Source organism: Odocoileus virginianus, chromosome 5 (genome assembly GCF_023699985.2).
Source record: "Odocoileus virginianus isolate 20LAN1187 ecotype Illinois chromosome 5, Ovbor_1.2, whole genome shotgun sequence".
Classification (NCBI taxonomy): domain Eukaryota; kingdom Metazoa; phylum Chordata; class Mammalia; order Artiodactyla; family Cervidae; genus Odocoileus; species Odocoileus virginianus.
The window spans coordinates 37,630,189-37,702,277 of NC_069678.1; the positions used below are offsets into that span (position 1 = coordinate 37,630,189).

Below are 72,089 nucleotides of genomic sequence, written 5' to 3' on the forward strand. Positions count from 1 at the left end.
CAAGTGCACACGGAACCTTCTCCAGAATAGATCACATCCTGGGCCATAAATCTAGTCTTGAAAAATTCAAAAAAATTGAAATCATTACAGTCATGTTTTCTGACCACAGTGCAGTAAGATTAGGTCTCAATTACAGGCAAAAAATTATTAAAAATTCAAACATATGGAGGCTAAATAACACACTTCTGGATAACCAACAAATCATAGGAGAAATCAAAAAAGAAATCAAAATATGCATAGAAATGAATGAAAATGAAAACAGAACAACCCAAAACCTATGGGACACTGTAAAAGCAGTGCTAACGGGAAGGTTCATAGCATTACAGGCTTACCTCAAGAAACAAGAAAAAAGTCAAATAAATAACCTAACTCTACACCTAAAGCAATTAGAGAAGGAAGAAATGAAGAACCCCAGGGTTAGTAGAAGGAAAGAAATCTTAAAAATTAGGGCAGAAATAAATGCAAAAGAAACTAAAGAAACCATAGCAAAAATCAACAAAGCTAAAAGCTGGTTTTTTGAAAAAATAAACAAAATTGACAAACCATTAGCAAGACTCATTAAGAAACAAAGGGAGAAGAACCAAATTAACAAAATTAGAAATGAAAATGGAGAGATCACAACAGACAACACTGAAATACAAAGGATCATAAGAGACTACTACCAGCAGCTCTATGCCAATAAAATAGACAACTTGGAAGAAATGGACAAGTTCTTAGAGAAGTATAACTTTCCAAAACTGAACCAGGAAGAAATAGAAGATCTTAACAAAACCATCACAAGCAAGGAAATCGAAACTGTAATCAGAAATCTTTCAGCAAACAAAAGCCCAGGACCAGATGGCTTTATAGCTGAATTCTACCAAAAATTTAGAGAAGAGCTAACACCTATCTTACTCAAACTCTTCCAGAAAATTGCAGAAGAAGGTAAACTTCCAAACTCATTCTATGAGGCCACCGTCACCCTAATTCCAAAACCAGAAAAAGATGCCACAAAAAAAGAAAACTACAGGCCAATATCACTGATGAACATAGATGCAAAAATCCTTAACAAAATTCTAGCAAACAGAATCCAACAACATATTAAAAAAATCATACACCATGACTAAGTGGGCTTTATCCCAGGAATGCAAGGATTCTTTAATATCCACAAATCAATCAATGTAATACACCACATTAACAAATTGAAAGATAAAAACCATATGATTATTTCAATAGATGCAGAGAAAGCATCTATTGACAAAATTCAACATCCATTTATGATTAAAACTCTCCAGAAAGCAGGAATAGAAGGAACATAGCTCAACATAATAAAAGCTATATATGAAAAACCCACAGCAAGCATTATGCTCAATGGTGAAAAATTGAAAGCATTTCCCCTGAAATCAGGAACAAGACAAGGGTGCCCACTCTCACCACTACTATTCAACATAGTTTTGTAAGTGTTGGCCACAGCAATCAGAGCAGAAGAAGAAGTAAAAGGAATCCAGATAGGAAAAGAAGAAGTGAAACTCTCGCTGTTTGCAGATGACATGATCCTCTACATAGAAAACCCTAAAGACTCTACCAGAAAATTACTAGAGTTAATCAACGAATATAGTAAAGTTGCAGGATATAAAATTAACACACAGAAATCTCTTGCATTCTTATACACTAACAATGAGAAAACAGAAAGAGAAATTAAGGAAACAATACCATTCACCATTGCAACAAAAAGAATAAAATACTTAGGAGTATATCTACCTAAAGAAACAAAAGACCTATACATAGAAAACTATTAAACACTGATGAAAGAAATCAAAGAGGACACAAACAGATGGAGAAACATAACGTGTCCATGGATTGGAAGAATCAATATTGTCAAAATGGCTATACTACCCAAAACAATCTATAGATTCAATGCAATCCCTATCAAGCTACCAACGGTATTTTTCACAGAACTAGAACAAATAATTTCACAATTTGTATGGAAATACTAGAAACCTCGAATAGCCAAAGTAATCTTGAGAAAGAAGAATGGAACTGGAGAAATCAAGCTGCCAGACCAGATTCTACTACAAACCCACAGTCATCAAGACAGTATGGTACTGGCACAAATACAGAAATATAGATCAATGGAACAGAATAGAAAGCCCAGAGATAAATCCACAAACCTATGGACACCTTATCTTCGAGAAAGAAGGCAAGGATATACAATGGAAAAAAGACAACCTCTTTAACAAGTGGTGCTGGGAAAACTGGTCAACCACTTGTAAAAGAATGCAACTAGAACACTTTCTAACACCATACACAAAAATAAACTCAAAATGGATTAAAGATCTAAATGTAAGACCAGAAACTATAAAACTCCTAGAGGAGAACATAGGCAAAACACTCTTCGACATGAATCACAGCAGGATCCTCTATGACCCACCTCCCAGAATATTGGAAATAAAAGCAAAAATAAACAAATGGAGACCTAAGGAAACTTAAAAGCTTTTGCACAACAAAGGAAACTATAAGCAAGGTGAAAAGACAGCCCTCAGATTGGGAGAAAATAATAGCAAATGAAGCAACAGACAAAGGATTAATCTCAAAAATATACAAGTAATTCCTCCAGCTCAACTCCAGAAAAATAAATGACCCAATCAAAAAATGGGCCAGAGAACTAAACAGACATTTCTCCAAAGAAGACATACAGATGGCTAACAAACACATGAAAAGATGCTCCACATCACTCATTATCAGAGAAATGCAAATCAAAACCACAATGAGGTACCATTACACGCCAGTCAGGATGGCTGCCATCCAAAAGTCTATAAGCAATAAATGCTGGAGAGGGTGTGGAGAAAAGGGAACCCTCTTACACTGTTGGTGGGAATGCAAACTAGTACAGCCACTATGGAGAACAGTGTGGAGATTCCTTAAAAAACTGGAAGTAGAACTGCCATATGACCCAGCAATCCCACTTCTGGGTATACACTCTGAGAAAACCAGATCTGAAAGAGACACGTGCACCCCAATGTTCATCACAGCACTGTTTATAATAGCCAGGACATGGAAGCAACCTAGATACCCATCAGCAGACGAATGGATAAGGAAGCTGTGGTACATATACACCATGGGATATTACTCAGCCATTAAAAAGAATTCATTTGAATCAGTTCTAATGAGATGGATGAAACTGGAGCCCATTATACAGAGTGAAGTAAGCCAGAAAGATAAAGACCATTACAGCATACTAACATATATATATATGGAATTTAGAAAGATGGTAATGATAACGCTATATACAAAACAGAAAAAGAGAGACAGATGTACAGAACAGACTTTTGGACTCTGTGGGAGAAGGCGAGGGTGAGATGTTTCAAGAGAACAACATGTATATTATCTAGGGTGAAACAGATCACCAGCCCAGGTGGGATGCATGAGACAAGTGCTCAGGGCTGGTGCACTGGGAAGACCCAGTGGAATTGGGTGGAGAGGGAGGTGGGAGGGGGGATCGGGATGGGGAATACATGTAAATCCATGGCTGATTCATGTCAATGTATGACAAAACCCACTACAATGTTGTGAAGTAATTAGCCTCCAACTAATAAAAAATAAATGAAAAATTAATAAATAAAATAAAAAAATAAAAATTGTCATTTCTGCCAGTTTTAAATGATTACTGGCGGTCCTGAAGTTGTCAGTTGAGGCATAAGCCTGAGATAATATTTTAAATGAGAATCCACCATAGCACTAGCATTACAATATGTTCTGTCCACACTTGCTCTTATTATTCCCACTGATTTAATCTTTGCCATTTAGTAGATTATTATTTAACTCTCTCTTCAATTTAATAGAAGGTAATTTTTCAGGTGAAGATTAGTTTTATTCATATTTATGTTATATTACTATTTATTTGTATATATTGCTAGATGGAAATTTGGAGACATAGAACGGGATGAAGAGCAAAGAAAGGAATTCCACTGAGTTCTATTAAGTTCTATTGAATATCTATTGAATATCCATAGAACACTGTAACCAACATACGAAGGGTATATTTTAAAGTACACAAGAATATTTAGGCTGACTTATTTCTTACCTTCTGACTCTTTTTCCTCATTAACTATGGGGATAATAAGTATCCCATATCTGAAGTATTGTTATGAGCCTCAAACTATACATTGATAGAAAGAGCATTGGCTTCAAAATCAGACAGATCTAGATGGCTCCAAATTCAGGTCCAAATTCACGTTTACTAGTCTTGGACTTCTGACAATTCACAGTCTCTGAGAGCCTCAGGTTTTATAATCCGTAAAATGGGGACAAATCTAGTACTTTGCTTTTATTTCTGCATTTACTCTTTCTAATACTAGTACCAAATGCATGGAACAAATGTTGGTGTGTTGCCGGGGTCCAGCCTCAGCAGGATCCAGGGGTACCCTCAGGATGAACTGTGTTGGCGAGAGAGAGAGAGAGAGAGAGAGAGAGAGAGAGAGAGAGAAAGAGAAACCAGACTGGGGTGTGCAGCAGGGTCTGGCCTTGCTTTATTTTTCACTGTAGCCTTTATACCCTAAGTTAGTACATTTTTTAAGGGGAGATGAAAGATAAGCATACAGATTTAGTTTAACATTACGTCAGTTTGCCCTTTACGAGTCCAGGATGTTTTTTGCATATTTTTTTGTTTATGAGAGTCTTTTTCCATAGTAGATTTTAGTACATTATCTTCCGGCCTTGGGGCCCATTGGTGTTTTATGACCTGCTAAGTGCTACTGCTAAGTCACTTCACACAGTCCGACTCTGTGTGACCCCATCCCTGGGATTCTCCAGGCAAGAACACTGGAGTGGGTTGCCATTTCCTTCTCCAATGCATAAAAGTAAAACGTGAAAGTGAAGTCGCTCAGCCATGTCCACTCTTCGAGAACCCATGGACTGCAGCCTACCAGGCTCCTCCATCCATGGGATTTTCCAGACACGAGTACTGGAGTGGGGTGCCATTGCCTTCTCCATTTTATGACCTAGGTGAATACAAAGCTGTTTTCTGTAGTCTATTTTTTATTGTTCTATTTTGCCTTGAGCTTAGCAGAAAACAGAAAAGTTGCAGTCTCATGGTACAGTAGGTTGCAACATAGTAGAAATATAATCCTGTTAACACAAAGGTCAGTCTTTTTGCAGAAGTTCTCAGCTAAATTTATCTAAAAAGTTTACCACACAAAGACTCTGTGGCTCTGGTGAGGCAGCCTCTGCTTAGCACTCTTGGTTAAAATTAACAATTATCTTATTGTTTCCACACTAGGGCTAAACTCTTATTTTTCTAAATCTTTAACTATATTAACAATAGTTTCCACTGCACAACCTCAGCACATTAAGAGCAAAAACACAGCAAGCAAACGTTGATCCAATAACCATGTTTAGAATAATGTTTTTTTGTGTTCTCTAATAGGGCTTCCTCACCCACTGAAGGGCTCTGTGCCTATTAGGCCTTTTGTGTGATCAGGTTCTTTATGCTGTTCATGATTAAGGTGTTTTGAGCAGTCATGTGCGTTAGTACGCATTTGCCAAGCAGGCTAGAATGCCAGTAAAGGTGTCTAGATCGAAACACTCCTTTCATCCTGGATAATCTTATAGGATACCACCATCCGGGGGACATATTGATTAAAGTTCTAAGTTGATTCTGTTTGGAAAGAGATCAGGGAAGGCCTTCTACCTGTGTCACAGAAATTAGGAAGTAGTCTAATATAGCAAGCATCAGAAAGACAGACATCATCTTAAGGTGAGTGCAGGGGCAGCTTTTTGAAATCCCTGAGGTCCTGATCTGCCTTGCTTGTCAGGTCTTCTCCTCATGATCTTGTCATGGGTGGGATATCATGTGCTGGCTCCCGGCAGTGTATAGTATGGATTTGATTACATTTAGGTGCCAGTGTTTTTCAATCATCGGTTGTTATACCAAAGTGTTTGTGCATCATCTGTGTGCTGAGAACTTTGCTAGGTACTTCCAAAGACAGAGAAGAGAAATTGCTCTTCCCAGGTGCCACAATCAGATTAATAAGTGGGACCTTATGAAAAGGGTAATGAAACCACTCAGAGAATTTAACTCAAACTCAGAAAATGGGTTGAACATTGAGAGAAGATTATATGAATCAACACAGAGCAGTATACAGAAGGATCAGTTACTTGCAGGAGAAAAAGGATTATGTGAGAAGTAAGTTATAGAACCCTTCCTCCCTCCCTCCCTTCTTCCCTCTGCTCTTTTCTATTCCTGGCAAAGCCCTAACAAGGGAACAAGAGATTTCTCAAACTTACTTGGCCATGAAATAATTTTGTCAAGGAGCATTCCAGAGGCTCACTGTTCAGTAGAATGACCTTTGGGGAATCCTGGCTTAGAACTCCTGATGTAGAGCACAGAGGCCTTGAAACAGCTGGAAGGCCATGAAAAGAATAAGTCAAAGTCCCAAGGAAGTCCTCAATCAAAAAAGCCCAAGGGAAAGAAAGTGAAAGTGAAAGTCATTCAGTTGTGTCTGACTCTTCATGACCGCATGGACTATAGAGTCCATGGAATTCTCCAGGCCAGAATACTGGAGTGGGTAACTTTTTCCTTCTCCAGGGGATCTTCCCAACCCTGGGATTGAACCCAGGTCTCCTGCATTGCAGGCAGATTCTTTACCAGCTGAGCCACAAGGGAAGCCCCAAAGGGCCCAAGGACTACTGCAAACTCAAGCTGCCTAAATATTATATGTAATAGGTAAAAATATGCAAAGAGTTTGGCCTAGGAAGAAATTGATAAATAAGAAATATTATTATTATTGTTGTTCACTTGACAACAACAGAGGTATTAAGTGAGTTGGTTGATAGCATGGGCTCTGGAGAAAGACTTTTGGGGTTCAACCATACTTATTACCTTGTGATTTTAACACATTATAAATCTCTCTAATATTGTGGTAAAAGTAAATAATATTGTGGTAAAAATGTGGTATAAGACTAAGAGGGGATAATATATGTAAAGAAGTTGTCACTGGGTATGAATCAAGTATGCAAAAAATGGAATCTAACCTCATTTTTTATTACTTATTAACCACTAAGCACCAGTACTAGGGTTAGGTATGGAGAATTATAAATGTATGACATAGTCGTTCCCCCGGAGAACTTACAGTCCTCACTCACTGAACACGAGTAACCAGCTACAGTGTGACTGAATCTAATTGGACCTAGAAAATTGTTATATTAGGTTTTTTCATCCTAATACTTTTCAAACTGTCTCCAAACAAGAAATAAACAGCATTATTTTAATTGTCCCAATGGATCTTTCTCTCATTTTTCTTTGCAGCAGTCTCTGAGATGTTTTCTAATTATAAAATGTAAAGATCCCAGTTGAGAAATCATGTCACGCTCTCTCACTAGCACAGCTCTTGCAGTCCCTTTTGTAGCCTTAGATTCTACTTTCAGTTTCAGGGCTGTCTATTTCTTTGCAGACATTGCCCAACAGTTTTGCTTTCTTATCATCGGGTGTCTGAGGAAAATCTGGAGAGTGCCAGGAGATTGGAGGGATAAAAATAAAGCCCAAGTTGCCAGTGAGATAGAAAAGTGAAACCAGCACAGCTAAACTCAGAAGAAAAACGGAGAAGACAAGCTCTTCTAACCTCCCAGCTGAGGCAGCTTTCTGCTCACCTCTACAGAATCTCTCCACCAGGTAAGACTGAGGCTGGGTGGGAAGAGATTTACGGGAGGCAGCACACTTTCTCTAAAGCAATCATACCAAGACAGGCTGGGCAGAGCCTGATCTGTCATGAGTTCAGATGAAAGTCTGATGTTGGGCGGCAGGGTGTCCTCTAAGTGCCCACTGCTGAGCTCTGTGGTGAATTAGGTTCCAGCAGAGGCAGAGTCTAAACTGAGAGCTGGGGAGGCTTCAAGATTCTTTCTTGATACTTTATTAAAGTGTCTTCTCTTTGATAAAACCCACTAACTAAAGCTCAGAGTTCATTTCTGTCTTCATTGGAAACTTTCCACGTGCTAGAACTTGGGGTCTACAAAAAAAGGCTACAGGTTATTGTAATTTGGGAGTTTACAAAATTTTGTGCAGCCACTTTTTCTGTTCAGTAACTGATTGATTCTCATTTTATAAAAGTGCTATATCTTATGTTAAAAACCAGACAATCTTCTTGCCAGCAGTCCTGGTGGGCCACTGTTTTAAGAGGAAATGAGTACAGTACTATCACAGAAAAAAAATAGTTTTTTTTTTTTAGCCATCCCTAGAGAATTGGGAATCCAGATAGGTGGCAAGACTGGCTTCATATAAGATTCCAGTCTTCAGCCAGAAGTCAGAGGTAATCAACTATCATAGAAGCAATCATGCTTTCTTATAGGATAAAAATAAAAACAGCATCCCTTAGTTTGTCTTTATTGGTATCTCAAAAAGTTAATAAAAGTTTTATCATGATCACTTTCAGTTACAGGGATTGAGACATTGAAGTTAACAAGGTAAGTAGGGCATTACTAAAAGAAAACTTCAACTTCTCTCAATGCTATCAAATTATCAAAGCATCAAGTCCTGGTTAAAGAGATCATGAGTAAAATCATGCAAATAAATACTTTATATAGAACAGAGTTCAGAGAGGAAACATGATCATTTATAAGATCATGTTTCATAAGAGTAGCTTCATTACCTGAGGTAATTAAAAGCAATATGCCAGTTGATATATGCAGAGATAATAAAGAATCAATCTTCAAACATAAGGAGGTCAAAATTTTGTAACATAATTGAGTGAAATATAGAGTGTTAACAAAAATTTCTGAAACGATGACCTGATTAGAATGAAGAGGTGTTTTATTGAAGGTTTATTAGGACTGCAGCCTGGGAGACGAGTTCAAGAAACACTTAAAAACTTGTGTTCCTCTTGACTACAAAACAGAAAAAGTTTCTAAAGGTCAAAATTAAGATCAGTTATTTACAATTCTGCATTAAGGATTATAATTAAGGCAAAAAGTAAGGACCTGAATTGGTTGCAGAATTGATTTTAAATTGCTTTAAATTCCTGAAATGGTTTTAAAGTTCCACGGGATGGGGGGGAGGAGGGAACCCTGAACCATAAAGTTGCAAGTAGCAGATGTTGTCCCAAATACAGCTGATGGTGTGCTTAGGTGTGATACAGGTCAGAGAAAATTCAAGCTTTTCATGGTGCTAGGATGTATCTTAGACTAAATTCTTAATGGCATTCAACTCTAGTTTTGTATGTCTGAACTATGATTACTCCATTGTAATTTCAATTTGTCATACAGAGTGAGATTCAGATTAGAGGGATCAGTCTTGGGTGAAAACACATGAATTCAGATGCAGATCAACAGTTAAGAACCAGTGAGTCCCTAAACAGGGTGGGCTGTGGCAGCTCAGGTGTGTCTCCCCCTGAGAGGAGGAAGCCACTGGGGACCCTGAGTCTCAGTCTGATCCAGAGCTTGCCCAGGAACAGACTTGGGAGAAAGCAGGTCCAACACTGGGTTAGGATGGCATGTATTTCACATTATATAAATGTTTGACATAATATTCCCCAGATGCAGGCTGCCTCTTATATATGCCTGAGGTGAGACAGCTCAGGGTGTCCTGTCCAAAGATCAAAATTTAAAGGTGAAAAGCTTTGAAAGGAAATTTTGTAATGAAGTCAGAAGATGTGAGACACAAGGAAAAAAAATCTCCATGTTATGGAAATGTGATACAAGCTGAGCCAGTGGAAATGCAGTCTGGTATACCCTTCTTCTGGAAAAGAATTTGGCAATAAGCAACTAAAGTATATACTCTTACCTTTTGACAGAGCAACCTCATTCCCAGGAATCTATTCTGAAGAAACAGCTCCAACAATATGAAAGCAGGGTTATTCATTACTATAATTGAAAAACACTAGAAGCATTCTAAGTGCCCACACATAGGAGTGGTTAAGTAAACTATGGTATATACATTCAATGGAGTAGGTTTCTCTAGTGGCTCAGAGGGTAAGGCGTCTGCCGGCAATTCGGGTGACCTGGGTTCAATTCCTGGGTCGTGAAGATCCCCTGGAGAAGGAAATGGCAACCCACTCCAGCACCCTTGCCTGGAAAATCCCATGGATGGAGAAGCTGGTAGGCTACAGTCCATGGGGTCGCAGAGAGTCGGACAAGACTGAGAGACTTCACTTTCTTTCACTTTCACCTTTTTGGAAAGCTTTGACTCTTAGAACTACATTATATTTCACAGATTGAAAAAATAATTACATACTAAAATAAACCAAGAGGTAAAATAAGTGAAAATGTTAGTCACTCAGTCATGTCCGACTCTTTGCAACCTTGTGGACTGTAGCTTGCCAGACTCCTCTGTCCATGGAATACTCCCAACCAGAATAGTGGAGTGGGTAACCATTTCTTTCTCTGGGCGATCTTCTCAACCCAGGGACTGACCCAGGTCTCTCCTAGGGCAGGTGGATTCTGAACTACCGCAGAAGCCCAACCAAGATGTGGGGGAGTCCTAAATGAAGCACAAATAGTGACAAATGAAACTGACTGTGTTACAAATGAGTAAACTAACAGCTCAAGATGATGAGGAAGGGCAGGACTAATCTAAGAATTCCAGAAAACAGTGTTTTAGCTATATATATTAGGTTAGAGACAAAAATAACTGTATCTTAATAATGCACTTTAATCAGTAAATCTATTTATCACCAAGATATAGATTAGCAATTTTGAAACTATTTTATATGTATACTAGGACTGAACACATAAACAAATTTACGATAATAATAGTTGTGGCTTTCATAGTCAGAGTATGGAGTTGAAAGGTAAAGCCTGAGTAATTCCTGTTGTGTCGAACTGCAATGAGAAACATGAGCAGTATATAACACAGGGAGTCCAGCCTGGCAGTCTGTGAGAAGCTAGAGGAGTGGGATGGTGGGGTGAGAGAGAGGCTCAAGATGGAGGGGACATATATATATATATATATATATGCTTATGAATGATTCATGCTGCTCTATGGCAGAAAACAACACAACATTGTAAAGCAATTATCCTCCAAATAAAAACATCAGCAGGAAATTAAGGTTGTATACAGAAATAAATAAATACAGATATATCTACATGTGTTAGTATTCATATACGTATTTCTTTATTTGGTCCACTGAGGGGACCTAGAAGTAAGGTACACACCTAGTGTTATATCCTGGCATCAAAGTTCTGTTATCTAAAGAAAGGAATCAGGGTTTCTGGAAGAAATGGTCAAATCTAGAGCTGATTCAGGCAAAGAACAAGATGGACCAGGAATACCTTGTGGTGCTACAAAGTAAAGAAGTTCTTAGAATATGACGGAAGTGCGGCCAAACCACCCCAGAGCCAGGCTGAAGAAGCTCTCAAAGAACAAATCTGGGGCAAATTAAGCCATAAGTAAATAACAATTTGTTTGTTGTTTTTTAGTTGCTAAGTTGTGTTTGACTTTTTGTGATCCCGTGGACTATAGCCCACCAGGTTCCTCTGTCCATGGGATTTTCCAGGCAAGAATACTGGAGTAGGTTAACATTTCCTTCTCCCAGATCTTCCCAACCCAGGATTCAAACCTGCCTTTCCTGCTTGGCAGGCAGATTATTATTATTATTATTATTTTTTGGCAGGCAGATTCTTTACCGCTGAGACACAAGGGAATGATAGTAAAGTACTAAACCCCACAGAATAAAATAAAATAAAATAAAATAAATATCTATGAGTCTACACTGATACAAATAAATAATTAAATGAGGGGGGAAAATAGACAAGAAGGGACCGCTCTTGTTTGAAGTAGAACCTCGGCTAATGTTGAAGGAATGGTGAAGTACAAAAGACCTACAGTCAAGCACCACAGTAATAACTGTTACAAGCAAGAATTATCATTAGTGGATGTTAAAGTCAGCACTGAAAAAACGAAATGAAACTTTGAGGAAAATATATCTGCAATCTCAAAAATATCTGCCCCAGTGTTAACTTTTGTACTTACAAGGAAGTAATTGTGACTTTACAGTGGAGAAATCTGGCAGACAACACCTAAAGTAAGTGAGCAAAGTTAACATCACAGCACCAGAGTATGTTCTATAGACATCACACAACCTTTGATACTACACACTGAGACTGGCAGAACATCACAACCACAGCATACTTGCCAAAAACAGAAAAAAATATAAACTCAATCTAATTATGAGGAACCATAAGAAAAACCCAAACAGAGGGATATTTTGCAAAATGACAGGCCAATACTCTTCTAAAATGACAATGTCATGAAAGACAAAATAAAGATGAAGGACGGCCAATGGTGAGAGAAGACTAAGCAAAGGTAATGGGTGAATGCGACAAAGGATCCTGAATTGCATCCTGAGTCAGAAAAGGACGCTAGGAACAAAGGGAAAGCTAGGACAAAACCAACTGGGACAAAAGGAAAACTGATGACGTGGGGAGAGTGTGTAGCTTAGTTAATAGTGTTAATATGAAACTCCTGTTTCAATTATTGTCTATGGTTACATAAGATATTAATTATAGGGTAGTTGGGGAAATGGCATATGGAAGTTCTCTGTATCCAATGTATGACTTTGTGTAAGGGTAAGCTCCTTCAAAATAAAGTTATTTTTAAAGAGAACCAGTGGGCTAGTCTATAGGACAAGCTTAAAGAGGCCATGGGGTTTTTTAAAACATGCAAGGGACAAAGTTCAAAAAGAAAATCAAATTTTGGTCCTAACTGTAAAGTTCTCACTCAGCTCACTGACTAAATGTTGGTTTCCATGCCATCTCTTCCCTTGAAGATCAGGAGACACCCTGGACATGGCCTCAGAGTTCCACATGCCAGCCCCAGAGTGCCTCATTGAGAATATCAATGGGCGACTGGTGGTTAATCCAAGAACTGCGCAGATCCTGTCTGCCATCAGGCAGCCCGTTGTGGTGGTGGCTATCGTGGGCCTCTACCGAACGGGCAAGTCCTACCTGATGAACAAGCTGGCCGGGAAGAACAAGGGTGAGTGACACGGGCAGAGCCCAGCCAAGTCCCTTCTGTCCACCCACACCCCCAGCACGCAGCACAGTGATGTGAGGAGAGGAAGTGAGAGACCTGGGAGGAATGGGTTTCTAACATCCATTCTGTGCTGGAGGACAAGAGTCGACTCTTTCTTCCCACTTTGCCTTAACTTCCTCTTTAAAGTATAAACATGCCTTTCTGAAAGGAGTACAGTAGTTATAGATGAAATTAGCATAGTTAATAATAAGAAATTTACTAAAATGTATGTGGATTAACATCAAGCTTATAATGATCTCTAAGGTAATACAAATATTTCAGTTTGTACTGAATGTTCTAAATTCTTTTTCTCATAATTAAGATCAATATTGATTATGCTTTCATTTATTTTTTTAAACCTTGATTTTATTAACTAAACTCTCAATTTTCAGATCCAATCCATCTGCTATTAAAAATCTACCCTGTCTTTTCCCCACACCCTCTTGCAGGCTTCTCTCTGGGCTCCACAGTGCAGTCACATACAAAGGGCATCTGGATGTGGTGCATGCCTCATCCCAAGAAGCCAGACCATGCTCTAGTTCTGCTTGATACTGAGGGCCTGGGGGATGTGGAGAAGGTAAAGAAACAAATCTTCTAATCCTGTTTATGTCAAATCAGTAGCCCTTCTTGCACTGTCACTTCCCACCCTTTGAATTGTGCTTGAAATATATACTATTAGTGTATTATATTTTTATTTTATTTACTGGTTTGTGCTCAAGATTTGACCTCAAATACAATTTGAAGCAATCCAAAGTGAGCTTTATGTGAGAGCACTAAACACTAAGTGTGAGAATAATGGGCTAGTTTAAGAATTGTTGCATATCTTGGCCACACATATAAGCATTGAGAGTGGTCAGTAAAGACCCACTGATATTTTTTGTAACCCATAAAATAATGACTAATGACTTTTAAAGTCATTTTCCTTTCATATTGTAGGAAAACATTCTGATAAACTACTGAAGGTGCATCTAAACCTAACTAGAAAGTTTATAAATATGTCTGACTTGTCAGAGTGGGAATCCAGAAAGATGGTGGAAACAGTGTTATCCACAGCTGTACGATTAGTGAGAGAAGCAGAGTATAAGGCCTGATAACAGCAGCTTTGTTTATAAAGGATCATACATTACTACTCTTAGAAGTCTTAGAAAACCATTGTTAAAGGGGTACACTTTAACTACTGTTTAAAAAGTGCTTCATCATAACGTGTCACAGGAACAGAAGATCATAATCTCAGTTCAGGAGATAGGTTTGAATTCTATTACCTGATCAAGCACTTATTTGACTTACACATCCATATGCAGTTATATAAAGTCTTATTTAAATTTCACTACACCTTTGATTTTATGTTTTTAAACTCATGTACATATGGATAAAACTTTGCATAGGGAAATGTGTCTCCAAATAGAGACAGCTGGGTTCAGAGTCTGTCCATCTGAACTGGAATCATGTGCTCTTAGTTACTTGGTGTGGCTTCTCCAATGATTTCTAGGGAGACAACCAGAATGACTCCTGGATTTTTGCCCTGGCGGTTCTCCTGAGCAGCACCTTCGTATACAACAGCATAGGAACCATCAATCAGCAGGCCATGGACCAACTACAGTATCCTTTTTGTGGACTAGACAACATGAAATCCGGAAAAGAACAGCTTCACTTTGTCACCAGTTACAGTGGTGGTCCACTGCAGAAGAATTCAGGAGTCCCCTTCTTAATGAACCCCATTATGCTTATGCTCACCATCCCTGGTTACCTCAGTCACCACCAGAAGCCCAAGCCTTTCTGATCACACATCATCCTCAGACACTTAGCTGCACAAGGTTCTGTATGCCTCCTATCTGAGTTCATATTTTGGGGTCACAATCTCCTTAGGGGCTTCCTGTATGTAATCTGAAGCTGAGTCCAGTCTCTAGATAGCATGTGTGTGTGTGTGTGCTAAGTCGATTCAGTCATGTCTGATTGTTTGTGACCCTATGGACTGTAAGCCCACGAGACTCGTCTGTTGAAGGGATTCTCCAGGCAATAATTCTGCAGTGGATTGCAATGCCCTCCTCCAGAGGATCTTACTAACCCAGGGATCAAACCCATGTCTCTTAAGTCTTCTGCATTAGCAGGAGGGTTCTTTACCACTGGTACCACCTGGGAAGCTCACCCAGCCAGTAAGGAGAGACAAAACAGGATGGCAGATCACTTGAGATTGGCAGGGCAGGTTTAATAAGCAAGGGAATTTACTTAGACATCCTTTCTTAGGTGACTGGAAGACTAACATGTTTCCACATCCACCCGCCAAATTTTTAAAGTCTTTTTAGATGCCTAAACTGGACCCGGTGAGTAAACAGTCCAGATGGTCTTAGTACCACATTACTATCTCAAGGGGTCTATGTCTTTGTTCAGCTTCCAGCATGGGGAAGGCAAGTGCAGTGCACATTCCAAAGATGGAGAAGAGGGTGAGCGTACTTCATTTGCCTGAGTCCACCTCAGGACAAAACTGCAATCATATTTGATGACCTTCCCCTACAATATCTATTGCCAAACCCTTGATATCCTCTAAAACTCATGTTCTCATTCAGCTTCTTCTTAGCCTTTAAGTATGGTAGCTCTTTGATTCTTGGGGTTCTATTCTTCTTTTCTTAGTCCCTAGACCATCTCATCCAGCCTCAGACTTTCACTAGCACCTTTACGTCAGTTACCGTAACACTTGTATGAGCAATCATGACCACACTCTCAGGTACAAAATTGTGTATCTAGTTGCTTACAAGTCTCCATTTAGACGTGTAAGAAACATCTCAAACTTAACATGCAAAAATAACACAAAAGTCTTAAATATTTAAGTGACTATAATGAATTGAATAATATCATGCTTCTGACACTATTAAAGTAGAAATATATGGGGGATTCTTTTTTTTAAAATTAATATATTTTAATTGGAGGATAATTACTTTACAATGTTGTGATGGTTTTTGCCATACATTGACATTAATCAGCCACGGTTACACATGTGTCCCCCTATTCTGAACCTCCCCTCCCTTCTCCTGCCCTACCCCACCCCTCTGGGTTATCCCAGAGTACTGGCTTTGGTTGTCCTGCCTCATGCATCGAATTGCACTGGCCATCTAGTTTACATATGGTAATATACATGTTTCAATGCTATTCTCTCAAGTCATCCCATCCTGGCTTTCTCCCACAGACTCCAAAAGTCTGTTCTTTGCATCTGTTTCTCTTTTGCTGCCCTCCATATAGGATCATCATTACCATCTTTCTAAATTCCATATATATGCATTAATACACAGTGCTTGTGTTTCTCTTTCTGACCACTTCATTCTGTATAATAGACTTCAGTTTTATTCACCTCATTAGAACTGACTCGAATGTGTTCCTTTTTATAGCTGAGTAATATTCCATTGAGTATATGTACCACAACTTCCTTATCCATTGTCTGCCAATGAACATCTAGGTTGCTTCCATGTCCTAGTTATTGTAAATAGTGCTGCAATGAACATTGGGGTACATGTGTCTCTTTCAATTTGGGTTTCTTTGGGGTGTATGCCCAGCAGTGAGATCACTGGGTCGTATGGCACTTCTATTCCCAGGTTTTAAGGAAACTCCACACTGTTCTCCATAGTGGCTGTACCAGCTTGTATTCCCACCAACAGTGTAAGAGGGTTCCCTTTTCTTCACACCCTCTCTAGCCTTTATTGTTGGTAGACATTTTGATGATGGCCATTCTGACTGGCATGAGATGATATGTCATTGTGGTTTTGATTTGCATTTGTCTAATAATGAGTGATGTAGAACAACTTTTCATGTGTTTATTAACCATCTGTATCTCTTCTTTGGAGAAATCTCTGCTTAATTCTTTTGCCCACTTTTTGATTGGGTTATTTCCTTTTTTGGTATTGAGCTTCATGAGCTTCTTGAATATTTTGGAGATTAATTTTTTTGTCAGTTGTTTCATTTGCTATTATTTTCTCCCATTCTGAAGGCTGTCTTTTCACCTTGCCTATAGTTTCCTTCATTGTACAAAAGCTTTTAAGTTTAATGAAGTCCCATTTGTTTATTTTTGGTTTTATTTCTGTTACTCTGGGAGGTGGGTCATAGAGGATCTTGCTGTGATTTATGTCATCAAGTGTTCTTCCTATGTTTTCCTCTGAGAGTTTTATAGTTTCTGGTCTTACACTTGTATCTTTAATCCATTTCAAGTTTATTTTTGTGTATGGTGTTAGAAAGTGTTCTAGTTTCATTCTTTTACATGTGGTTGACCAGTTTTCCCAGCACTTAAAGAGACTGTCTTTTCTCCATTGAATATTTTTGCCTCCTTTGTCAAAGATAAGGGGTCCATATGTGTGTGGGATTATCTCTGGAAAAGTCTTAAATTTTGGCCAAAAGCACTCCTTCAACATCATAGTAAATTTCCATAGCACTCATAGAGATTTTTGGATCAAAACCTTAGTATTCATCCTAGACAATTCCTTTCTTTATTTCCTACAAACTATTACTCGCAGTCTGATCAGCTCTCATGTCATAGGTATTTGCCCAGGCTGGCTAATTCCCCCCACTTCTTCAATGGTACTTTCAGTTTAAGCTTCCATCTTCTCGCCTCCAGGTTATCTTCTTAACTGCCTAAGCTTCTCTTTCTCTTCTCTCTTGCTTCTCATAGGTAAAACACCTGTCAGTTTTTGTTTTAAAAACAAACATCAGGTCATATTCCCCTCTCAATTTAAAGCTTCTCTGTGGCTTCCCGTTAAATTTAGATTAAAATTCAAACACTTTCTATGGCCTACAGTGCCTACATAGTCTGAACCCTAGCTATTACAGAGCTTCTACCCTAGCCATGCTGGCCTCCTTGCTATCTGTTAGACACACTCAATGGTTTCCCCTCTGAGATTTTGCAGGAGCTATTTCCTCTGCCAAGAAGGTTTCTCTGGTGGATTAATACATGGAAGCTTCTCTCAGTTCATTTAGATTTCTGCACAATGATCACCTCAGAATGAACTTACCTGAACTGCCACATAAACCAGCACTATGCTGGTTTAGTTATTCTCTAAAGTTTAGCTGAGGTTCATTTTTATTATATTTTTGTTTACTTGTTTATCATCTGTCCCCCTCACCAGAATGTGTGTGTGTGTGTGTGTGTGTGTGTGTGTGTGTGTGTGTGTGTTAGTCACTCAGTTGTGTCTGATTCTTTGCAACCCCATAGACTGTAGCCAGCCAGGCTCCTCTGGCCATGGAATTCTCCAGGCAAGAATACTGGAGTGGGTTGCCATTCCATTCTCAAGGGAATCTTCCTAACCTGGGGATCGTACCTGGGTCTCCTGCAATACCGTCAGATTCTTTACCTTCCGAGCCACCAGGGAAGCCCTACTAGAATGTAGATGGTAGCATATTCTGAATCATCACAATGTTATTTATCCCTAGGATAATTCCTGGTTTATAGTAATTGCTCAATAAATGCTTGTGGAATGAATGAATGAGCTAATTAAGAAAAATTATTTTAGATAAGCTTTGGGGAATAGTATAACATAAAAGGTGCTACTCCTTTTCTGCGGTTTTCCTATGTTAGCATCCCAGCTATGTGACAGAGCTGACAGGTCGAATCAGGGCAAAATCCTCACCTGATAAACATGAGGTCCAAGACTCGGCCAACTTTGTAGGCTTTTTTCCAGACTTTGTGTGGACTCTGAGAGATTTCTCCCTGGAACTGGAAGCAGATGGACAGCCCATCACTGCTGATGAGTACCTGGAAAATTCACTGAAGCTAAAACAAGGTTACTAGGACTCATGGTTGGGAAACAAAGAAAGAGAAAACAGTATCAGAATGACCATTTCAATGTAGATGCTGAAAATTATAATTTTATAGCTTTGTTATCCTGGCTGTTCTATTAGAGGAAATGAAACATTTCTTAGATAAATCAGTGCGATCTAATTTTAAGTTACTTCCTTCTTGGAGAAGGAAAGAAATTTCATTCCTCTACCCTTTAATTATTGGGTCTGATCCATTATTAGTTAATTTTTACCTCTTTATATAGAATTTGTGCAAATTACAAAGTTGAAGGGTATATATCTGAAGTAGCCTGAAGTTGTAAAACCTCTGATTTTCTTTCCTCTAGGAAATGATAAAAAAACTAAAAATTTTAATGAACCTCGGTTATGTATCCGAAAGTTCTTCCCAGAGAAGAAGTGCTTCATCTTTGATCGCCCTGCTCATAGGAAGTACCTCATCCACCTGGAACAGCTACAAGAGGAAGATCTGAACCCTGAATTCAGAGAACAAGTTGCAGACTTCTGCTTCTACATCCTCAGCCATTCCAAGGCCAAGACTCTCTCAGGCGGTATCACAGTCAATGGGCCTCGTGAGTCCCTCTTATTCTCTTTCCTTACCCGGACTCCCCTACTGCCCATTGTAGACAACAGAAGTGGGAGGCACGAGGATTACTTCTGACAAATACAGAGTCTAATGATGCCAAGGAAAACACACCACAAGGGTCACATTGTGAATTTTACATATGAACTAAAACTATTTCTGGTATTATCTAATATTCACATGAGTCAGATGAACAAAGAGAAAGAACTAGAATCTAATCCTGGTGTAGTAACTTTCTCCACCAACTTCTCAACTCCCTTTTTATGAAATTTCCTTCCAGGAGAGGTGTATTATTGACAAAGTCAGGAAAAGGCAGATATTCCATGCATGTGAGGCTTTGCCTCTCACCTTAACACAATTCTCTTGTTAATCAATGCAAAAATGTGTGGTTAAGCACTGATTAGGAGTGCCTGCCATGTACCAACCACTGGGCATAATCCTCATTCCAACATGAAGGGAACAAAAGGTACTTAAACAATTTATGATTAAACACTGATAAATACAGGGAACCATAACTGAAAGGACCTGTGAGTGACTTGAGAGAGGTGAAAGTCTGAGCCCACAAAAAGATCTTGAGGAATGACAGGCAAAGAGGTAAAGATACGTAATTTATGTTTCATACAGTCCTTCAGAATGTTTTATAGATAATGTGCTGGAGAGATGTACATGAAGCAACAAGAAGATGAATGGCACTTTCAATATTTTTTAATAAATGGCGCCTATGTGGGCTAAGATAGTGGCAATAGAGACTGTCAAAATTAACAGAATCCTCACATAGTTTGAATGTCAGATCCATACGTTTTGATGATGGAAGGCATGTGGGTGTGTGGAAGAAATGATATGGCAGTGTTAAGCTGACTCCAGGATTCTGAGCTTAAGCAACTACTTGAACAGATGTTATTTACTAAAAGAAATATATGGAGGAGGAATAGCTTTCCAGAATGGATGAAGTTGTTTAGATCTGGATTATTTAGTATTGATTTTCCTTCCTGCCAATGCAGGAGACATAAGAGACTTGAGTTTAACCCCTGGGTTGGGAAGATCCCCTGGTGGAGGAAATGGCAACCCACACCAGTATTCTTGCCTAGAGAATCCCATGGACAGAGGACCCTGGCAGGCTACAGTCCATAGGGTCACAAAAAGTCAGACATGCCTGAAGTGACTTTGCACACATGCCTATAAGTGATATCATATGATATTTGTCTTTCACTGTCTGATTATTTCATTTAGTATGATGATCTCTAGGTCCATTTATGCTGCTGCAAATCACATTGTTTCATTTTTATGGCTGAGTAACATTCCATTGTATATATGTACCATATTGTCTTTATCCATTCATTGTGGATAGACATTTGGTTGCTTCTCTGTCCTGACTGGGGCTTCCCTGGTGGCTCAGTGATAAAGAATCCACCTGCAATGAGGGAGACCTAGCTTTGATCCCTGGTTCAGGAAGATTCCCCTGGAGGAGGCTACAGCAACCCACTCCAGTATTCATGTCTGGAGAATCCCATGGACAGAGGGGTCTTGTGGGCTACAATCCATAGGGTCGCAGAGTCAGACGTGACTAAAGTGACTGAGCAAGTCCTTACTATTTTAGTGCTACTATTAATATTGGTGTGCATGCATCTTTTCATATAATAGTTTTCTCTGTATATATGCCCAAGATTAGGATTGCAGGGTCATAAGGGGACTCTATTTTTCATTTTTTAGGGAACCTCCATAATATTCTCTATAGTGACTGCATCAGTTTACATTTCCATCGACAGTGTACAAGGGTCCCCTTTTCTTCACACCCTCTCCAGCATTTGCTATTTGTAGACCTTTGGACAATGGCATTCTGACCAGTATGAGGTGATAGCTTATTGTAGTCAAGAACTAGTAGTTGTAGGGCCACAAACCACTCCAGTTTCCCAAGGCTGGGATTTACTGGTATGTAAGACTTTCAGTGTTAAAACCAGAATTCCCTGGCAAACTTGGATGAATTGATCACACTGCATGGAGCTCTGATGAAAGAATATCTAGGAAGACCCTCTTATTTAGGCCAGACCCAGAATTAGTGAGATGCATCTCATGTACAATTACATTTACACACACACGTGCTTGTGTACATTAAAATGTCTCTTTGACCTTTATATTACTTAGAATTGAGAAAGGAGGGGGAACTCATTAAAAAAAGAAAGGGAGATTCAGGAAGGCTAAGAAAAGATTAAGACTTACCATTTTGTCTGCAAAATACCCTTTCTCAAACCCATTCATTCCAATAGCTTTCATTTGGGCGAAGGAAGGAGGAAAGTGAAGCTTCAAACTCTTCTGAACCTAGAGGGTAACAAAATATCCCATCACAGTTCTTTAAAATTCTTAAAACTACTGTTTGTAACACCTGAAAAGCATAAAAAGTGCACTATCAGTTGACTCAGAATGATTAAATTTGCATGCTCAGGACTAAACTAACACAACTTGTTCCTCTGTCTCACCAACTCTTAGTCACTGTTTTCTAAATTCCCTTCATAGGTCTAGAGAGCCTGGTGCTGACCTATGTCAATGCCATCAGCAGTGGGGATCTGCCCTGCATGGAGAATGCAGTCCTGGCCTTGGCCGAGACCGAGAACTTGGCTGCAGTGCAAAAGGCCATTGCCCACTATGACCAGCAGATGGACCAGAAGCTGAAGTTGCCCACGGAAACCCTCCAGGAGCTGCTGGACCTGCACAGGGCCAGTGAGAAAGAGGCCATTGAAGTCTTCATGAAGAACTCTTTCAAGGATGTGGACCAAGTGTTTCAAAAAAAATTAGGGGTATGTTTCCTATTCTGGTTAATGACAAGATGAAAAATCTGGACCTTTCTCTTTTTTGTTTTTAATTGGAAGATAATTGCTTTACAATATTGTATTGGTGTCTTCCACACAACAATGTGAATAAGCCTTTCTTGCTACAAGTAGTCCTCCCAGACCCAGGGATAGCAGCCCTCAGTTATATGTACTCATTTGCACTCTTTACTAAAAGAATAGACTGTTCTCAGCCTTAGTCCTGGAGACTATGGTACCACGATCAACTATGGTTATTAAAAATATCCTCATCTGTTAATCTCTACCCTATAGATGCCATATTTTAATCAAACAAGTAAACTGTAAGACTGCATTTACATAAGATTATTTTATTTTTTTATTTAAAGTTAGTCAAAGACACAGTGCTTTCATACTCCCTGCTAATAATATAGGAGGATTCGCTTCTTTGTGAAAATCCTAAAAACATATTGTGCTTAATGTAAAGCAACAATAAATATTCAGAAAGACAAGAAAGAGAAATCAATCACTAGAATGCTATTTGAGGACTTGAGTCTGAGTTCTTTAAAATTAAAGAAGGATTGTTGTATGACAAATTATCATTTGACAGATGACAATCCCTTCCCTGACTTGTAGGGCAGAATTTTACAAATCATACCTTCCGGCTTTCAAAGGTTCTGATAAAACTAAATAGTGAAGTTCAGCAGAATATGGATGTCTTTTTAGACCAAAGAAGCATGCAAGTTCTCTTCTATAATTGAATGCAGGTAAAAATGCTGTTCTGTAAGCTTTCTCCATACAAACATTAACTGCAGTACAATCTCCATTACCTTCATTAGCCTTATATTGAGAAAATATGCCAAAATACTATTATTTTAAACAATGTACCACTAATCATTGACCCTTTCGAGCACTTACAGAGAAGTCACTGGGCTTAACGCTTTATATCACTGCATATAATCCTGACAGGGAATCTACAAGACAGATACAGTTTCCTGTGTTTTAACAAAGAAATCTCATTTCATGAAGGTTGAGTGTCATTAAGTCACAAATTGGTGGAACCAGAAACTTTCTGCAGGCCTGCCATACTGGACAATTGTGTGGTAAACTATTAGGGACTTAAAAAGAGAAGTTTCAAATGGAGCAGTGTTTATGATTTGAGAATCATTCTCTGAAGCTTAAAAAAAAAAATGGGGAAAAAAGCTTCAGATAAGCACAAAGAGAAGTAGATGTATTTTTTAAACCAACACTCTATCTAACAATTTTCTATAATCTCCCAACATGATGAGGGGTGTGTTATATTTATGTGCTACATTCTCTGTAGGAGAAGCATTTCCCAGTAATCCACCTTGGTTCACATCCTCATTATGGCTCATGGTACCATTTGTGCTATTTTTCACCTCACAGGACAAGTTAGAAGCAAAGCGACATGAGTTTTGTAGACAGAACATGAAAGCATCCTCAGATTACTGCATGGCTTTAATTCACGATATTTTTCATCCTCTATATGAAGATGTGAAGCAGGGAACATTTTCTAAACCAGGAGGTTATTATCTATTTACTAAGAAGATGAATGAGCTGAAGGATAAGTACCACCAGGTCCCCAGAAAGGGGGTACAGGTAAATTACCTACTGATCACCATTTCTGGGGCCTTGCTGATGTGACTCTTTCAAACTACAGTGGGAACAACAAAAATGCAATGGGTAAATGGTGCCTGTGGCTTTCATTGACTATTCACTGACTTATTCAATAGGATAAATTACCATGAGATGAATAGCAGACTCATCCCATGGTAGTGCTTCTTGGAAGCACAGATGGGAGCCCTCAAAAACTTTTGCAGAATTTATTGAATAATTTAGTCATTCTATCATCCAAAAATTCTCTACTCAGGCCTAACTATATGTCTATAACTGGGATTAGTGCAGTTTAAAAACAAGCAAGTTCTTTCAAAGTATTCATCAGCAATCAACAAAGTATAGCTTACAGCAAATCTAATAATAATAGCAGTTCACCTATAGAGCTATTTTGTGTTAGAAAACAAATGGGCTTAACTCATCCAATCCTCACAAGAGCACTATGAAGTACATGATATCAATGTCCTCATTTTATAAATAAAAAAACTGAGGGAAGTAAAATAACTTACCTAAGATATACAGGTAATAAGTGGTACAGCTGAAATGGAAACTCTAATAGGAAATTCTGGGCTTGTAACTATGCTTCTGTGCCAGTATACTCAGGTTATATCAGTTAGAATTAGGTTTGGACACATATTTTTTCCCCCAATTATTTTTATTAGTTGGAGGCTAATTACTTTACAATATTGTAGTGGTTTTTGTCATACATTGACATGAATCAGTCATGGATTTACATGTGTTCCCCATCCTGAACCCCCCTCCCACCTCCTTCCCCATCTCATCCCTCTGGGTCATCCCAGGGCACCAGCCCCGAACACTTGTCTCATGCATCCAATCTGGGCTGGCGATCTGTTTCACACTTGATAATATACATGTTTTGATGCTGTTCTCTCAGATCATCCCACCCTCACCTTCTCCCATAGAGTCCAAAAGTTTGTTCTATACATCTGTGTCTCTTTTTCTGTCTTGCATATAGGGTTATCGCTACCATCTTTCTAAATCCCATATATATGCATTAGTATACTGTATTGGTGTTTATCTTTCTGACTTACTTCACTCTGTATAATGGAGCCCATTTTATCCATCTCATTAGAACTGATTCAAATGTATTTTTTTTAATGGCTGAGCAATATTCCATGGTGTATATGTACCACAGCTTCCTTATCCATTCATCTGCTGATGGGCATCTAGGTTGCTTCCATGTCCTGGCTATTATAAACAGTGCTGCATTGAACATTGGGGTACACATGTCTCTTTTAGATCTAGTTTCCTCGGTGTATATGCCCAGGAGTGGGATTGCTGGGTCATATGGCAGTTCTATTTCCAGTTTTTTAAGGAATCTCCACACTGTTCTCCATAGTGGCTGTACTAGTTTGCATTCCCACCAACAGTGTAAGAGGGTTCCCTTTTCTCCACACCCTCTCCAGCATTTATAGCTTGTAGACTTTTGGATAGCAGCCATCCTGACTGGCGTGTAATGGTACCTCATTGAGGTTTTGATTTGCATTTCTCTGATAATGAGTGATGTGGAGCATCTTTTCATGTGTTTGTTAGCCATCTGTATGTCTTTTTTGGAGAAATGTCTGTTAAGATCTTTGTGGGCACATATTATTTAAAAACAAAACAAGAATGCCTTAAGAACACAGAAGTTTCTTTCTCTCTTATATACAAGAAGCAAGGCAGAGGGGTCCAGGCTGCTATGACAATTCCACAATCATGCTGTTCCCAGACTCTCCTGTTCTGCTCCAGCACCTTAGCACCCAGCCTCCATCTTCAAGGTCAATTCATGGTGTAAGATGGCTGTTGGAGTTTCACCCATTCCTTCCATATTACAGATGGGAAGAAAAGGGGAAAACAGAAGAGTAAAAGGTCTCTGGATCAACTCTCTTTAAGGTGATCTGCAAAAAGCCCAATATAATACCATTGCATAAGTGGTATTAGCCAAATTTTAATCTTATGGCCACCTCCAGCTACCAGGGAGGTTGTCTAAAAAAAATGCAGTATTTTATCATGGCCTATGATGCCCTGATTGGGAAAAAATATAGGTTATATTACTAAGAATGAAGGGGAGAAAAATATTAGGGTGACTCTAGAAGTTGCTGTCACAGAGATAAAAATTGCCCTGAAGAAAAATAAAGTAGGGTACAGGTCTAGGAGAGGAAGGGAACATGGTCCTATTTTATATGTAGCATTTTAGAGAGGACCTCTCTGGTGAGGTGCTGCTTCAACAGTTTTCAAGGAAGCCAGGAAGTAAGCCAAGTGAGCATCTAAAAGAAGATAATTTCAAACAACAGAAAATCCCAGAAGGATGAATTGGTTTATGTCCAACAAATGTGGCAAGAGGGCAATGAGCAAAGAAAGGGGTGGCAGGAGGTAAGGTCGAGAGATGCTCAAGGCCAGAGGATAACCAGATAGTATCCTGGAGGGCCCTGAGAGTAGTTTCAGTTTTACTTGAAAAGAGTTGGAAAATCAGCAGAGGATTTGGTGCATCAGAGTGAAGTGATCTTTCTTAAAGTGATATGACGCTAGCTGCTCTCAGGAAATCAGACTGTAGGGGAGCAAGAGGAGAAGGAAGTAGGGAGACCAATTATGAATCTAATACCATGGTCCAGGCAAGAAGAGATACTATCCTGGACCAGTGTGTTTGGGAAGAATATGTTACAACTGATGGGCTCTTGCTGGTTTTATTTTGAAGCCAAAGCAAATACCATTAGCTGATGTAAAGAACAGCCATAAGGTTTGTAATCCATACAATTAGAAGATAAGCTTTACTGATTACATTTCTAATATTGGGATGACTGAGAATGAGGCAAATTCGAGGGTGGATCTAGAGTTGTGTTTTAAGCCAGTTTGAGATAGTATTCATTAATAAATTCTAAAATGGATAAAATGAAATTGAGTTGAAACATGTACTGCTAAATTTTCCTTTAACCCATAATCTCTATTTCCTAATTCTAACTTGGTCTGCATCAATAGACAGAAGAGACACTGAGGAAATATTTGGATTCCAAAGAGGATGTGGCTGATGCACTTCTACAGACTGATCAGTCACTGACAGAAAAGGAAAAAGAGATTGAAGGTGAGAACAGCTGAAATCCCTCTGCTGCTGCTAAGTTGCTTCAGTTGTGTCTGACTCTTATGTGTGACCCCATAGATAGCAGCCCACCAGGCTCCCCCGTCCCTGGGATTCTCCAGGCAAGAACACTGGAGTGGATTGCCATTTCCTTCTCCAATCAAAGTGAAAAGTGAAAGATGAAAGTGCAGTTGCTCAGTCGTGTCTGACTCTTAGCAACACCATGGACTGCAGCCTACCAGGCTCCTCCATCCCTGGGATGCTCAAGGCAAGAACACTGGAGTGGGTTGCCATACCCTCCTCCAGGGAATCTCCACCAAGGGATCCAACTCACATCTCCTGCATTGGCAGTCAGATTCTGATTGCTCAGTGCAAAAATAAACACAAGAGTCTTTCTTCATGAGACAAGCAAACAAGTAAAAAGGGTGAAAGCAGAAATAAAGCTATAAAAATAAATTAATATTCTCATATTTCTCTGCTTATTTTTCTTCTTAAGTGGAACGTATGAAGTCTGAAGCTGCAGAAGCTGCAAACAAAATGTTAGAGGAAATGCAAAAGAAGAATGAGCAGATGATGCGAGAAAAAGAAGCGAGTTATCAGGAACATATGAAGCAACTGACTGAGAAGATGGAAAAGGAGAGGGCCCAGTTAATAGCAGACCAAGAGAGGGTTCTAGCCCTTAAACTTCAGGTATTCAACTGTAGCATCTCCATTCTACCTTCCACTGTGCTGAATCAAAAGCTCTTAAAAGTTAGGGCATTATATCAGTTAAAGGACTGTTCTAGCCCAAACACTAGTAGACATTTCATTCCCTTACTGCTTCTACCCCTAACCATCTCTGGTTATTGAAGTCTATCTTGTTGTTTAGTTGCTAAGTTGTCCCTGACCCCTTTGTGACCCCACGGACTGTAGCCTACCAGACTCTTCTGTCCATGAGATTTTCCAGACAAAATTACTGGAGTGAGTTGCTCCAGGGGATTTTCCCGACCCAGGGATCAAACACAGGTCTCCTGCATTTCAGGCAGATTCTCTACCATCTGAGACACCAAGAAATTCCATATTGTACAATTAACTGCATACCCAGGCTGCTAGTTTCTTCCTACTCTCCAGGCTGCTCTCCAGGCTGCTCTCCAAATCTGTGCTGAGTCAGGATGTCTACCCTGTAATATAGAATGGACCAGTGTAGGCTTTACCTCCTCAACTTATTTCTGTTATCTCTGCTACCAAAATTTGGATACTTGTACTAAATTCCCTGATCAAACACCTGCTTTGATTCTGAATTTTGTAGTAACCTTCCTATGGTGTTCCTTCATCTTCCTTGCCTTCTTAGATATACATTTGGGAGTTCATGTGATATAGAGCTGAGATAGAAAAGGATGGTTTTTCTTTAAAGACTGCTGTATCAGGTTGAAGGAGATAAAAAATTAATTCTAGGGGTCACTAATATTTTAGAAACCATAAGAGAAAAATATTTCTGAAGCTAAATAAATCCCAGAAAAATTTTGATAGTAGACTTAAGAAAGAGGGATATAATGAAAATTAAAGGAGGAAAAGATTTCAAAAAGAAGTTTCATAACCCATGAGGGATTAATATAGGTATAATTTCTCAAGTGTGGGAAATGTTTTAAGTTGTATGTTCAGTCTCCAATTTCCCTTTTAGGAACAGGGACGACTTCTCCAGGAGGGATTCCAAAAGGAGAGCATGAAACTTCATGAAGAGATTGTAGCCCTCCAGGAGAAACAGGATGTATCACCAACATGTAATATTCTCTAAAAACCTAAGACCATAATTTCGTAACCAGCTTCTATCTGTTAAGAATAAGTTGAATGAGCACCTTCAAGATGTCAAACAATTGCCACTAAACTTGAAGTCATAAGATGCATTTTCATTGAGGCTTAAAGTTTGCAAAGATGAAATAAAATGTGAAGACAGTGTTTAACGTATAGAAGAATTCAATTCATGATTAAATATAGTATAAATGACTAGTATGATACCTCAGTAGAACCTATATTTGAAATCATGCATATTGATTCTAGAGAGACTTTTAATTGTGTAACTGGGATACATTTACATCCAATTTCGGGATATCAGAGGTGTTCTATTCAGTGTAGACTGTTTCCCCACACATAAACCACCCCTCTAGGTATCCTCAGCTCCATGGTCTTACTCAAGGATTTACTTTGGTACTGGGATGGAGTTGGAGTGTTGTGTACACAGGAAAAGTCTGATGGGAGTGTACAAAGTCATGGAGCACAGTTAAGCATCACTCCTGCCAAGCAGTCACTAGGTCACATGACAGCTTCCAATACGGGAGACCTGGAACAATTAACTTCAGGGTGCAGACAGTGTACAATTCTCCATTGGGTGGAGGCTGCATTGCTGGGGTCACTGATGGGATTCCTGAGCACTGGTAGGGGAATTACTTGCACCTGTGTGAAATGGATATATGAGTGGATGTTCAACCTTCTTTGTCTAGAGAATCCCTCAAGATAATTACTGCCCCATTTCTAGGCCACAAAATGTCTCTCTATTTTACTCTTCTTTTCTTGGTTCCCCTCACCCACAGTTCCAAGAATAATTTCTACAATCACAAAAAGGAAACTTTAGCTCATAATTCCTTTCTATTCCTCTGAGAATCATAGCTATAATTCTTCAAAACCTTACCTAACTCCATTTTTCAGTGATCAAGACCATACCCATGCAAAAGAAATGCAAAAAGGCAAAATGGTTGTTGGACAAGGCCTTACATATAGCTGAGAAAAGAAGAGAAGTGAAAGGCAAAGGAGAAAAGGAAAGATATACCCATTTGAATGCAGAGTTCCAAAGAATAGCAAGGAGAAATAAGAAAGACTTCCTTGGTGATCAATGCAAAGAAATAGAGGAAAATAAAAGAATGGGAAAGACTAGGGATCTCTTCAAGAAAATTAGAGCTACCAAGGGAATATTTCATGCAAAGATAGCCAGAATAAAGGACAGAAATTGTATGGACGTAACAGAAGCTGAAGATATTAAGAAAAGGTGATAAGAATACACAGAAGAGCAATACAAAACAAGACCTTCATGATGCAGATAACCATGATACTGTGATCACTCACCTAGAGCCAGACATCCTGAAGTCTGCAGTCAAGTGGTCCTTAGGAGACATCACCATGAACAAAGCTAGTGGAGGTGATGGAATTCCAGTAGAGCTATTTCAAATCCTAAAAGATGATCCTGTGAAAGTGCTGCACTCAATATGCCACCAAGTTTGGATAACTCAGCAAGGCCAAATTTGGATAAAACAGGACTGGAAAAGGTCAGTTTTCATTTCAATCCCAAAGAAAGGCAATGCCAAAGAATGTTCTAGCTACCACACAGCTGCACTCATCTTACTCTTTAGCAAAGTAATGCTCAAAATTCTCCAAGCCAGGCTTCAACAATAGGTGAACCGTGACCTTCCAGATGTTCAAGCTGGTTTTAGAAAAGGCAGAGGAACCAGAGATCAAAATGCTAACGTCCACTGGATCATCAAAAAAGCAACAGAGTTCCAGAAAAATATCTATTTCTGCTTTATTGACTATGTTAAAGCCTTTGACTGTATGGATCACCACAAACTGTGGAATTTTCTTCAAGAGATGGGAATACCAGGCCACCTGACCTGCCTCTTGAGAAATCTGTATGCAGGTCAGGAAGCAACAGTTAGAACTGGACATGGAACAATAGACTGGTTCCAAATCGAGAAATGATTTTGTCAAGGCTGTATATTGTCACCCTGCTTATTTAGCTTATATGCAGAGTATACCAGACGAAATGCAGACTGGATGAAGCACAAGCTGGAATCAAGATTGCTGGGAGAAATATCAATAACCTCATATATGCACATGACACCACCCTTATGACAGAAAGCAAAGAGGAATTAAAGAGCCTCTTGATGAAAGTGAAAGAAGACAGTGAAAAAGTTGACTTAAAACTCAACATTCAGAAAACTAAGATCATAGCATCCAGTCCAATCACTTCTGGCAAATAGATGGGGAAACAATGGAAACAGTGACAGACTTTATTTTTGGAGGGGCTCCAAAATCACCACAGATGGTGATTGCAGCCATGATATTAAAAGATGCTTGCTCTTTGGAATAAAAACCGTGATCAACCTAGACAGCACTTTAAAAAGCAGAGAAACTATTTTGCCAACAAAAGTCTGTCTAGTCAAAGCTATGGGTTTTCTGTTAGTTATGTATGGATGTGAGAGTTGGACTGTAAAGAAAGCTGAGTGCCAAAGAATTGATGTTTTAGAACTGTGGTGTTAGAGAAGACTCTTGAGAGTCCCCTGGACTGCAAGGAGATCAAACCAGTCAATCCTAAAGGAAGTTTGTCTTGAATATTCATTGGAAGGACTGATGCTGAAGCTGAAACTCCAATACTTTGGCCACCTGATGTGAAGAACTGACTCATTGGGAAAGACCCTGATGCTGGGAAAGATTGAAGGCAAGATGAGAAGGATAAGATGGTTGGATGGCATCACCCACTTGATGGACATGAGTTTGAGCAAGCTCCAGCAGTTGGTGATGGATGGAGAAGCCTGGCGTGCTGCAGTCCATGGTGTCGCAAAAAGTCGGTCACGACTGAGAGACTGAACTGAACTGATGTTATCTACAGTCATCTATATATATCATATAAGATATATACTATAATCTATATATACCCTATATGATATACCATAATCTCCATTCCTTTAGCCTACCTTTGTCTTCATATTTAAAGTGGGTTTCTTGTACACAACAGATAATTGAGTCCTGTGTTTTTAATACACTCTGGCAGTCTCTGTGTTTTAATTGGTGTATTTAGACCATTGATATTGAAATTGATTACTGATATAGTAGGATTAATATCCACCTTACTTGATACTTTTTGCTATTCATTGCCCATATCTTTGTCACTACTTTATCTTTCAGTCCTTTCTAACTTTTGGTTTTAATTACACATTTTATGTGATTCCATTTTCTATCCTTTCTTAGCATAGCAATCATACTTCTTAAAAAAAAATTTAAAACTCTTTACCCTAAAGATTGCAATATACATTTCTGAACAGTTCATGTTCAGTGTCAATTAACACTATACCACATCACCAATAGCACAAGCACCTTAAAGTAACAAAATATTCCTAATTCTTCTCTCTGGTCTTTTGTATCATTGCTATAATTCATTTCACTGATACATACACTACGATCTTCAAATACACTGGTGCTATTATTGTTTTAATAAATTGTTGTATGTTAGATCAACTTAGAATAAGAAAAACATATTTTTATTTTCTTGCCATTTATTACTCCTTCAGTGCTCTTCTATTCTTTATGTAGATCCAAATTTCTGATATATCATTTTCCTCCTCTGAAGAACTTTAAACATTTCTTACAAATCAGGGTTCCTGGTGACAGATTCCCTCAATTTTTGCTTGTCTGAGGAAGTACTTATTTCTTCTTCACTCAGAGGAATAATTTCAGTAGATACAGAATTCTAATTTGGTGTTACTATTTCTTTTGAGATTTTAATTATTTCACTCCATTCTCTTCTTGCTTATATGCTTTCAAAGGAGAAGTCTGATATAATTATTAACCTAGTGCCTCTGTGAGTAAAATAAAATCTCTTTGGCTTATTTCAAGATTTTCTCTTTGCCTTTTATTTTCTGTAGTTGAATATGATGTGCTCTTCAATCTGAAAAGTTTCTATTGACACACCTCCAAATTCACTGAGTCCATCCCAATCATGTTCAGTCTACTGATGAATCCACCAAAGACATTCTTCATTCTGTCACCATGTTTTTAGTTTCTTGTATTTCCTTAAAACTGTGGGAGTTTCCATTTCTCTCTCTTTATTACTCACTTATTCATTCATGTTTTCCTCTTTCTCCATTAGATTTCTTAGCATATTAATCACAGTAATTTTAAATTTAGCTGTCTTATAATTTCTAAATTTCTGCCATGTCTGAGTCTGGTTTTGATACTTGATTTGACTCTTCAGACTGGTTTTAGGTCTTTTAGCATGTCTAGTAATTTTTTGTTGAAAGCTGGCATAGTTTAATATTTTGAAGGACCTGAGGTAAATGTGTCTATGGTGTGAGGTTTTATGTTAACTGTCTACAGCTTAGATTGTGTTTACCACTAGTTTTGGCTGCTGTGTCAGGAAATAAAATTTCCTTACTGTTAATGTTTTTGTCTCTCTGCTATCCTTTGGTTTCTCTAGAAGAGTGGTCCCCAAACATTTTGGAACCAGGGACTGGTCTTATGGAAGACAATGGGAGTGGAGGTAGAGGATAGTTCAAGTGGCAATACTAGTGATGGGGCGTAGCACATGAAGCTTCCCTTTCTTGCCCTGCAGCTCACCTCCTGGTGTGCAGCCAAGTTCCTAACAGGCCATGGACTAGTACCAGTCTGCAGCAGGGGGTGGGGGGTGTTGGGGGCCCCTGCCCGCCCTAGAGAACTTTTCTACTACCATCTAAATCAGTTCAGTTCAGTTCAGTCGCTCATCGTGTCTGACTCTTTGAGACCCCATGAAGATGAAAGTGAAAGAGAAGAGTGAAAAAGTTGACTTAAAGCTCAACATTCAGAAAACGAAGATCATGGCATCTGGTCCCATCACTTCATGTCAAATAGATGGGGAAACACTGGAAACAGTGCCAAATTTTTTTTTTGGGGGGTTCCAAAATCACTGCAGATGGTGACCGCAGCCATAAAACGAAAAGACGCTTACTCCTTGGAAGTAAAGTTATGACCAACCTAGAGAGCATATTAAAAAGCAGAGACATTACTTTGCCAACAAAGGTCTGTCTAGTCAAGGCTATGGTTTTGCCAGTGGTCATGTATGGATGTGAGAGTTGGACTGTGAAGAAAGCTGAGCACTGAAAAATTGATGCTTTTGAACTGTGGTGTTGGAGAAGACTCTTGAGAGTCCCTTGGACTGCAAGGAGATCCAACCAGTCCATCCTAAAGGAGATCAGTCCTGGGTGTCCATTGGAAGGACTGATGCTGAGGCTGAAATTCCAATACTTTGGCCACCCCATGCGAAGAGTTGACTCATTGGAAAAGACCCTGATGCTGGGAGGGATTGGGGGCAGGAGGAGAAGGGGTTGACAGAGGATGATATGGCTGGATGGCATCACCAACTCGATGGACATGAGTTCGAGGGAACTCCGAGAGTTGGTGATGGGCAGGGAGGCCTGGCATGCATATGTCTCCCCAAATATCATATGTTGAAAAACTTATGCCCAATGTGCTGGGTTTTGGTGGTGGGACCTTTAGGAAGTGATTAGTTCATGAGCGCAGAACAATCATGAATGAGTATAATGCTTACATAAACACATACAATGTGCTGTTTATACCATACCCTTGCTATGGTAGTTATATTTTTAGTCTGTTGAGGAACTTTTATACTGTTTTCCATAGTGGCTCCATCAATTTACATTCTCATCAATAGGGTACATACAAATGCTACATTTTAAAAGCCTTTTGCAATCACTTTAAAGGCATTGTTACTCTGTAGATAATTCTGGTTGACATTTTTCATTCAATACTTTAATAGAGATGCTATTCCACTTTCTCCTAGCTTATATAATTTCTAGTAATGTTTCTCTCCAAGCTTAGTGTTTGTTCTTCTGTATGTAATGTTTCTTTTTTTACTGCTTGTCTTTAAGATTTTCTCTTCATAACTGGCTTTTATTACTAGTCTGTGGGGTGCAAGGCCATATTTATTTTATATTTGTTTTGTTTGGGGTTCTGTGAACCTTTGATTGTCCATTTGTCTCTTTTATTAATTTTGGGAAATTTTCTCTTCAAGTATTTTCCCTGCTTCTTTCTTTATTTCTTCTACTTTTATTTTTCCGGTTATGTGCACAAGAAACTTTTTGTCATTGTACTGGGGATATCCTAAACTATTCAAGGCTCAGAATATTTTTTTCTCTTTATTTCTATGTTTCCATGTGGTTAATGACTATTGATCTATTTCAGATTGTATGGTTCTTTCCACCAATTTGTTCACATATTTTCTGTTAATTCCTTTAAAAGAATTCTTAGTCACTGATACTGTGCTTTACTTTTATAGGATTTCCACTTAACTATTAATATCATGCAGTCTTTAAAAATTTTTAATGTGTTCATGTGTGTTATTGACCTTTCCATTAGATCTTTCAACATAGTAATAGTGATTTCCAAAGGCCCTGATTGTTCCACATTAGGTTTATTTCTGATATTGCTTCTGTTCTTTGTCTTATCTCATTATGATGCATAGTTTTAACTTGGGTTTTTTTGTTTGTTTGTTTGTTTGTTTCTTGTTTTTGCTTGACTCCATTTATATTGTATATTTAGCATTGTAAAAAAAAAGTGGATATTGAAGTAATAAGATTTATATTTGTCAAATAGCACAACCTCTATTTTGGTTAGGATGATTGTGGGGGGCATTTATTCAGTGTAGTAATTCATCTGCACTGAGTTTTGTTGTTGCTACACTACATCAAGTCCACCACAAGCTTCACATTCCTCCAGTGAAATTCTACTATTTGTAGTGGAAGACCTGAAGCATCAGAAGATTCTTTTAGTTTTCCTGTCCCATCCTCAACCTTTAGCAGGCCCTGCATACTTGTCATGTTGGCAGTCTTTGTGCTCTTGACCAATCCCAGTGGTAGACTGCTGTTTTTGTTTTTTGTTTTTGTTTATTTACTCATTGCAAGACTTTGTTGAATGCCTGCATACTCTTAGGTTTTCCAGGTAATTCTGTTGCACCTCAAACCTTGAAAAGCTCAGCCAGTCGCCCAACAAAGGTTATTGCATATCTCCTGCCCTGCATCTACTATTTCTTATGATACCTGATGGAAGCCAATGGAAGATTTTATATGAGTATGTGTGAATTTCTCCTATGTCAAAGTTTATTGGGAATTCTGGCCATTGTGCAATATGCAGGATGTTTATTAAAAATTTTGTTATTCTAATATCTGTAATCAGATAAAAGATAACTTGTTTATGTGGCTCATTTTCTCAAAAGGGATTGCAACTCTTTGAAATTTTATCTTCTTGCCTTGTGACCTCACTTGGGATGGTTTCTTAAAAGCATGATTTTATAGATTATTTGGACCTTTCTTCTTTTCAGGTTGGAGCAATGTTCTCTTGAGACATTTTGGATTCTTAGTAGTTTGGAACATGGATCTCATTTCTCTTTATTAGTCACTCTAGCTTTACCAATTTCATTAACTACCAATTTTACAAACAGTTTGGTTGCTTTGACTCTCTTATTATATATTGGTTTTCTACTTCATTGTTTTGTTTTTATTTTGGTTTCTTCTACTTTTCCTGCATTTGGATCACTTGAAGAGACTGATATTTAGCTTGTTTTCTACTTTAATTCTTTACTTGTTTATAGCTTTGAGGATATGAATTTCACTGAAATTAGTGATTTAACTGCATCATGAAGTCTGATATATGGTATTATCAGTATTGCTCATTGAAAAATATTTTATATTTTTCAAAATAAAATTTTCTGTGACCTATATATTATCTAGAATTATAATATAAAAATATAAGAATCTTTAGTTATCTTTTTGTCACTGTTTTATAACATTGAAAGGTGAAAGTGTTAGTTGCTCAGTCATGTCCAGCTCTTTGCAACCCCATGGACTGTAGCCTGCCAGGCTCCTCTGTCCATAGGATTCTCCAGGCAAGAATAGTGGAATAGGTAGCCATTCCTTTCTCCAGGGGATCTTCCCATCCCAGGGATTGAATCTGGGTCTCCTGCATTTCAGGCAGATTCTTTACCATCTGAGCTACCAGGTAATAATTTTTTAACATAGCATTATGGTAAATTGGTATTATCTGATTGACTTTAATTTGTTAACCGGAAAAAATATGGTTTCTACAGTGTTTGATCACAATTATCAACATATTAAACATCTATTTGTTCAACTTGCTACTTATCCTCTTCAAATCCTTGGGCTTCCCTGGTGGCTCAGATGTTAAAGAATTTGCCTACAATGCAGGAGATATGGGTTTGACCCCTGGGTCAGGAAGATTCCTCTGGAGAAGAAAGTGGCAACCCACACCAGTATTCTTGCCTGGAGAATTCCATGGACAGAGCAGCCTGACGGGTTACAGTCCAAGGAATTGCAAAGAGTCAGACACGACTGAGCAACTAACACTTCACTTCACTTCAACTCTTCAACACCATTACCGATTTTGTGTGTTTGTTCTATTAATTAATTACTAAAGTGGGATAAGTGGTCCTTAAAATTGTGACTTTCCCTATTCTTACAGTTCTGCCATTTCTCAATTTATTGGAAGCCATATTATAAAGTGAAAGTGAAAGTTGCTCAGTCATGTCCGACTTTGTGACCCATGGACCGTATAGTCCATGGAATTCTCCAGGCCAGAATACTGGAGTGGGTAGCCTTTCCCTTCTCCAGAGGATCTTCCCAACCCAGGGATTGAACCCAGGGCTCCCAAATTGCAGGTGGATTCTTTACCAGCTGAGCCACAAGGTACATACAAATACAACAATATTATGTCTTCTATAAAGCTGAAATTTTCTTCAATTTTCTGCATGCCCATAGACAGGCATTTTTGCTCTTAAAGTCTATTTTTATATTCTGCTATATATATTACTCACACACACTATAATCTGTTTTCATATAACACTTGTAGATTCTTTGGTAATAGTATATATCATGTTCCAGAGCCAAACACATCTAAGTGGCCTTACAGTCTTCATCTAGAAACACACATCTTTATACCCTCACCGACAACAACAGAAAGCTGATGAAAACACAAGAGAGGAGATTCAGAGAGACAGAACAAGACCAAGAGCAAGAGAGAAAAAAAAGAAATTTCTTGGATCCAGGTAACTGAGTAATGATTAACTTTATCAGTTTTAGGTCACATGCCTAATCTCCCCCTAAATCAATCTTGGTGGCTCAGGAATTACAGGGCCACAGTAATTTTCCCAGCTTGGATTCAAGTCTTGAATCTACTCTGTGTAGTCTTAGAATTCTAGAAAAATCTGTCCCTGATATTGTCACGTACACCTTTAGAGTTACAACTCGCTCTGCAGCTCCAAATATGATATCATTCTATTTCACAAAATAAGCATATGGCAATCTGACTAAGGATTTTTATACTTTTCTAGCTGATTTTGCAGCTAGAGAAGTCTGCATAGGGTATATGTGCCAAAGTGCTTGCTCCTGGGGAGTCTTGGCCATAGAACTTTGAGACTACATTCTGCCTGTCCTTCCTTTCTCCTCATTGCCATCTGAAATACAGATGGGATAGCCAAACCCTGATTCACAGGGTTAAAAACCTGTGACAGAAACTGGTGACTAAGTGAAATTCTTGAGCTCCTTTTACAGAACAGCAGATAAGGGAACAGGTTGTTTGAAAACTCCTATTGTAACACAACAAAACTGGCCGATACCAGGTCAAACCAATATAGCTCATCAGAATCTGTGCAGAAGAGACCTGCTTGTCCCATAGGCGACCCACGTCATCACAGCCCCCAAATCACCAACCTGTTTCACACCAAATCTATATTTGCACGTGTCCCATGAAGAAGCATGTAACCAAGATAAACTTGCACAGAACACCAATTATCTCACTTTTCCTTATCACCAATCCCCTTTCTCAAAGGCCTAAGACCATTCTGCTTCTTGCTCCTGTTAATATTCTAAGCACCTGTCCTCCTGGGAGGCAGTCCTGAGACTTGTTCTCTTGCCTCCTTACTAGGTTGCCTCTGTGGCAAACCTTGGTGTCTCGGTGTTTTGGCTTATAGCTCCTTGGGCAAAAGAATCTGGTTCCCTAACAGCAGCAGTCAAGCTTTTAACTTGTAGGTTAGTACAACACCTTAGGATACATAAAAAAATGGAGAAATCCGAATCAACCCCCAAAACCCAAAGGTGGATCCACCTTGGTAAAAGAACAGAAAAAAAAAAAAAAGTGAATATTTCTGGGCTATAAAATCAAGGATTAACTACACAGGTTCCTCTCTCCATAGAATTCTCCAGGCAAGAACACTAGAGTGGGATGCCATTTCCTTCTCCAGTGAAGAAAGAAATCACCAAGTTAAAAAGAAAATACTTTTTTAAAAAGGAAAGAGAAAAACAAACTAATTAAAGACTTTTCAACTGAAGAAAAAATAATAAACAAACCCCTTCTTTCACAAAAACACCCCTGAGAGACAGGCTGTTGAGCTCCCATCCTACCATTCACTGGGTCATTCACTTGGGTCCCATTCCCTGTGGGGTCAGGAATGCCTAAGCCACCTGTGGAGGAGGGACGAAGTTGGGTTTACCCAGCCAGGAAGGGAGGAACCTTGTCTCTCTGGCTTTCCTGGAACACACCCAGGTTACTGCCTCCAGGAAACAAAACAAAACAAAAATATAAGTCCTTCTGTCCTTTCATTTTCGATTCTCATAAACCCCACCCATACCAGATGACTTTTTTTTAAAACAAGCAACTGGCTTTTCAGCTTCTGAATCTAAGAGCAGTTTCCGGAGGAGCCAGAGGCAAGAGGAGCCCTAGGGGTGATCCAGAGCAGCTGACTTCACTCCTGGCTGCAGTGTCTGCTCCAAGTAAGTTTGCCTAAGCTTGACCTTCCAAGCACTGTTCTGTTGCTGCTGCTGCTGCTGCTAGGTCGCTTCAGTCGTGTCTGACTCTGTGAGACACCATAGACGGCAGCCCACAAGGCTCTGCCTTCCCCAACAATAAAATCCCCCGGTGCAGGCCCTATCCTGGGGGAGGGGAGGCGAGGATGGCGTCGTGGGCTCAGAGCGTGGCTCAAGCAGCTCAGAGTTGGTTGGCTTTGAGGCATGTCACCCTGACGCTCTGCTCCTCCTGGAGCATGTAGCCGTTGCTGTTGTTCAGCTGCCAAGATGGCGTCCGACTCTTTGCGACCCCATGGGCTGCAGCACCGCAGTCTCCACTACCTCCTGGAGTTTGCTCAAACTCATGTCCACTGAGTCCATGACGCCATCCAACCATTTCATCCTCTGTCACCCCTTCTGCTTCTGCCCTCAATCTTTCCCAGCATCAGGGTCTTTTCCAAAATGTTGGCTCTTCACATCAGGTAGCCAAAATATTAGAGCTTTAGCTTCAGCAACAGTCCTTGAATATTCAGAATTGAATTCCTTTAGGATTGACTGGTTTGATCTCCTTGTTGTTCAAGGGAACCCCCTAAGCAGGGCTGGAGCAAAATATCCAGCATGGGACAAGGGGGAGAGTATGCTTCATCTTCGGAGAAAAAGGGACTGAGTGCCTTTTAGGACTGAGGGCCCAAACTCCCAGCCCCCACGCAGAAGCCCTGGGTGCAGTCTCTTCCTCCAGCCCCCTCCATCGTGACTGCACCCCGCTGGGCACTGGTGGTAGTTCACAGACAATTTAAATCCTAACAGATTAACAGTGGATTATTTTTTTCCTTAACATTCAATATTCTGAATAATACAAAACTGTATTATTTGAAATAATTCAATCTCATTCTTAATAAAAAAAATATTAATTGTAAGCCTATTCATGTTTATTTACCATGCATTTTTTTTTAATACCTGGCCCATACAAATACTGCCTCTTCTAACTTCTGATGCTTGCTGAAAATACAGAGTGTGGGGTACTTTTAACTATCACTTCAGAACATACCTCAACATAATAAAAGCTATATATGACAAACCCACAGCAAGCATCACCCTCAATGGTGAAAAATTGAAAGCATTTCCCCTGAATCAGGAACAAGACAAGGGTGCCCACTCTAACCACTCCTATTCAACATAGTTTTGGAAGTGTTGGCCACAGCAATCAGGGCAGAAAAAGAAGTAAAAGGAACCCAGATAGGAAAAGAAGAAGTGAAACTCTCGCTGTTTGCAGATGACATGATCCTCTACATAGAAAACCCTAAAGACTCTACCAGAAAATTACTAGAGCTAATCAATGAATATAGTAAAGTTGCAGGATATAAAATTAACACACAGAAATCTCTTGCATTCCTATACACTAACAATGAGAAAACAGAAAGAGAAATTAAGGAAACAATACCATTCACCATTGCAACAAAAAGAATAAAATACCTAGGAGTATATCTACCTAAAGAAACAAAAGACCTATACATAGAAAACTATAAAACACTGATGAAAGAAATCAAAGAGGACACAAACAGATGGAGAAATATACCGTGTTCATGGATTGGAAGAATCAATATTGTCAAAATGGCTATACTACCCAAAGCAATCTATAGATTCAATGCAATCCCTATCAAGCTACCAACGGTATTTTCCACAGAACTAGAACAAATAATTTCACAATTTGTATGGAAATACAAGAAACCTCAAATAACCAAAGTAATCTTGAGAAAGAAGAATGGAACTGGAGGAATCAACCTGCCTGACTTCAGACTCTACTACAAAGCCACAGTCATCAAGACAGTATGGTACTGGCACAAAGACAGAAATATAGATCAATGGAACAGAATAGAAAGCCCAGAGATAAATCCATGAACCTATGGTCACCTTATCTTCGACAAAGGAGGCAACGATATACAATGGGAAAAAGACAACCTCTTTAACAAGTGGTGCTGGGGAAACTGGTCAACCACTTGTAAAAGAATGAAACTAGAACACTTTCTAACACCATACACAAAAATAAACTCAAAATGGATTAAAGATCTAAATGTAAGACCAGAAACTATAAAACTCCTAGAGGAGAACATAGGCAAAACACTCTCCGACATAAATCACAGCAGGATCCTCTATGACCCACCTCCCAGAATATTAGAAACAAAAGCAAAAACAAACAAATGGGACCTAATGAAATGAAAAAGCTTTTGCACAACGAAGGAAACTATAAGCAAGGTGAAAAGACAGCCCTCAGATTGGGAGAAAATAATAGCAAACGAAGCAACAGACAAAGGATTAATCTCAAAAATATACAAGCAACTCCTCCAGCTCAACTCCAGAAAAATAAATGACCCAATCAAAAAATGGGCCAAAGAACTAAACAGACATTTCTCCAAGGAAGACATACAGATGGCTAACAAACACATGAAAAGATGCTCAACATCACTCATTATCAGAGAAATGCAAATCAAAACCACCATGAGGTACCATTACACGCCAGTCAGGATGGCTGCTATCCAAAAGTCTACAAGCAATAAATGCTGGAGAGGGTGTGGAGAAAAGGGAACCCTCTTACACTGTTGATGGGAATGCAAATTAGTACAGCCACTATGGAAAACAGTGTGGAGATTTCTTAAAAAACTGGAAATAGAACTGCAATATGACCCAGCAATCCCACTTCTCGGCATACACACCAAGGAAACCAGATCTGAAAGAGACATGTGCACCCCAATGTTCATCACAGCACTGTTTATAATAGCCAGGATATGGAAGCAACCTAGATGCCCATCAGCAGACGAATGGATAAGGAAGCTGTGGTACATATACACCATGGAATATTACTCAGCCATTAAAAAGAATTCATTTGAATCAGTTCTAATGAGATGGATGAAACTGGAGCCCATTATACAGAGTGAAGTAAGCCAGAAAGATAAAGACCATTACAGTATACTAACACATATATATGGGATTTAGAAAGATGCTAACGATAACCCTATATGCAAAACAGAAAAAGAGACACAGATGTATAGAACAGAATTTTGGACTCTGTAGGAGAAGGTGAGGGTGGGATGTTTCAAGAGAACAGCATCGAAACATGTATATTATCTAGGGTGAAACAGATCACCAGCCCTGGTTGGATGCATGAGAGAAGTGCTCATACCTGGTGAACTGGGAAGACCCAGAGGGATCGGGTGGAGAGGGAGGTGGGAGGGGGAATCGGGATGGGGAACACATGTAAATCCATGGCTGATTCATGTCAATGTATGACAAAACCCACTACAATATTGTAAAGTAATTAGCCTCCAACTTAAAAAAAAAAAAAAAAAAAAAAAAACAACTATCACTTCAGATAACTCTACTGAATAGTAACCATTGGAAACTGTTCATCATCTTCTGCCATCTGGTAACACTATTTCATTCTAGTTACTTAGTTTTCAAGTTTCTTGGTTTGGAAATCTCAGAATATTTAATTTAAAAAAATACACGGTAAATTTATGGACTCCCACCAAAGCTTTATCAATATTCTGACTCAGAAGTGAATGCTACACTTCCTGTTGCTTAAAACTGTTCACCTTAAAAATAGTCATTTTTCAAGGAAAAATGGGTTTACTCAGGAATAGCACAGGAATTGTCATTTGGGACAAGCAAGCTATAGCAAAAGACATGGGGCAAATTCAACCAAGAAAAAGAGGAAGTTTATCTCTCTTATTCTATAGAGAAAAGTAGTAAGTAGGAAGGATTATTTTAAAAGAAAGTCCATTTGAGAAAAGTGAGCGTTCAAGGTAATGACCCTTTTCCTTGGCTGGGTTGCCGGGGTATTCCTGGGTTCTTCTAGGAGATGTGAGGTATACCTTTCCTGCTGGGGACTCTCACTGGAGAATCTCCTGTTGAAGATTTTTTTCCTTGGGTTTTGTGATTGACAATTCTTCTCATAACCATCTCCAGTGGTACTGTGTGAGAGCTCTTCTTTATGGCCTGCTGATTCCATTTGAGTGAAGTTTCCTTTTATTAATTTTCACCTAACAGAGCAGTAAAAGGTCATTTTACTGCTCTATCTCTGCTCCCAATCCACTATAGACAAAAAAGAGCCAGAGACAGAGAGAGAGAAAGAGAAATTTAGAGAGGAATTCCTTTGAGCAAATTCATGCTTTTCCTGACTGAAAGATTTTAGATAACTTATATTTCTTGGCAAATTGCAACTTACAGAATGCACCAACATGTTATAGCATATTGTTCAACTTATTTACTGTTGGAGCCATACATTAATGCAGGAAAAGTTTTAAAAACTTTCTGAGAACGTATATCTTGTCATCTGTATAGTAATGAATCAGGCAGGAATTACTGTTTCTCCTGTAACACTGGTAAGAAAATGGAGGCTTTGCATGTAAGTTCCTTTTTCAAGGTTTCAACAGACAATAAGTGACTTGAACCCTCAGGTTTGAGCCCTGGCAGCCCAACCCCAGAACCTGTGCTTGGACATTTCGGGGCAGCTTTCAGCTCCTCCAGCCTGACTCTTCCCACATTGCTGTGCTTGCTCTCAGCTGTCACTGCTTGGGCGTCCAGCCTGCTCATCTCCCTCTTGGGCTGTGTGCTCCCACTGCTGCAACCAGGGAAGGAAGTGTCACTTTTCCAGGCCAAAGCCAACTCTCCACTTTCATTCAGAAATTACCCTCCCAGTCTTCAGAGACACACAGTTGTGAAATTATATAGGATTGACTATGTGCTTGTATAACTTTAAAAGTACTGTAAGTATTATGAGATATGTAATCCTCCTAATGACCCCAATACCCTACATGGATCATAGCCTTGTCACGGTGAAGGGACATCACAAGATAGTCAATACCGAAATCAGACTGATTATATTCTTTGCAGCCCAGATTGGAGGAGTTCTGTACAGTCAGCAAAAACAAGACCTAGAGCTGACTGTGGCTCAGACCGTGAGCTCTTTATTGAAAAATATAAGGCTTAAATTGAAGAAAGTCGCAAAAACTGCTAGTCCATTAGGTATGACCTAAATAAAATCCCTTATGATTATATACTGGTTTGGTTTGTGACCCTATGGACTGTAGCCTGCCAGGCTCCTCTGTGCATGGGATTATTCTCCAGGCAAGAATACTAGAGTGGGTTGCCAATTCCTTCTCCAGGGGATCTTCCCAACCCAGAAATTGAACGCAGATCTCCTGCATTGCAGGCAGATTCTTTACTGGCTGTGCTACAAGGGAAGCCCTTGATTATACACTGGAGGTGATAAATAGATTCAAAGGATTAGACTGATAGAATACCTTGAGAACTATGGACAGAGATTATAACATTGTACAGGAGGCAATGACAAGAACACCCCCTCTCCCCCCAAAAAAAAGAAATGCAAGAAAGCAAAGTGGTTGTCTGAGGAGGCCTTAGAATTAGCTGAGAAAAGAAAAGGCATGAAAGCAAGGGAGAAAGGAAAAGATAAACCCGACTGAATGCAGAGTTTCAGAGAATAACAAGGAGGAATAATAAGGCCTTCCTAAGTGAACAATGTGAAGAAATAGAAGAAAACAATAGAATGGTAAAGACTAGAAACCTCTTCAAGAAAATTGGAGGTATTGAGAGAACCATTTCATGCAAAGATGGGCACAATTAAGGATAGAAGCAGTAAGGACATAACAGAAGCAGAAGAGATTAAGAAGAGGTGGCAAGAATACACAGAAGACCTACACACAAAAAAACTTAATGTCCTAGATAAACACGATGGAGTGATCACTCACCTAGAGTCAGATATCCTGGAGTGTGAAGTCAAGTGGGCCTTAGTAAGCATTACTATGAACAAAGCTAGTGGAGGTGATGGAATTCCAGCTGAAATTCAAATGCTAAAGGATGGTGCTATTAAAGTGCTGTACTCAATATATCAGCAAATGTGGAAACCCAGCAGTGGCCCCAGGACTGAAAACGGTCAGTTTTCATTCCAATCCAAAAGAAAGGCAATGCCAAAGAGTGTTCAAAGCACTGTCTAGTGCTCTTATTTCACATGCTAGCAAGGTAATGCTCAAAATCCTTCAAGCACACTTCAGCTGTACATGAAATGAAAACTTCCAGATGTACAAACTGGATTTAGAAAAGGGAGCAGAACCAGGGATCAAATTGCCAACATCTATTGGATCATAGAAAAAGCAAGGGAATTCTAAAAAAAAAAAAAAAAAAAAAAAAAATCTACTTCTGCTTCATTGACTATGCTAAAGCTTTGACTGTGTGGATCATAAAAAACCGAGGAAAATTCTTCAAGAGACATGAATATCAGACCACCTTAAATGCCTCCTGAGGAACCTGTATGCAGTCAAGAAGCAACAGTTAGAACTGGACATGGAACAATGGACTGGTTCAAAATTGGGAAAGGAGGATGACAAGGCTTTATATTGACACCCTGCTTATTTATTAATAATGTATATGCAGAGTACATCATGCAAAATGCTGGTATAGATGAATCACAAGCTGGAATCAAGATTGCCAGGAGAAATATCAACAGCCTCAGATATGCAGATGAGACCACTCTAATGGCAGAAATTGAAGAGGAACTAAAGAGTCTCTTGATGAGGGTGAAAGAGGAGAGTGAAAAAGCTGACTTAAAACTCAACATTCAGAAAACTAAGATCATGGCATCCAGTTGAAGCAGTGACAGATTTTATTTTCATGGGCTCTAAGATCACTGCAGGTGGTGACTGCAGTCATGAAATTTAAAAAATGCTTGCTTGTTGGAAGAAAAGCTACGACAACCTAGACAACATATTAAAAAGCAGAGACATCGCTTCGCCAATGGTATGTATAGTCAAAGCTATGGTTTTTCGAGTAGTCATGTAGAATGTGAGAGTTGGACCATAAAAAAGACTGAGTGCCAAAAAATTTATGCTTTCAAATTGTGGTGCTGGAGAAGACTCTTGAGAATCCCTTGTACTGCGAGGAGATCAAACCAGTCAATCTTAAATGAAATCAAACCTAAATATTCATTGGAAGGACTGATGCTGGACCTGAAGGTCCAATACTTTGGCCACCTGATGCAAAATGCTGACTAGAAAAGACCCTGATGCTGGGAAAGACTGAGGGCAGGAGGAGAAGGAGTGATAGAGGATGAAATGGTTAGATAGCATCACTGACTCAATGGACATGCTTTTGAACAAACTCCAGGTGATAGTGAAGGACAAGGAAGCCTCGCATGCTGTAGTGGGACACAACTTAGCAACTGAACAACAATGACCTTAATGACAGATTGATCTTTACTTTTCATGTCACCACTTTACAGAAGAGAAACTTGAGGCACAGAGAAATTAATCTTCCCAGTCATCACACAGTTCGTAAAGTTTGGCAACATGTGGACATTGCTTAGTATTGTCTTTGAGAAAATAAAGGGACAATCCAAGCTCTCTGACAGCTACTGCAGTCTGTCTCTTGAGATCATGAAGCACCCTACCATTGTAATAAAATTCTTTAAAGTAGAAGGTAGCCCAGGTGTGATACTCTGACATATCTAGGCAGATCTGACAACACCCCGGTTGCTTGCTTCTCTTCTCTATCTGCTTAAGAAATGAGCTATAATTTGTGTTAATAAATTAATTCTTACATGCACAACATTGTGTAGGTACCTTAAACTCTGTTGTGTTTGTTTGAGAGAAAGCTGCATTATCTCAATTTCTTTCTCTCACAGTCCCTCCTCTTCCAGCCCGTTCCTGCTCCCACTGCCTCCCTACATCTGTCTGTTCTCCTCAAAGGATGAGGACACTGACCACCTTCATCTTTCCTTTATTGTCAAGGTCTTCCCTGGGTACTCTCTACATAAATTCAACCCCCAGTGTTCCATAGGCCATTGCTTGCTCATTTTCTTGTGATACTTTACTACCCTCTCATGTACATATAGGGCTTCCCAGGTGGCTCAGTGTTAAAGAATCTGCCTACCAATGCAGGAGACATGGGTTTGATCCCTGGGTTGGGAAGATCCCCTGGAGTAGTAAGTGGTAATCCACTCCAGTATTCTTGCCTGGAAAATCCCAAGGACAGAGAACCCTAGCAAGCTACAGTCCATGGGGTGGCAAAGAGTTGGACATGGCTGAGCATGTACAAGCCTTACATATATGTATTTTGGTTTATTTTCTATATTATCTGTTTCCTCTACTGGAATAGAGTACCGTGAGGCAGAGATTTGTATCCATTTTCTTCAGTTTGATACTGAGCCTTTAGAACAGTGTTCAGCACATGGTAGGTTCTCAGTGAATATCTGTACAATTAATGAGGGACCAAATCATTCTGACACTCTAGAAGTCATCTCTGATCACTCCTCGTCTCCTTCATGTCCCATCTGCATCTACTCATCCCCAAAATGTTAGTGTTTTCAAGGTTCCATCATCAATACTTTGTTTTTTCATTCTGTTCACTGTATGGCTCATGTGGGCAAGGTTGTTTTGAGTTCATTTAAAAATCAATAAGATAATTTCCATAATTTACCTGTACAGGCCTTGATACAGGGTGGCTAAATATTTACCTTTTAGGAACATGCAAAGCATGGAGAATTGATATATAATTTCCAGAAACAGAAGGCTTATGTGCACTGTGAGAGATGACTTCTTACAGTCTACTGAGTTGTTCCTCTGGGTTACAGGTTCCTGTGGCATCTGGATCTACCAAAATGGATCCCATCTGTTTGGTGGAAAACCGGAAAAATCAACTATCAGTGAATCCCGAAGCACTGAAGATTCTGGACCAGATATCTCAGCCTCTGGTGGTGGTGGCCATTGTAGGGCTGTATCGGACCGGAAAGTCCTACCTGATGAACCGCCTGGCAGGACAAAGCCACGGTGAGTGTTGTTCAGGAACATTTGCTGGGAAGCAGTGATAACACAGGCTGCTGACCATCCTCCCTGTGCCCTGTTAAGGAAGAGCCTAACTCCCCCCACTGAAAACAACTTCTTAGTTCTCACCACTGAATTTTTAACTCCAAACCTGTCTCTGCACAATGTTCCCTCTTTTACCCAGTAATGGAGAGTTCACAGGCCCATCAAAATGTCCACCTTATTTGTCCCAATCCCATCCACTGCCATCTTCTCAAGGGTTCATCTTCAGAAATTACTCCCTTCCTTTCTCCTTCATCACTTTTGCCCTAAACCACAGGGTTGTTTCAAATAGCACACAAATGTTATTCAACACACTCTGTTTTTTCAAAGAGATGTAAAGAAATACAGACAGATGAATTCCTAAAACTCCCATATCTCAATGAGGCTACCATGCATATTTTTTTGCTTCATTTAATTTCCTATTTCCAAACTTTGGTAAATTATACCCCTGTTTCTCTACTTAATCTTTTCTATTATCCGAACTATAATACATATATAACAGTACATAAGACATATATATACATGTGTATATACACACACACACACACACAATATAAAGTTGATAAACCTAAAGTGATCATCTGTGTAATCACTGCACAGATCAAGAAATACTTCAACACCCAAAAGCCCAAATCATGCCCTCTCATACCTTTCCTAGATCTCACCAATGTTTTGACTTCCATGGTGCATTCTTTCATTCTTCCTTTTTAAAAATGGCTTTATATTATGTTTCTGCATTTGTTAAGCATTGCTCAAACTTCATGCAAAATGAGTTACACTGTGACAATCATGGGGCTCTTGCTTCTTTAGCTCAACAAGAAGTTTATGAGGGAAATCCAGTTTGTCATACATATCTATAATTCATATATATTCACCATCATAGAGTATGCTATTGACAGAGAATAGGAAATTTTATTTATTCACTCATTGATGATGAACAGTGGTATTATTTGTAGCTCCAACTTTTATGGGTTCACTTTTGTGAATATTCTTGTATCTATATCCTGCTGCACGTGTACACTAGCTACCCTTGTTTGATATACTCAGAAGTGCCATTGCTGGGTCATGGAGTCCACATGTTTTCAGACTTTCAAGATAATATCAAACAGTTTTTCAAGTTTTATGTGCAATTTATGTGCATATTAGCAGTAACTGAAATTCTCCACAGCATCATAAAAATTTGGTAAGATTTTTTTTTAGCTTTGGCTGATCTGATGTCTGTACAGTTGCACATTATTTGCCTCACTACAAGTAAGTAGTACTTGTAGATAGACTTCTCCCTGTCTTCCTCTTTCTTTTTGTTTTCAGTCTCCCATTGGCCTCAAATAAAACATTTTATATTTGTCTTTCTTTTAAAGAATTCTTGACAACTAGTCAGGGGAGAGCACTTTTTCTTTGCCAGGTTAAAATAATTAATAGGTCATGTTTTTGGGTGATTAAAGATTTGAGAACTCTAAGAAATGATATCAGTCAAGATGTTTCAACAGTCAAGGTGTTTCACAATGTTCCTTTTTATTCTATTCAAGATAACATCAGGTAATAAGGAGGTGATTTCCATTACTAAGGAAATCCTTCACCTGGTTATGGTTTCTTTTCTTTTTTTTTTTTTTTTGTTATGTTTTAAAGAACTTGAATTGTGGCACTACTATCCTAATTAAATGACAGGAAGAACAAAAACAAACAAACAAGTAAAACTGGTGCCCAGTCAAAGTTCACTAGCAGAAGCAGCTCACTACTGTCTCCTTGTTATGATTCTTTGTCTCTCCTTTACCTCACATAACTGACTGTGATGAACTTCAGCTATACCCTGCCTTTCTCCCTGGGGGAACTGGGAGTTCAGACTGCTCTGTATTAATCAGAAAGCAGTCAAATGCCATCACAATGTAGAAGGGTGCAGATCATCTCAGGTTTTATACCTGCTAGAGCAGAATACACAGAACATGGCAATTGAATGGCCTAAGCCATGCTCCCCTGGGCATTTCATCATATCAATTACTATTCTAAGTTGAAGGGAGCATTGGCATCCGGCAGATAGTCAAAATCTTGGATATAGATAAGACATATTTTGCTTTCTTACCCATACGCATGTTAGTTGATCAGTCCTGTCTGACTCCGATCCATGGACTGTGGCCCATCAGGTTCTTCTGTCCATGGAATTCTCCAAACAAGGATACTGGAGTGGGTTGTCTTTTCCTTCTCCAGGGGATCTTCTCAACCTAGGGATCTAACCCAGGTCTCCTGCATTGCAGGCAGATTCTTTACCATCTGAGCTAACAGGGAAGCCCATTACCTCACATAATCACTTTCTGTTGGTTTAAGCCTTAGAAAGAAGGGCAAACAGTTCTCACAGGTCTTTTCTAATCCCCTGCTATTTTATCCCCACCCAAGCCAATGACCAAAGATTTCATCATTTTTTGAACAAAAACGAGGAAGATACAGGGAAAACGAGGAGGGAAAAGACAAGTTAACAAAAGCTAATGTATTAGTTCAGAACCTGGAAGGACACAGATGATCCACTTAACAGGTAACCGGAAATGGAGTGACAGTTACAAGGGCCCAAGCAGAGCAAAAGGAACCACTCCGTTCTTCTGAAGGAAGCAGCAGACACAATGGCTAGGGAGCCTTGAAAGTCCTATAGGGTGAAGAGGCAATGAGTGGATTCCAGAATGTGACAGAGACCAGAACACCTGGATGGGGCTAAATGAAAGGAGATGTGACGAAGGCACAGGAGCAGAGGTACTAGGATACCATGGCTCACCAGGGTGGAAGCCAAGGGCACAGTGCCTGACTTCTGATCTCTTGCTGGTGCCTTTCACTGCTGGGACTCCATCAGAAAGTGGAGGATATGGAACTGATAAAAATAGAAAGGTTAATAGAGTTTGCATTAATTCTGGAATGTGACACAGTATGAGCCATTAATGTTATGAGGTGATATGGGACAAGAAATATTTCTTGGGAAGGTCCTGAACAAGTGTAAACATTTGAACTGACAGTCCTTGCTGAAATGAAAACACATTTCCCCCAGCCATGCACTCACATTTCAACAATTTTACCCAAAGTAACCCATAGGCAGCCTGGACTATCTGTTCTTATTGTGCATTGCATTCTTCTTTCTGTGCAGGTTTTCATCTGGGCTCCACAGTGAGGTCTGAAACCAAAGGCATCTGGATGTGGTGTATGCCCCACCCCTCCAAGGAGAGCTGCACCCTGGTCCTTCTGGACACTGAGGGCCTGGGCAATGTGGAGAAGGTAAGGCAAGGAATCTTCTTTACTCTTTTTTCCTCTTTCTTTTTTAAATTGTGAAAATATGATAACACATTTACAGGAGACCTGGAAAATACAGAAGAAAGCTACATCTAGTACTACTATATATTATAATAAATTTTATGTAGATAAGTTAACATTTTAGTTGGAGTTTCAATATCAAAATCTCAAAACTTAATGGAATGAATATACAGAGAAGGAGAAGGATATAGTAGACCTGAAAAGCACTGTGAACCAATTCAACATAACTAAGATTTATACAATTTTCACACAACAGTAGAACACAAACTCTATCCAAGTTCCCATAGATTATAAACTAGGAGATACTTTAACTTATCCAGGGATGTAAGATCAGGTGTGAAAGAGTCACGGTATAAAGGTATTAAAATCATAGAGTCTGTTGTCTTATCATTGTGGAATTATGTTAGACAGCAGTATCAAAAGATGTGTTAAAATAACGCACATACTTATAAGTACACTGTGACATTTACCAAGAGAGATATTTGACTTAGCCACTGAAATCCTCAATAATGTCAGGAGACTGAAAAAAACACAGAGGGTGATTGCAGAGTAGAAAGCATTGAAATGAGAAATTGATATCAAAATGAGAAATTAATATCAAAGACATTTAAAAATTCCATGGGTTTAGAAATTAAATGGCCACTTTTAAATGATGCGTATATCCAAAAGGCCAAAACAAGGAAAACTAGAAAATATTTGTAAAAGAATAAAAATGAAAAGGGAATTTACCAGAATTTGTTACATGCAGCTGAAGCTGCTCAGTGCAGTTAAATACAATGTGCAGTCTCGAATAAGGTATGAAAACAAGGGATACAAGCATAAAGTTTTGTGAAATTTGAACAAAATCTGAACTTTAGTTAATAATACTATATCACATTTTAACATGTGATTTTTTTTTCTACAACATAGTATTTCTTTGTATTCTCAGAATTGAATCAGAAGTTTGAAGCTTCATTCAAAAAACTTTTTTAAAAAATAACTAAGATAATAAACTTTTCTGGTGACTCAGACAGTAAAGAATCTGCCTGTAATGCCGCAGACCTGGGTTCAATCCCTGGACCTGAAAAATACCCTGGAGAAGGGAATGGCTACCCGCTCCAGTATTCTGGCCTGGAGAATTCCATGGACAGAGGAGCCTGGCAGGCGTAGGGGTAGCAAAGAGTAGGACATGACCGGGCAACTAAGCATACAGACTTCTAGTAGTAATACTAGATGCCAAAGTACATGGACTGATATCAAAGTTTTGAGTGAATATAAATTAGAAATCTAGGACTCTATTCATACTGAGTCAAACAAATGGAATCAAAATGTCATAATTTTTAGCCAGACAAAAATTTATGTTTTCTAAAATACATATATATAAAATACACATTATGTATAATATATATATATATATACAAAAGCTTTTCTACTATTCTTGATAAAGACTTTAGAAAGAACATAAAAAAAAAATGAGAGAGGGACAGAGAAATTGGAAAGCATAAACTAAACCAAATGGGAGCATGGAATATGAAATAGAAAAAGTGAAACAAATAGAGAAAAGTAAAGTATCATCATATAGTCCACTTGTTATTAAATATGACTGTTCATTAGAAACACATCTAGAGCTTTGGAGAAAAAAAGCAATACCTGGGCATTTGTATTTTTCAAAAAATTCCAAGATAATTCTGATATGCATCTCGATTTTAAAAAGTGATTACAGGTTTTTTATTGAATGGTAATTGTACTGATATAGAATTCTGTTATTTTTTTTGTTGACCAATCATGATACAATATGGAGAAGGCAATGGCACCCCACTCCAGTACTCTTGTGCCAGGAAAATCCCATGGATGGAGGAGTCTGGTAGGCTACGGTCCATGGGGTGGCTAAAAGTTGGACACGACAGAGTGACTTCAATTTCCTTTTTCACCTTCATGCACTGGAGAAGGAAATGGCAACCCCCTCCTGTGTTCTTGGCTGGAGAATCCCAGGGACGGGGGAGCCTGGTGGGCTGCCATCTATGTGGTCGCACAGAGTTGGACATGACTGAACTGACTTAGCAGCTGTAGCATGATGCAATAGTATTAAGGGAATAATAGTTACATAATCACAATAATAAAAGATGTGTATCAGTTTTCACATTCAATAGCCAGACAAAAAACAAAAGATAATTACAATTGCAAGCCATGATAAAACATGATTAACCTAATAATATAAAATAATCACATACAATTTGGGGGGTTAAGTAGAGTGATGTGGTAGGTGAAAGTGCATACATGCACATGTTTTCATCATCCCAGCCAGTTTATGCCTTTTCGTTGGTGCATTTAATCCATTTACATTTAAAGTAATTATTGATATATATAATTCTGTTGCCATTTTCTTAATTGTATTGGGTTTATTTTTGTAGATCCTTTTCTTCTCTTGTGTTTCCCTCCTAGAGAAGTTCCTTTAATATTTGTAAAGCTGGATTGTGCCCATCTTTGCACAAAATTTTCCCTTGGTTTCTCTAATTTTCTTGAAGAGATCTCTAGTCTTTCCTACTCTATTGTTTTCCTCTATTTCTTTGCATTGGTCATTTAAGAAGCCTTTCTCATGTTGAGGTTTGACAGGAAACAACAAAATTCTGTAAAGCAATTACCTTTCAATTAAAAAAACAAATAAAAGAAAAGAAACCTTTCTTATCCTTCCTTGCTATTCTTTGGAACTCTGCATTCAGATTGGTATATATTTCCTTTTCTCCTTTGCCTTTCACTTAAGTGAACAATACAAAGAAATAGAGGAAAGCAATAGAATGGGAAAGACAAGAGATCTCTTCTAGAAAATTAGGCATACCAGGAAACATTTCATGCAATGACGGGCATAATAAAGGACAGAAACAGTATGGACATAACAGAAGCAGAAGAGATTAAGAAGAGGTGGCAAGAATACACAGAAGAAATACACAAAAAAGGTCTTCATGACTCAGACAACCACAATGGTGTGGTCGCTCACCTAGAGCCAGACATCCTGGAGTGTGAAGTCAAGCGGATTTTAGAAAGCGTTACTACGAACAAAGCTAGTGGAGGTGATGGAATTCCAGCTGAGCTATTTCAAATCCTAAAGGATGGTGCTATTAAAGTGTTGCACTCAATATATCAGCAAATTTGGAAGACTCAGCAGTGGCCACAGGGCTGGAAAATGTCAGTTTTCATTCCAGTCCCAAAGAAGGGCAATGCCAAAGAATGTTCAAACTACCACACAATTGCACTCATTTCACATGCTAGCAAGGTAATGCTCAAAATCCTTCAAGCTAGGCTTCAACAGTGCATGAACCGTGAACTTCCAGATGTACAAGCTGAATTTAGAAAACTCAGAGGAACCAGGGATCAAATGTCAACATCTGTTTTATCATAGAAAAAGCAAGGGAATTCCAGAAAAGCATCTACTCTTGTTTCATTGGCTATGCTAAAGTCTTTGACTGTGTGGATCACAACAAACTGTGGAAATATCTTCAAGAGATGGGAATACCAGATCACCTTACTTGCCTCCTGAGAAACCTGTATGCAGGACAAGAAGCAACAATTAGTACTAGACATGGAACAATGGACTGGTTCAACTAGGAAGAAGTGTGTCAAGGCTGCATATTGTCACCCTGCTTATTTAACTTATATGCAGAGTACACCATGAGAAATGTCAGGCTGGATGAAGCACAAGCTGGAATCAAGATTGCCGGGAGAAATATCAGTAACCTCAGGTATGCTGATGATGCCACCCTTATGCCACGGCAGAAAGCAAAGAGGAACTAAACAGCCTCTTGATGAAAGTGAAAGAGGAGAGTGAAAAAGCTGGCTTAAAACTCAGCATTCAAAAAATGAAGATCATGGTATCTGGTCCCATCACTTCAGGGCAAATAGATGGGGAAACAATAGAAACAGTGACAGACTTTATTTTCTTGGGCTCCAAAATCACTGCAGATGGTGACCTCAGCCATGAAGTTGAAAGATGTTTGTTCCTGGAAGGAAATCTGTGACAAACCTAGACAGTGTATTAAAGAACACAGACATCACTCTGCCGACAAAGGTCCATCTAGTAAAAGCTGTAGTTTTTCCAGTAATCATGTATGGATGTGAGAGTTGGACCACAAAGAAGGCTGAGCACCGAAGAACTGATCCTATTGACCTGTGGTGCTGGAGAAGACTCTTGAGAATCCCTTGGACTGCAAGATCAAACCAGTCAATCCTAAAGGAAATCAACCCTGAATATTCTTTGGAAGGAATAATGCTCAAGCTGAAGCTTGAAGATTTTGGCCACCTGATGCAAAGAGCTGACTCATTGGAAAAGACCCTGATGAGGGGAAGGATTGAAGGAAGGAGAAGGGGGTGACAGAGGATGAGATGGTTGGATGGCATCACCGATTCAATGGAAACACGAGTTTGAGAAAACTCTGGGAGACAGTGAAGGATAGGGAAGTCTGGCATGCTGCAGTCCATGGCGTTTGCAGAGTTGGACACTATTGAGCAACTGTTGCTGTTGCTGAACAACAAACAAAGCTGGATTAGTGGTGCTGAATTCTCTTAATTTTTGGCTTTTCAGGAAAGCAGTTGATTTCTCCATCATATTTTAATGAGAGTCTTGCTGTGTAAAGTATTCTTGTTTGTTGGTTCTCACCTTTCATCACTTGGGATATATTGTGTCTGCGCAGCAGAACTCCTTGCTGCCCCACTGTGTGTCATGTATCTCTGTAGTATGCCTGTGTACTCAGTCACTAAGTCGTGTCCAACTCTGTGCAACCCTGTGGACTGTAGCCTGCCAGGCTCCTCTGTTCATGGGATTTTCCAGGTAAGAATACTTGAGTGGGTTGCCATTTCCTTCTCCAGGGAACATTCCTGACTTAGGGATTGAACACACGTCCCCTCCATTGGCAAGCAGGGAGCCCATTTCTGTAGTGTATATATATATATATATATAATCAATATATATAATATATATATATATATATATATGTATATATATAATCAATTCCAAGGTCACTCATGACCTTCTGAATCTCATTTTTAGCCACAACATCTAATACTACATGGGTAAAACTACTTGAGTCAAATAAAATAACCTTGTAATTTCTCTATATGACCACACTTTCTGGCAATTGTGATCAGCTTCTGTGAGCCCTTCTACCTGCAGAGTCCCTATAACTCCAATCCACATTCTGTCAATTTTTTAAAGCCCAGTTCCTTTCAACCTAATGCCATAATGTCACTATCAGACATAATTAATTCTGGCTCTGAATGCACAGAGTATTTTTTTCTGTCTTTTGGGAGTTGCCACTTTGTCTTTTACAGTACAACATTTGATTTCATGCCAGGCTGTTTATCATTGTGGATTGATTTGCATTTTCCCATGTATATCTGCCCCTCAAGAAAGCCATCTGTCTAGGGTGGGCATTATCATGTGGAACTTTATATCCTAGTAAGCAAATAAGTATCTTGTGCTATCTACATGCATAGTTAGCAGTTGATAAGTTTAATTAAATAGTATTTTTGTCTCTAATATACATTGTGATATAGAAAAACTTGCAAAGCAATCTCGGCCCACTTACTATTGTACAACTTCTATGTTCCAGGCACTGTATTAAACATTTTAATCACATATAAGATGGCATTCAGTTTTGTTAATAGCTAATCACACTGAAGCACTTGAAGGGGAAATTGTCAATACCAGAAAGTTTGAATTTATCATTGTCTTGAAAATTTATTTACCTTACAACTGAGTTACAGTGCAGCTGTCATAGTGAATGAACGCCTGAATGAGAGCATGCGGAATAGTGTCTCTAACATCCATTCTAGGAGGACTCCAGGAGTGACTCGTGGATCTTTGCCCTGGCCGTGCTCCTGAGCAGCACCTTTATCTACAACGGCATGAACAGCATCAACAATCAGGCCTTGCAGCAGCTGCAGTATCCTTTCAGGAACTGAACCACCATGTTTCATTGAGGTTATGGGAATAGCAATTGACACTGTTTCTTCTTGCCCATGACTTCATTCTTATAGTTGATGAAGATGGAAAATGGGGCAAAAGGGAATGATGATAAAACTTGTTTTGAGGTGAGATCTGGAAACTGTGTTGGAGAGTACTTCTTTTTCCTTAGCTAAGATCCCAGCTATGTGACTGAATTAACAGAGCTGATCAGAACCAAATCATCTCCCAGCTCTGATGAAGTAGAGGATTCAGCCAAATTTGTGAGTTTCTTTCCAGACTTTATTTGGACTGTACGGGATTTCATGCTGGCGCTGGAGTTAGACGGGAACTCCATCACTGAAGATGAGTACCTGGAGAATGCCTTGAAGTTGATTCCAGGTATCAGAGCAAGGCCAGGGTGGTAAGAAGCTCAGTAGGAGGTGGGGTCAACAGAGCCCTTTGATTTGAAGTTGGATTTGAGGCCATGCTAACGGTACTTGGTGAATGACTGCGAGGTGGCTTCAGTCATTATTGTTACTGGGAAAACCCCAGTGACCAGAGCTTAAGCTCACAGAGGAAATTTAGGATCCAATATTCTACCAAGTGACTTTAGAAAAATTAATACCATGAAGAAGAAAGGCTCATATATTGTGTTTTGTATTAAGTGTTTCTCCTCTTCTATTTGAGAAATATAACCCATCAAATTGAAATTAGTAAATACAGAATCGTAAGGTAAGCAAAATAATTAATTTTTAAATACATTTCACACAGTGTATTTTACTGTCTTATCTAGATACATTCTTCACAGACAGACTACTTATACCTTAATTAGTTGCAAAGAAAAGCATTGCTATGTCCTTTCACTGAGACTGTGAAATGTCTTCAAGTACTTTCGTCTAATCTCACACTCTTTATTCTAGAACCTTACATAGTATGTCATATTATATAACAAATTAGTTATAACAGATTATAATTAGCAGAGAGAATAATGTGTGGTACTTAGAAGAAATATTGAGTTTGTTTGTTTAATCATTTATTTACCCTTTCAATAAATATTTATTGAACTGCAGATATATGGCCAGAATCTCTCTGGATGATACTGTCACTTCCAACAGAAAATGATGCAAAAGACTGATGAGGTGTCCTAGTTTCATTTAGGCCAATCTTACCATGAGATTGTGTATGCTAAAGTAATCTCAAAACATATTTATAGAATGTGCATTTTTTAACTCTGGTTTTGTAAAACTTTACTGCCTTGTGTATCATTTGTCTCCCGCATGGTTTCTTTCCCAGAAATACTGTGAATATCCTTATTTCTACAATTTCTTTACTTTTGAGCTCACACTTCATACCTGAAATGGAGACTGTAAGATCAGAAAAGTATTTCTGACAATGATTTGTATTAGTTTATCTTTCAAGAAAGTGAAAGAAAGTGAAGTCGCTCAGTCGTGTCTGACTCTTTGCGACCCCATGGACTGTAGCCTACCAGGCTTCTCCATCCATGGGATTTTCCAGGCAAGAATACTGGAGTGGAGTGGGTTGCCATTTCCCTCCCCAGGAGATCTTCCTGACCCAGGGATTGAACCCAGGTCTGCTGCATTGTAAGCAGATGCTTTACCGTCTGAGCCACAAGGGAAGTTCATTGGCAGGTCTGTAGACCTGGTCTGTAGGGTTTCTGCCACGAGCTGTAAGAGGTCTTCATTTAATAAATGATTAATCCATGGCATACTATACAACGGCTGAGGAAAACAACCACAGGTTTCTTCAGTTGGGATGGATGCTGCTTCTTCTTTCCCAGGAGTACTTTCTTCACCCTTGGCTTAGTACAAAAACAGAGTTTCCATGGTAGATTACCATAAGACTAAAAAAGATTTACAGGCACAGGAATCAGAGTGATCCAAAAATCCCTGGAAATGAAAGTCCTCAGCGCCCTTACCTGAAGTTTGTCGCTTCTGTGACTGCTGTTTTTCCACCTTTGCAGATGAAGATCCCCAAATCCAAAATTTCAACTTGCCCAGAGAGTGTATCAGGAAGTTTTTCCCCAAACGGAAGTGTTTCATCTTTGACCGTCCTGCAGGCAAGAAAAAACAATTACTCCATCTGGAGGAAATGCCAGATAATCAACTGGATGAGAATTTCCAGAAGCAATCAAAAGATTTCTGCTCATATATCTACACCCATGCAAAGATGAAGACCTTAAAAGAAGGAATCACTGTCACCGGGAAACGTGAGCCTCTTTTGCTGCAGCATGTCTCTGTGATTCAGTGTGGGTGAGGAATGTGTGGTGGAGTTGAGATTGTGAATATCCTCTGGGATTGCCAATAACTGTGCTTTCTTTTTTTCAGTAATCGTGTCTTCTCTATATAATTTGGAAAAACATATTTATGCCCCACATAGAAGTGCATGTTGCTTCATTAAAATTTCCCTACATGAGGGTTTTTTGAAGACTATCATATTATCTCATGAAACTGTAGGGCTGGCCAAAATGTTCTTTCAGGTTTTTCAGTAAGATGTTATGGAAAAACCCAAAAAACTTTTTGGCCAACCTAATATTACATTGAAGGTATGTTAAGGATACAAATATTCATTATGATGAGCCATTCAGTGGATAAGTGTTTCTAGTGAGGATATGCAAGTTATTTTGTGAATTCACATGAATCGGAAAATAAGTAGCACACCATGAATCCACGTAAACTCATTGAAAGTCTGAGAAACAAATGTAAATCCAGTCTTATAAACAGTGGCTTCATGCACAGGCTACTTGAGCAGTCTCACGGTGCCCTGTGCTGAGACATGCCCTGTCTGTTTTAATGTTTTTGTCACTGTCTGGAAATTCTTGATGACATTTTTACATGGGGCACTGCATTTTCATTTGGAACTAGTACCCACAAAATACACAATTTATTTACATATATAAATTCTCCATATTTTGCTACAATGGGCAAAGTGTTCCAGGAGAACTTTGAACATATTGTTGAGGTCATTCAGTTAATATTGTATTGTGATGTATTGAGAACCATAAAAGAGAATGAATAGGAGACACTGGTGTTATTATAACAAAATTATAGAAGAAAAAGAAGGATATGAAAATCAGGAGAAGAAAGAGAAGAAAAGAAATTTTGAAGCTCAATAAAATTTTAGTGATTTTTAGGATACTGATCTAAGGTTCATAAAATGAATGAAAACATTCTATTTTCAAAACATTGAATTGGCCAAAAAGTTTGTTCAGATTTTTCTGTAGCATCTTATGGGAAAATCTAAACGAACTTTTTGGACAACACAATATAATGTTTTTCAGGGCTGGGGCCTCTGGTGGAGGCCTATGTAAATGCCATCAACAGTGGATCAGTTCCTTGTTTGGAGAATGCAGTAGTAACTTTGGCCCAGCGTGAGAACTCAGCAGCTGTGCAGAAGGCAGCTGACCACTACAGCGAGCAGATGGCCCAGCGACTGAGTCTCCCCACAGAGACGCTCCAGGAACTGTTGGAGGTGCACGCGGCCTGTGAGAAGGAAGCCATTGCAGTCTTCATGGAGCATTCTTTCAAGGATGAAAATCAGGATTTCCAGAAGAAGCTTGTGGTAATGTGGCCTAGAATATATCCTTCCTGATCCTGTGGTTCTAGAAATGTGCTTTGTTGTTGCTGTTGTTCAGTAGTAGCTCAGTCGTGTCTGACTCTTTCCAACCCCAGGGACTGCAACACCAGGCTCTTCTGTCCTCCACTATGTCCTGGAGTTTGCTGAATTTCATGTCCACTGAGTGGGGGATGCCATCCAACCATCTCACCCTCTGCAGAGGATGAGAAATGTTCTTAGGCTCCTTCTATTCACCTATGATTCATATGCTTCTCATTGTAAAAGGAGTTTGGATTGTTGTGAATGACAGTACTCTACAGGCTACTTTCCTTCTTTTTTCCTAAAAACTGGCCTCTTTATTTTCTACTGCAAACAAGTTACCCTCTGCTTTGATACTTAAAACAACACACAGTTATTAGCTCACACTTTTTCAGGTCACACTCCAGTGCAGGTTGTGTATGGGTGATGTGCTCGGAGTACGGCAACCTGAAAACAAAAAAAGGTTCAAATGGGTTTAGCAATACCACCAAGAATAATCAGTAAGCAATTTTTCTCAGGATAAGAAAAGAGTTTTATTTGAGCAAAATGAGGGCTAGATACAGATTAAAGAAGAACTTGATCTGTTCTATGACAAAATGCGGGGTGGGGGGGGCGGGGGGTGGAGAACCCTTACTATAGGCAAAACCCATAAAATTACTTGTATTATTTGTCAAGAATTAAGATTGTAGCTGGAAAGAAATGAGAGTGCTTGTTAAAGAAGGATTGTTTGGGTCTGAATCTATTGCATATTTACAGTGGTACACTTTGAGTTCCTAAGTTTGCAGCTCCCAGTTACTAGCAGACACTCTTGAGAATGGATGGTGGCATCCTTGAATTTGATACAGTTCAGAAGATTCAAGTTCTCAAGGACGCAGAAACATGTCTGAAACCACATCCACAATGGCCACCAAACTCAATTTTTCATTCCTGCCCGACAGTTACTGCATTTTGATTTTTAAATGCATTCTTTTTAAATGATTAGAGCAGATGTACATGTTTGATAGGCCACAAAACAGATTATTGTAGTTAGCATAAAGTTTAATTTAAATCATGTGCAAGCGAGAGTGTCCTCCCCATATGTAAATATGTGAATATATCTTTCATCAGAACTCATATGGACTCTGGGGAACCCCGTTTCATCTTCAAGCCAGCAATGGTGCATTGTATTCTTCTTTTGTTTCTAATCACTCCAATTCCCTCTTCTGCCACCAACTAGAGAAGACTGCAGGGGAAGAGCTTGTGTGATTATGTAATGCCCACTTGGGTAATCTCACTTTCTTAAAGGAGCCTGAGCTGTATGACATAATCTAAACACAGGATCAACGTTCATCATGTTCACAGGTCCAGGGACTATGCAGTGTGAACGCCAAGGGAGAGAATTCTTAGAGTTCATAATCCTGCTTACCATTAGCACCATCACTGAAACCTTGTCTTTCAGTCTACCTTTGTACATCCTGCAAGTTACAAAAGTCTCTTAGAGGAAAACCAGCCCAATTGTAATTTATAAGGACAAGTACGAAATTTCTGTTCCTATATTTTCACACAATCAAACCCTCAATGAAACAAGAATTCAGAAAAAGTTCAAAACTCTCTTCGGTGTATACTTCATTCATTATGTTAGGCAGTTGAATTGCCATGTATATATTTTATTTAAAGCACCTAGTATGTATAAGAAAGGCTACTTCAAATCATAATTGAACTTGCTATTTTTCATTGTTGATGGATTTATCACTGTTAATCACACCGTTCCACTGTTAGAGGAACAATGAAATTCACATGTGCCAACCCATCATTTCACAGATGTTGAGACTGAGACAAGAACCTTAAGGGACTTCCTGTAAGTCACACAGAGTTGGTCACACCTGGGCTAAAACTAGTCTCTTGACTCTATATCTATTTTTCTTTGTCTCTGTGCCGATGTTGTCCGATTGCTTCCTTCAAGAGGACCATAGTTGGATGTTTTCTTCTGACAACTCCTTTCTATTGAATTTCTCCTTGTTTTTTCAACAGATCATGATCGAGAAAAAGAAAGACGATTTCTTGTTGCAAAATGAAGAAGCATCTGACAGATATTGTCAGGCTGAGCTTAAAAAGCTTTCAGAGCCCTTAAAGATGAGTATTTCAGAGGGAACTTTCTTTGTCCCTGGAGGACACCGTTGCTACTTAGAAGCAAGGAACAAGCTTGAAGAGAACTATAAACTCATTCCCAGGAAAGGAGTTAAGGTGAGGAGTAAGGGCATTGGGAAAGCACAACAGATTGGAGACCAAGGGATTTTGCTGGTTCTTTTGAAATTCTAAGAGCATAGCACAACTTTTGTAGAGAAAGGAGAAGATGGCAATATCTTTACATTTTCAGCTTTTATATCTATGGTATGTTAGCTACTCTTCAACAAACCAGAAATATTTCTATCCAAAGACAGGACTTATTATCAAGGATCTAGATGAAAGAGAATATTCCTTTTATTCAAACAGTGTACTAGGTTTTTCAAAACACTAATTCAAAAAGATACCCGCATCCCAATGTTCATAGCAGCATTATTTACAATAGCCAAGATATGGAAGTAACCTAAATATCCATCAACAGATGAATGGATAAAGAAGATGTGGAGTGTGCATATATATGAATGCTACTTACTCAGTTATTAAAAAAATAAAAGGGTGAAATTTTGCCATTTGTGGCAACACGGATTGACTTATACTAAGAGAAATAAGTTAAACAGAGAAAGACAAATACTGACGATATCACTTATATTTGAAGTCCAAAACTACAACAAACTAGTAAACATAACAAAAGAAGAAGATTCACAGACATAGAGGACAAATTAGTGGTTACCAATGTGGAGTGGGGGCAATACAGGAGGAAGGGTGTGAGGTACAAATGATTGGGTGTAAGACAGGCTGTAAGATGTATTGCAAAGTATAGGGAATATAGCCAATATTTTGTAGTAACTTTAAATGCAATGTAACCTTTAAAAAATTTTTAAAATTGTATAAACATAAAATAACAAAATTTTAAAAAGACATTTCCCTCAAATGGGCTTTCTGCAAAGAATAGGAAAATTAAAGAAAAACTGCTATTTTCAAGAATCTTATGGTCTTGCCTGAGAAACATATAAATAGTCAATGGATATGGTGGGACAATGGTGGGACATGGTGGGACAATACATTGATAGGGATAAGTGACAGTGATGGTGGTGGTGATGATGATGATGACTGATGTATGTTGAGCACTCGCTACATCAACTGTACCTTAGGTGATTTGGTTGGATTATCAATTTAGTCCTCAAAATAATATAAATTAGATGTTATCATCTTTATTATAAAATTGAGAAATGTGACATGAGGAGAAAGTACTCAGTTGCCTAAGATAACACAACTATCAAATATTAGTGCTTACAGGACAGCTGTTAGGTTCTTGGAAACCATTCAGAACTCAGAATAAAGCTTAAGAATGCTTCCTGGAAGAGGAGGTAAAAGCCACAAGCTGGAGTGTCAGTAAATGATATCCTAATAAAGAAAGAGGAGATGAGCATTAGAAGAAAAACAATGTGCAGAGACTACAGGTGCAAGCAGTAGAGGATTAGTGTTTGTACAACTGCACATTATTACAGGGTATTTAACCACTGTGGGGTCCCAAGAAGGGTGAAGAACTTATAGGGTCCAATCTGTAGGTTTACTGAACAATAATTTCCATAGCGAGACACTACATCTTTGCTGCCTGATGAGTCCTTGCTTCTTGTTGTTTCCTCAGGCAAACCAGGTCCTCCAGAGCTTCCTGCAGTCACAGGCAGGAGAAGAGGCAGCCATCCTGCAGGCAGACCAGGCCCTCACTGATGCGGACAAGGCCATGGCAGGTACAGGGGAGGACTGAGCTCTCAGAGGGGTTCCTGTGCTGCCCTTTGGCAGGTGTGAGAGCAAACACTTCTTGGAACCAGAGCATCCTCTTCTTCTATGGAACCTCTCTGCTACATGTGGAAATAACCAGAGGAGTTTGGGTTGTATGTACATCCAGTCAGGGCTTCTACATCATATGCTGAAGCAGGTTGTCTGATGTGGTAGCAAGAACAGTCAGACTCCTTCCCACCAATTTAATGTCATTTTAGTCTTTGAGCCCAGGACGGTACAGCTCAGCATAACTGCTATTTCTTTAAAACTCTTGTGAAACAGAGGAACGTACCAAGAGACAAGAAGCAGAGATGAAACAGGATCTGCTAACACAGAAACTGAATGATGAGAAGCAAAAAATGGAGGCCCAAGAGAGAAGCCACAAGGAACATGTAGCCCAACTGAAAGAGAAGTTCATGATGGAAAGAGAAAACCTTCTAAGAGAGCAGGAAGCCGTGTTGGAGCACAAGCTGAAGGTAAGTCTAGTTGAGCATGGGCAGAGTCTGATGGACAAAATGCTAGTTTCTCAATAATAAAGGGATAGAACTTCAACCTTAAGTCAGATCCCAGAGAGAAATCCAAAGACATATGTTTCATGTAAATATCAAAGAGATGTGGATCATGCTGAAGACTCACCTCTGCAAGACCCAGCACTTTCTGTAGTGTTAGGGTTTGGAAGGGAAAGTAACACGGCCTGGGCTCCTGAACTGCTGTTTGTGGTGGTTACAGTGTCCTATTTGCCCCACCATGAATACCACTTCGGCCTTAGAGGCGTTTGAATTTTTGGTACAACCATCAGAGACCTGGAATAGTTCTGTCTGCTCCTGAAGGTATCAGATTGTGCCTGGTATGATATATGGATGCTGAAAGCTCTAAAATTTGCTACATTTGTTTCCAGATCTGCCTGATTCATTTTACATACCTAGAGTAAATGTACTCTTTGTTCAAACCTGGAGTTTGATAGTCAGTGTCCTAAAGAGGGTCAGCAGATCTCATTATTTGTGACACAAGTTGTGGTCATTCTATCTCAGGGGAACTGAGAAATATTCAGAATTCACCTACATTCCCTCTGAGTGCATTCTTAGGGCTGGAACACATTACTGGTATAGTTTTAAGTCCTGCCTGAGGCACAGATCCTCCCTGCCCAGGGAGATGGTGTAGAACTTGGGTTCCCAGCCCACAGGCACAGACTGGTAGCAGTCTGTGGCCTGTTAGCAGCTGGGCCACCCAGCAGGAGGTGAGTGGTGAGCAAGCAAGTGAGGAAAGCCTCATCTGTATTCACAGCCACTCCCCACCACTCGCATTACTGCCTGAACTCTGCCTCCTGTCAGATCAGTGGCAGCATCAGATTCTCAGAGGAGCCTGAACCCTACTGTGAACTGTGCATGCAAGGGATCTAGGTTGCATGTTCCTTATGAGAATCTAATGCCTGATGATCTGAGTTGGAGCTAAGGCTGTGATGCTTGGGAGTGACTGCAAATTCAGATTATCATTAGCAGAGAGGTTTGACTGCACAGAGCCATCATAAATCAATTGGCAGACTCATACCAAAACCCTATTAGTGAGTGGCAAGTGACAATTAAGCTGCATCTAGTGACAGGTTCTACACTGGCAAGTGAGTTGATGTACTTCAATTATACATCTGGTGGCAGGTTTCAAGTAAGAATCCAACACTTATTTTAGTCCATAGATGGCCCACTGATTATTTTATTTACCACTTCTGTCCCCGCCTCTTTTCCACACTGATCACTAGTCTCAAGCACAGTTTTGGTGAGCTCACAAGCTAAGCCTAGCTAAAATAAGTTAAAAAAAAAATGTCACTGGAGAGCTTCTTTGAAAAGAGGGGAAGACCCAATGATGAGAGAGCAGAAGACTCTAGGACTGCCAACAAAATGAAAGTTTCATTTAAAAGAAAATACCAAAAGTCCTACTTAAATTACAGGTTCATTGCAATAGGTGGTTCATATTCTCCAACACACTTTGCGTAGTATGTAGTGACCAGCTACACACTGAAGCCATGAAACCTTCAAAACTGATTTGCCACATAGGAACCAAGCCTTCTGCATTAAAGGACAAGCTTTAGGAGTTTTTCAAAAGGAAAAAATGTGAACAAGAGGAACGGAAACAATCATTGAAGGCCACCACTTCATCAAACGTGTCTGCACTGAAAGCATCGTTCTTAGTGGCTAACCACATACTAGCGCTAAGAAGAGTTGGTGAAGAGTTGATCCTGCCAACTGCCAAGGATGTTTGTCAGGAACTTTTAGGAGAGGCTGCAGTTCAGAAGGTGGCATGTGCTCCTCTTTCAGCTAGCACTATAACTAGATGAATTGATGAAATAGCAGAGGACATTGAGGCACAATGGTCAGAGGTTAATGAGTCACGGTGGTATGCAATCCAGGCTGACGAGTCTATGAATGTTGACAACAAAGCAACAATCTTGTTTTTGAGGAATCTATTTTTCAGAGGATGTGCATGAGGTTATGTTATGTGTAGTTTTGTTGCCAACCAACACCACAACCACAGAACTATTCAAGTCTTTGAATGATTACATATCAGGACACCTGAATTGGGCATTTGTGTTGGTATGTGCACGGACAGAGAGGCTGCCATGACTGAAAGGCTTTCTTGTTTCACTATTCAGGTCAAAGAGCTCGCTTCTGAATGTGAGTCTACGCACTGTGTTATCCTTAGAGAAATGCTGGCTAGATGAAAACTGTCACCTGAATGTGACAACATTTTGCACGATATGATTAAAATAGTCAACCACATTAAAGTATCTGCCCTTAACTCATGTCTGTTTGCCCAGCTCTGTGAGGAAACAGATGAAGAGCACACACATCTCCTCTTATACACAAAAGTGGGATAGCTTTCTAAAGGTAGGTCACTGGCCAGAGGTTTTGAGTTAAGAGAGCCGCTCCAGAGGTTCCTTTCATAAAAACAGTCACCACTGGCAGCACGTTTCAGTGACACAGAATGGGTTGTGACCCAAACTTGCTTACTTGTGTGACATATTGAAACTCAGTCTGTCAACTTCATGAGAGAATGACAACTGTGTTCAAGTCAGCAGATAAAATGGCTGCATTCAAAGTCAAACTGTAAGTATGCGGATGATGAGTAAACACTGGGATTTTTGACATGTTTCAAACATTAGCAGAGATTTTGAAAAAGACTGAGCCAGGGCCTTCTTTCTCCCAACTGGTGTGTGAACACCTATTTCAGCTTTCACAACAGTTTGAACATCACTTCCCAAACACAAAAGACTCCTAAAACTGGAAAGGAAAGGATCTGAGACCCATTTGTGAATAAACCAAAGGAATCAACCTTATCCGTGTTAGAAGAGGATGAATTTGCATGCAATCCCAAATGACAGTGGCCTTAAAAGTATGTTTGAGACAGCTTCAAATGTCAAATACTTTCCGGATCCAAGTCAAAGTGAAATATCCTGAGGTTGCAACAAAAGCACTGAAAAGCCTGCCTCCATTTCAACATCCTGTCTTTATGAAGCAGGGTTTTTTGCGGTAACAGCAACTGAAATGAGATTGCCTAGTAGACTGGACATAAGCAACATATTTCAGACATCACTGTCTCCCATCCCCTCAGATGCAACCATCTAGTTGCAGGAAAACAAACTCAGGGCTCCCTCTGATTCTGCTTTATAGTAAGTTGTGTAATTATTTTCATTATATATCATGATGTTATAAAAATAGGAGTAGTGTGCAAATAAATACAATACGCTTGAATCATTCTGAAACCCCCCTATTCTGGTCTGTGGAAATATTGTCTTTCACAAAGTTGGTTCCTGGTGCCTAAAAGTTTGGGGTCACTGGTATAGGTCAATCCTGGGAAGCTATAAACTATGAATACTCTATCTACCCAGCCACATCCAAACCTTTAGAAATATTGGACAAACTCATCAAAAAGCATCTAAGGCCATATAGAAACAGACACAGGTGCTGAGCTCCTGTAGTTGTTAGATATGAAGTTCTGATAGTTGGATATTTTCAACAGGGCACTGTCTTCTTTTTACAGATGCAAAAACAACTGCTTACTGAAGGATTTGAAAGGAAAGCCAATGAATTACATATTCAGATACTTCAACTACAAAAGGAAATAGAAAGAACTAAAAACGATAAGCTCCTTGAAATTTTAAGCATTCTTGCAGGAATCAGCTTTACGTCGTTAGCGTTCTCACGGCCTAGATTTTTTTAACGTATATAGATATGATGAATCTCAGGTGAGTTGTTAAATGAACTGACAATTTCTGTTAAGTACATGAAAAAAAACTTCATGTAAGGGTGGCTGATTCTTGAAGTATATATCACAGTAGTTTCAATCAAGAAAAGTTTAAAAATACGAAGTTATTATCAAAGAATCTGGGCCTGATATCCAAATATCTAAATAATTTTGATTGACTTGGTCTATTTAAAGGAATGGAAAATGAGTTAAAAGATAAGGATTGATTCATAGCAAAGTTTTAAGCAAAGCATAAAAGAAGGAACAGTCACCTATGATATAGACATGGAGAGAGTTTCTTTAGGCTCGATCTAACAAGCCCTCATAAATCAGCAAGGAAAGGGTAACGACCACATTTTTTAAATGGGTAAACATGTAAGAAGATAATTAAAAATGTTTACCTTTACTGATTATAAAAGATATGCAAAGTATAATTAGGAGATAACTGTGTCACCTCTCAGGGGCCAAGAAATATAGTTTTGAGAGGACCCTGGCCTGGCAAGGGTTACAGGAAATTGGCAGCATGATATTTGCTAGGAAGACTGCCGATTGATATAGATGTATACCAAAATTTAAATGCAAATGCTGTTGATACAGCAAATTCTCACTTAGGGATTTATCTTAAACATTTATGTTCCCAAGCTGAATAGGGAATGTATGGTGGTACATTTATTGAAGGATTGTTGTAATTCCAAGACTGGAAACATCTTTAAAGTCCCCGGATCACATACTAGTGAGGTAAATCCTGAGACACAATTACACAGGAAAGCCCTATATCACTAAAATGAAAAGGTAAACTCTATTTGTGGTAATGTGAGAAAATCTCCAAGATGTATCATAAGCTAAATAAATAAATAAATAAAGATGCAGAAAGTGTGTAAGTTGCACTACTGATTTAAACCATAATCAATATGTGAATATACTTGTCAGGGAGTGTTTAACAGGAGGATTCCTATGTGCTGTTTCTCATAAATTCTCTGTTCCTTATCAGTTCCTATTCCGAGAACGAGTAGACCTGCATGCAGCTCTCAGGACTGAGATCATGAGAAACGGTATTTGCTTGGATTCCTTTCAGTAACTCCCTTCAGTGACTCTTTTCAGCGTCAGTGACCTTGTATGTATTAGACTATCCATATTAGACTATCCATGTATTAGACTATCCATACACATAAAATTTCATCCTGTGTAATAGCTGAGTAATCATCTTACTAAAGATATATAAGCCTGCACTTCTGCCAATAAAATACCTCTGCTCCATCAGAGGTTGGGTCCTCATGTCTTTCTTTCTTTCTCTCTCTCTCTCCCTCCCTCCAGCTCTCTCCTTCACTTTCTTCTCATTGACTCTGGACCACCAGGTTCCAGTCCATTAAAGGACCCCAACATATATTATCTTCTATCTCTGGAAATACAAAAGAAACTGGTATCCATGAGCAAAATAGGAATGGACCTGCATATTTGAGACACAAAGTACATGACATATTCTTCTGTGGGTTTTATATTTTGTATGATTTATCACCTAATCAAACATAAATAGGATTATTAACATTAAATAAGAAATAATAATACATGGGATGAAAGAGTTCTTATGATAAGATGCAAGTGTTGAATAGTGTGAGAAATAAAAAGTCAGCTCCACAGGAGGTATCCACTTATTGGAGCAGGGAACGGAAAGCACCAGATGTGTATCACACTGTTGTCATTAAGGCTTTGAACTTCTAGCCCCTAAGTTATTTTTAGGTATAAAGTCTGCTGGAATGTTGTAATCTCCAAAATCCTGCTACACCTTATGAAGACAGTGTATTCAAAGAAGAAGTTTTCTTCAGTTTCAACACAACATTTAAGACTTCTTCTCAGCTGTGGAATGCTAGACCTTGTGCTTAGAATGAACTGGGTGTGGTGTCCCTTCTCTGTGCCCCCGTTGCACCACGTTTCACTCAGAGCACAGGATTTTTATATAATTTTGACATTGAAATGACCTGTTTACATTTTATCTCCTCTACCACCTCATGATCCTGCCTCCTAGATGATCTTCACTGTATACTTAGCTCCCACCACAAAGATCACCACTGAAGCTTCAGGTGTTCAAACAATACACATGAATACATACATAAGCTCCCACCCATCAGGGTCCCAAATCACCACTTCCTTACTATATTAGTTGCTGCTTAGGGTTCTCAAAATAAAGAGCACAATTTTAGGAACTGGTACTGAAAGAATTCAGGCAGAAAGTGCACACACACCCATCCGAACCTGCCACTTTTCTCTGGGAGAGACTGCACAACCCATGTGCTCTGAGTTCCTCCAGATTCTCTCCCAGGAAACTTACCCAGGAATGAAGCTATCTCCTTTGGCTCACAGAACAATGATATGTTTAAAATAGCAAGAAAAGAGCCAGTAATTGGCAAAATTCACATGTCACCATAACTGTTAACAGTTCAAGGAACGTCTGTTGAAATAAAACTGTGCCTTTGATGTGAGGAGGATCCATTTCTCACTGAACATGACACCCACATGCTGACAAACTGCGGAGTCTATAGGATGACTCTGCTTTCTTAAGGGTTCAGGGTTAATGCTCAATTGCCACTTCTCTGACCAAAGTCTCTGGAATAAGTCTTTCAGCTGGTCCAGGCCCCAAAGACCCTCTGGTGTCATCAGAGGAATATCCTGAATACTGGAAGTCTGGATGGTCTGGGAAAGGGGTCAAGAGATCAGTGAGGAGTTCTGTTTCCCCATCAAATCTCCCCAACACATGTGACAAGTAATGCAAACAAGAAACAGGCATACGCATTTGTGCATGAAGTCATCATGACTTAGAGAAAGGAAGGGGTCAGGAGTGAGGGAAAGGACTCTTAGGAAAGAGTGAAAGGAA

At 39.2% G+C, this 72,089-nt stretch overlaps 2 protein-coding genes across 6 annotated transcripts; both read left to right on the forward strand.

The window, feature by feature from the left end:
• The first annotated feature begins 7,391 nt into the window (after positions 1-7,391).
• Positions 7,392-28,757, forward strand: LOC110151942 (guanylate-binding protein 2-like). 3 transcript variants are annotated; one of them, XM_020915413.2, is made up of 11 exons: positions 7,393-7,648; positions 12,735-12,943; positions 13,429-13,556; positions 14,469-14,578; positions 18,542-18,738; positions 19,081-19,323; positions 21,846-22,126; positions 23,522-23,734; positions 26,726-26,828; positions 27,319-27,512; positions 28,483-28,757. In XM_020915413.2, exons 2-11 carry the CDS (start codon positions 12,754-12,756, stop codon positions 28,594-28,596), a joined length of 1,773 nt encoding a protein of 590 aa, XP_020771072.2. In that variant the 5' UTR covers positions 7,393-7,648; positions 12,735-12,753; the 3' UTR covers positions 28,597-28,757. The 3 variants fall into 3 exon arrangements, with proteins under 3 accessions (XP_070323907.1, XP_020771072.2, XP_020771073.2); XM_020915414.2 differs by having other exon boundaries at positions 12,740-12,943; XM_070467806.1 differs by lacking the exons at positions 27,319-27,512; positions 28,483-28,757 and adding an exon at positions 25,585-25,642 and having other exon boundaries at positions 7,392-7,648; positions 26,726-26,791.
• A 10,525-nt stretch (positions 28,758-39,282) lies between these two features.
• LOC110151941 (guanylate-binding protein 7-like) lies at positions 39,283-70,480 on the forward strand. Of its 3 annotated transcripts, XM_020915412.2 has the most exons (12): positions 39,284-39,400; positions 48,054-48,249; positions 51,407-51,534; positions 57,376-57,485; positions 57,690-57,886; positions 59,469-59,714; positions 60,786-61,066; positions 63,110-63,322; positions 64,851-64,953; positions 65,267-65,460; positions 69,017-69,221; positions 70,212-70,480. In XM_020915412.2, the coding sequence occupies exons 2-11, from the start codon at positions 48,081-48,083 to the stop codon at positions 69,194-69,196; spliced, it is 1,821 nt and encodes a 606-aa protein (XP_020771071.2). In that variant the 5' UTR covers positions 39,284-39,400; positions 48,054-48,080; the 3' UTR covers positions 69,197-69,221; positions 70,212-70,480. The 3 variants fall into 3 exon arrangements, with proteins under 3 accessions (XP_070323906.1, XP_020771071.2, XP_020771069.2); XM_070467805.1 differs by lacking the exons at positions 69,017-69,221; positions 70,212-70,480 and adding an exon at positions 67,629-68,738 and having other exon boundaries at positions 39,283-39,400; XM_020915410.2 differs by lacking the exon at positions 70,212-70,480 and having other exon boundaries at positions 69,017-70,096.
• The last annotated feature ends 1,609 nt before the right edge of the window (positions 70,481-72,089 follow it).

Bases quoted from the DNA above. Each gene is read 5' to 3' on its own strand.
- LOC110151942 (XM_020915413.2), top strand. From the start codon at position 12,754: ATGGCCTCAGAGTTCCACATGCCAGCCCCAGAGTGCCTCATTGAGAAT. The intron at 13,557-14,468 runs GTAAAGAAACAA...AATGATTTCTAG, and splicing joins GCCTGGGGGATGTGGAGAAG to GGAGACAACCAGAATGACTC. The intron at 26,829-27,318 runs GTGAGAACAGCT...TTTCTTCTTAAG, and splicing joins AAAGGAAAAAGAGATTGAAG to TGGAACGTATGAAGTCTGAA.
- LOC110151941 (XM_020915412.2), top strand. From the start codon at position 48,081: ATGGATCCCATCTGTTTGGTGGAAAACCGGAAAAATCAACTATCAGTG. The intron at 63,323-64,850 runs GTGAGGAGTAAG...TTGTTTCCTCAG, and splicing joins TTCCCAGGAAAGGAGTTAAG to GCAAACCAGGTCCTCCAGAG. The intron at 64,954-65,266 runs GTACAGGGGAGG...CTTGTGAAACAG, and splicing joins TGCGGACAAGGCCATGGCAG to AGGAACGTACCAAGAGACAA.